Source organism: Megalobrama amblycephala, linkage group LG1 (genome assembly GCF_018812025.1).
Source record: "Megalobrama amblycephala isolate DHTTF-2021 linkage group LG1, ASM1881202v1, whole genome shotgun sequence".
Lineage (NCBI taxonomy): Eukaryota > Metazoa > Chordata > Actinopteri > Cypriniformes > Xenocyprididae > Megalobrama > Megalobrama amblycephala.
Genome location: NC_063044.1, coordinates 37,354,637 through 37,426,725, shown reverse-complemented (window position 1 = coordinate 37,426,725; position 72,089 = coordinate 37,354,637). Strand labels below are relative to the sequence as shown.

The 72,089-nt window shown below is 36.9% G+C and overlaps 1 protein-coding gene and 1 long non-coding RNA gene across 3 annotated transcripts; one reads left to right on the top strand and one right to left on the bottom strand.

Annotated features, from left to right (window-relative positions):
- Positions 1-29,999: 29,999 nt before the first annotated feature.
- Positions 30,000-30,684, bottom strand: LOC125268664. The gene is made up of 2 exons (XR_007184947.1): positions 30,545-30,684; positions 30,000-30,431 (listed from the first exon to the last, which is right to left on the bottom strand). It is a non-coding gene; the product is annotated as an uncharacterized LOC125268664 (long non-coding RNA).
- shisa9b (shisa family member 9b) lies at positions 30,585-69,955 on the top strand. Of its 2 annotated transcripts, XM_048191024.1 has the most exons (4): positions 30,585-31,210; positions 34,380-34,501; positions 65,094-65,246; positions 69,068-69,955. In XM_048191024.1, exons 1-4 carry the CDS (start codon positions 30,585-30,587, stop codon positions 69,463-69,465), a joined length of 1,299 nt encoding a protein of 432 aa, XP_048046981.1. In that variant the 3' UTR covers positions 69,466-69,955. The 2 variants fall into 2 exon arrangements, with proteins under 2 accessions (XP_048046981.1, XP_048046990.1); XM_048191033.1 differs by lacking the exon at positions 65,094-65,246.
- The last annotated feature ends 2,134 nt before the right edge of the window (positions 69,956-72,089 follow it).

Sequence of the window (72,089 nt, the reverse complement as noted above, 5' to 3'; positions counted from 1 at the left end):
TGTTCCCTTTATCATGCGCCGTGGTATCGCGTCAAATCATTCACAAGTATAAATATGAAGCTATTGTGAACGTAGTTGATTTTTAATTAATATACCATGTCGATATACAATGCTTACATACTTAAAACTAATCATGGTATTGATATCTTTGTAAAACTGTCGACTTTATAGAACAGTGGCAAGGAATAGTAATATTACCTAGCTCTGAGAGCCCCCAAGTGGTCGGGAGCATTTCCGTTGTGTTGTGGCTTGATTCCGTTGTGTTGTGGTTTAATTCCGTTGTGTTGTGGCTTTATTTCGTTGTGTTGTGGCTTGATTCCGTTGTGTTGTGGCTTATTCCGTTGTGTTGTGGTTTAATTCCGTTGTGTTGTGGCTTATTCGTTGTGTTGTGGCTTGATTCCGTTGTGTTGTGGCTTATTCCGTTGTGTTGTGGTTTAATTCCGTTGTGTTGTGGCTTATTCCGTTGTGTTGTGGCTTATTCCGTTGTGTTGTGGCTTATTCCGTTGTGTTGTGGCTTATTCCGTTGTGTTGTGGCTTATTCCGTTGTGTTGTGGCTTGATTCCGTTGTGTTGTGGCTTATTCCGTTGTGTTGTGGTTTAATTCCGTTGTGTTGTGGCTTATTCCGTTGTGTTGTGGCTTATTCCGTTGTGTTGTGGCTTTATTTCGTTGTGTTGTGGCTTGTTTCCGTTGTGTTGTGAACTTATGTTTGCTTTTTTAATTTCGTTGTGTTGTGCACTACTGGGCCACCGTAGGGAAACGAAACGAAACGAAACGAAACGAAACGAAACGAAACAAAACAACTTTAATTTATATATATATATAAAAAGAACCTGGTCATTGTATATACAACATTCTACAGAGAATGTCTCTCTAAGAGTGTCTCTGCACCTTATAGGGACCAAATATTTCTAAAAGTGCACATGAACAAAAAAATATTTTTAAAAATTTATTAATATTTTCCTTTTTAAATAACTTAAAACAAGCAAAAACCATTTAATTGCAACACTTAAAGATATTTTTTTGTGAATATGTTTTCTATTTCAATATTGATAATAACTATTATTAATAACTGAGCAACAATAATAATTGATAACTGGAGTAATGATGCTGAAAATTCAGCTTTGATCACAGGAATAAATTACACTTTAAAATATATTGACATAGAAAACGGTTATTTTAATTGTGATAATATTTCACAATATTACTTTTTATTGTATTTTTGTAGTTTGAGACTAAATTTTGACCATAGTGTATATTTACACTTTTTTTTTTTTTTTTTTGCTTCTGCAGTGTACTGTTCTATTAGGAATGGCAATTAATTATGCTACTACATAAAATACAGTTTTGGCCAAATTGTAAAGTAGCATTTCATGTTTCCTTCTTGGTGATGACAATGCCAGAATGCACAGCGACAAGATCAGTAATAAATTCCAGGCAGTAGGAGGCAACTCCAATAGGGGCGGAAGAGAAATGCGGCATGATAGTGAAAATGCGAGTGCCCACCTATAACGTTCAGGGATTCGACATGTGGGAAGCAGCATGAGTATGCACAGGGGATGGAAAAAGGACGAGAGGCCAAATCCTTGATTGATGTGCCTGTCCGTCCTGGGATTGGGATGTGTTTTGTTAGGGATAAGGCAGGATTAGCATTCAAGCCTTTCAGTGGGAATGCATGTAGTTCTGGAACTGAAAACTCAGAAACTAAAGGTGTTGACTGACTTCATTGCAGGCGCCATCCAATTCCCTGTGGGCTCGCTGATCCTGCTCAATGCAGCCACCAAAATCTCAATATGCAAAGTTAAGGTGGAGAAACACAGGAATTGTGGGTATTACAGATTATTGGCTGCATGTCAACAGCAAGGGATTTACAATGTGGAAGTCAGACAATAATGAAAGCTTAAGCATCAGTGAGTTTACTGCATTGGAAAAAAAAAAAACTTTTTAAAAATTATTTTCTAAAAAGGGTAATAAAGAGAAAATCTATTTATTTATTCCGTCGTATTACTTTACTAAATCACATTGGTGTCTGCAGAAGTAGACAGGAGGACAAATAGCATAACACACACTTTTGCAATTGAAAAATATAATTAAAATGCACCATTGCGGCTATCTTAATCAAAAGAAGATTGAAATAATCACTTGACAGGGCTTCAGTGCCTCTTAAAGAGCACACTACATGTTTGTGAAACACAGCAAAGCTGTTATCCGTAGGGTTTCCAGCCCAGCAATCAAAAAAGAACAGAATTCCTGGACCACTGTTGACATTTTGGAAATATGAACATTTACAGTGACTAATAGGTTGCGTCGTTTTATATTCAAGACATTTAATTTGATTTAAAACAGCAAGGACATGCTGCTGATTGTGTTTATCAAAGAATAACAGGCTGTGCCAATTAGTAATTGTGTGCTGGATTTTGAAGAGGGTGAATTTGAATGGTGGGATGGTTTTATATTGCATGATATTGGCTGATTTAAATCTGTCGTGTGACACACACTCATGTCTCCTTTCTGCCATCTTTGTATTTCACATCCCTGAAAAAAAAAGATAAGCCTTGAGCCTGTTGCTTGCAAAGACACCTAATCACTTATGAACAAACGTTCGTTCAAAGTTATCTGGTCTTTAATAATGTTCTCAAAATGTTAGCACAAAAACATTATTTAAACATCAGTCATGGAACATTTTTTTCTAAAACATTTTAATTTGATGTTCGTCTAACTGTTTTAAAATGATACTACTTGTTTCAGAATCTTCCGAGAACATTCAAAAGTAACATGTTTGCAAAATAATAAAGAATATTCCCTTTTTATGGAATATTTTATGGAACAGTCCCAACGTTTGCATAACCATAAAAAAATATTTTTAACCCTTAAAGGTACAGTTTACCCCAAAATGAAAATTGTCCCATGATTTACTCACCCTCAAGCCATCATAGGTTTTTATGACTATCTTCTTTCAGACAAACACAATCGGAGATATATTTAAAAATATCCTTAGTCCTCCAAGGTTTATAATAATTGTGAATGGGGGGCTGCGTTTTGAAGGCAAAATAATGCATCTATCCATAAAAAAAGTAATTCATACGACTCCACACTCAAAAAAAGATTTTTTGATGCTGTTCACTTTATTTAAACAATTTATTTTGATTCAACACCATTGTATCAGGTTTCTGGTTTAAATGTTATTGATTCATGTTAAATTGACTTGAAATTACATGATTACTCTTTGACTTAACTTGATGTTATCATATTGAAATAACATGTTTCAATCAAGTAAACCCAACCAGGACTCAATCAAACAGGATTTTCACTTCCCATCATGCTTTGCAAAGGGGCTGAACTAGGAGTGTAAATGTTGAAATAAAGTGTTATTTTAAGCAGTTTTTAGGAAGATGAGAAAATGGAAAGACTTTTTAATGTTTACTGTTCTATTATGTTGGTATTTAAAAGTTTCTGTTAATTAATAGTTTTAGGGTTACCATTGTGGTGAATTGTTGCACTTGTGCTTGGGTTGAGGACCTGCTAACAAACTTTCTCAGAAAGTAATCACTGTGGTAGTGCTCTGGGTTGAATTTCCCCAAAAACATTGTAATCCTATGTTGATTGTAAAGCCATTGCCACAATGGACTTATGATCAATTTAGGCTTTACAATGTTTCTGGTTTAGGCAATTTAGGATGAATCCAGTATCACATCTAGATTTCTAACACAGAACATCACAAAAGTTATCACAAAATTAAACAAGAAGGATTAATTGTAAAAATCAATGCATATGGAAACAATTTATTATTTATTTATTGCTTTTTATTTATTTTCCAAAACATTGCAAATGAGTTGGGCTGACACTATTAAATTAAGCTGTGCCCAACCATAGTCAATAAGTTGAATCAACCTTAATAAATTAAGTTGACCCAACGTAAGTACATTAAATTGGAATAACAGAATTGCATAATGCTGAAATAAAGCAACTTAATCATGTGGAAATCCTTTCCATGATTTTTTTATGTTCGTTCAAAGAGTTATTTTTTTGAGTGCAGGGGGTTAATAAAGGCCTTTTGAAGCGAAGCGATGCATTTTTGTAAATAAAAAAATAAAAATAAAAATATCCATATTTAAAACTTTATAAATTCAAATAACTAGCTTCCGGCAGACAACTGTACGATTTGCAGCGGAAAATCAACCTTTGACCTGACGCACAACGTAATGACGTACTCAGAGGTGCAGTGGATAGAGCAAAACAAATCACCAGTCACAGATTATAAGTCTAAAACAAGACATTTTAAGGAGAAATGTTGAAGTATTTCGATATAAGAGGAGCTTGAGTTTGGTGCACAGCCCTATTTGTTTGAACCACAAGTGGCGTCACTAACAGCTTCTTCACCAGATTCACTATCAAGTGACTGTGACACTAATATTTGATTGCATCAAAGACTATAGATATAGAAAGACGGTTCACTCCTATCAGTTATGAATAGGAGGAACTGCAACACGTAAAATATGTTGGAATATGTCCCAACTTCTAAGTAAAAGATCCATTTGTAAAGTCATTACATCACTGCAGCTGCCGTTTGAAGCTCCGGTTTCCATAGAAATCTGAGACTTGCGCTTAGGACTGCACATGCGCATGGGCTCGTCTAGCCTACAAAATAAGCTTTTTTAACGCTATTTCAGCCAAAATAGCTGTCCGGAGGTGTTGCAAATATGGCCGCAGAGTAAACAGACTTTCCTTGAAAGGGACTTGATTGCGTTCAGTACTTGCTCTGTAAATCGCTGAGCCTAGATTTTGCTGATGATACTTCCTATTCTTTTGTTTTCTGCCTGCAGTAACGATGAGTGAAACATCACTTCATCAATGTGTATCAAACATAAAGGTGAATTGCACTTATTCAGTCATCAAAGATTCAAATTATTGTTGTGCAGAAAAAATGATATATATACTGTTACACACTGCAAATCTCTGAAAAACTTGAACACGCAGTAAAATCTGTGTGGGGAAAACTCTCATCCTCACATGAAATTCCTGATCGTGTGGATTCCTATTGACTGGAAATGACTGGATTTCGCCCAGAAAATGTGATCAAGCCATTAGTCAAAATATTTGTCTTGTTGTCCAATAAAAAAATAAATACATCTGGAGTCAAGTGATTTTTTCATGCAGTGCTGCACCTGTCCAGACAACCGACATAAGATGTTTCCACAGCCCAGTGGTCCGTTCCGAATGCTTCCATCTGTCAGTGTCTTGCCAGGTAATCACGTTATTCAGAGTTAAGTGACTGATCTGTATTGAACAGAAAATAGCTTCTTTTCATTTTGAAAGTGATTTTTGCAATTTAGAACACCATTTTAAGATGATGGCTCATGAGAACCGAAATCATTATGAGTCGAGAAATCCTCGCTGTCATTAGAAACACGCTCCCTCTGCAGAACGTCATGGGGAACATCTTCCAAAAGCAGCAGACACATTATCAATCATTCCTTTTTACAGCTTATTTTTAAATGCCTTTTCAATTAGTTTGTGTTGAATATAACATTATTAAGCCTGGATCACAATTACTTCTGATTGGAGTGCTATTTTTATTTTTTAATTATGGTGTATTGAATGAAAAGGCATTTCTGAGGTTCATCAATTGGCCATTATTCCTTAACACTAGATTTTAAAAAGAGGCATCACCACTGCAATATGTCAAGAGGCTCCAAAAGGTGAACTTGACCTTGACCATCTTGGAATCAAACCACTTCATTTTGACTTTAAACATTGGTGACCTGAATCGCTTTGTTAAAAAAGAAAGGGCACATTCTCTGTTTTTTTATATGAGAACGTGAGTAAGGACTGAAGTACTTTAGTTGCACTTTAATTTCTGTACTCACTCAGGGACTGGTTCACACAGTTTACATGTTCAAAGGGCTTGTCATCACAAGGGCGAACATATCATACACTGAGTATCTGAGATCGAATTAGACTTGGACTTGGCCCAGATCCTTGAAGCATATGACAGTTCATGTTGAAATAGAAGAAAGACTAAGAGGTTGGATCAATCTGCAGTGTCTGCTCAAGGAAGGCATCTGTTCCCAAGATCACCTCTACAATCAAACATAATTTACATCTGCTGAGGTGAATCTCCACAGTGACTGTATGTCATAGATCAAAATTTAATGAACAAAAGTGCTGTCATGAAATACATGATGCTTCACAGGGAAGTTCTTGACTTGCTTATGAAAAATATGCAAACATGAATAAGATTTGAGAGCTGTGGTAAAGGGAAAGGAAATACTTAGAGTGAAGTTCTTTTTCGCTCTTTGCTTAGGAGTAAAAAGAAGTTCAAAAGAGGTTTACTGTTAGGGAACATCTCATGCCACTCACGCTACTGAGAGTGGCATTTAGATGAGTATGTAAATATGTGCTGCGTGATTTCCTTTTAATATCAAAATAAACACACAACAAAAATGACAGCGGAGAGAAAACGGCAGTTAAGAAAGCACCGGCTCATTGGCAAAGATATTTTTGCACAAGCTCTGCAATTCGGCACTCAAGTCATGTCCCGTTTATTTATATACCTTGTTATACAACAGATTGCTTTAAGGCAAGCAGTATTAAACATGAATAATAAACAGTGTCATTGTCACTTTAAATTACAATTACAACTTATAAAGCAGTGTGTTTGTTTTTACTCGCGTCTGACCTCGATGGACTGAACAGAAGAAATGAACCAGGGAAGATTTCTACATCAAAGAAGGCGGAGCCTCAGAGCCACACCTACCTATTACGTAATCGCCATGGACCAATGGCAGTTCGAAGGTGTTTACCAACTAGAGTGAACTTTTCTGGAAAAGTTTGCTTTGGCTTGATTTTGTTCAAAAGGACGTCGCACCAGTTCTTTGATTGTGCTTAGATTATATTGGGGCCTTAAGTGAGGAATGGCTTAAATTTGGGTCTGTTACTGAATGGTTTTGATTCAATAATAATTGAAGAATTAAATGAACCGAGCCACTCTGACACGCTCAACGCTGTGCGTGAAATGAACATAGTGCTGTGCTTTCAAACATGCATCGTGTATATTAAGCAGAAAATGGCAAAATAAAAGCTTGATTTAACATTTGAAAGTGAAGAAATTAAGACATAAATATTAGTATTGTATTTTTACAGTTGTGCTATAAAATAAAAAGTTTTGTTCTGTTTATTAAATATTTGATTTTTTTTATTTTACAGTATGAAAGCATTATTGCAACAGAGAAAACTACGGAAGAGGATTAGGGCCAAGCAATAATAAAAAATTTAAACCATCTCAAGATTAAAGTTGTTCAATTTAGAGAAAAAAGTCGAAATAAAATGTTGAGAATAAACTTATTAAATTACGAGAAAAAAAAACGTGTTAAATTATGAGAAAAAACTCGTTAAATTTTGAGAAAAAAGTCGAGATAAAATGTTGAGAATAAAGTCATTAAATTACGAGAAAAAAACGTGTTAAATTATGAGAAAAAAAGTTGTTAAATTTTGAGAAAAAAGTTGAGATAAAATGTTGAGAATAAAGTCATTAAATTACAAGAAAAAACTCGTTAAATTTCGAGAAAAAAGTCGAGATAAAATGTTGAGAATAAACTCATTAAATTATGACTTTATTCTCAACATTTTATCTTGACTTTTTTCTCGAAATTTAACGAGTTTTTTTTTTATAATTTAACAAATTTGTTCTCATAATTTAACGACTTTTTTCTCGTAATTTAATGACTTTATTCTCAACATTTTATCTCAACTTTTTTCTCAAAATTTAACATTTTTCTCATAATTTAACAAATTTGTTCTCGTAATTTAATGACTTTATTCTCAACATTTTATTTCGACTTTTTTCTCGAAATTTAACGAGTTTTTTCTCGAAATTTAACAACTTTAATCTCGAGATGGTTTTATTTTTTTATTATTGCTTGGCTCTAATCCTCTTCCGTAGAAAACAAATAATTTTTCTGCTGTTTTTTTTTTCTATGCAGATGCAATAGAAGATCCCCCATATTACTCTAGAAACAATAATAATTTATTTCAAATAGACTAATCAACTCATATGGTGATTAGTTTCATATCACAGAAAATATTGTAATGTCAGTTTTTCCATATGGCAGCATTGTGTGATATGGTAATAAATAAATGAATATCTAAGGTATCATTATTCCACAAACAGACATCAGTCTACTTGAACGGCATGCTGAAGTATCTTTAGTAAGCCCTTTATTCTCAATCATTATCCATGAGGCTGCCTGCAAAAGTTCAAAACCCTCTTTCATCTCTTCATTTTGGACTTGGTCGCAGCTTTGAGGAGCAGGAAGAGCGAGACGTGGTTCCTCAGGGAACCGATTGCAGTGTCTTACATAGGAATTGGAATTGTGAATGGGAAGGTGGGATAATACTGACATAAGAGCAGGTTTTTCAAAGGGGAAACTATGTCTGATGTGTGATATGTGATGGTTGGATGGACTTTTGTCCTTGCTTGTTGATTAAATCACAGGCATGGAAAATATTTCATCATCTTTTTGCAGATTATTTCCTGATATGAATGAGCCAAAATGAAAATGATTCCCTCCTTCCTCTTTTGCAGCTCAGTGGGCCTGCGGAAAGATTACCATATTGATATTTAAGAATGCAGCCACAGATTGATCGTCCAGACATGGTCAACAAACTAGAGATTGTCTTCCCGAAAGAAGACCTACTCTCTGGTATAAATAAGTCTTGGTTTACTTTACCCTGAAGACATAGCCCACCTCTGACAATCATCCAGCTGAGGTTTAACCAACAGAAGAGCTTTAATCCTCACCAGCCACCTTCACTAAAGTAATGTGTGACTGAATCCTGGGATATGAATACCTGCTTATCAGCTCTGGACCATGCCTGTGTCCTTAAAGTCATGCTCTGTGGTTCAACACCATGACAAAATAATCATGAACGGGGTTTATACCTAAAGGTTTCAGCACGACAAAACAAGATGTACTATTTTGGTGGATAATCTGGGCCACCTATATCATTAAATGAAAACAGAAGCATCATGCTTATTTTTTTGAGGGCGCATCAGTGGCATTTCTTGATCACTTGGGTAAAAAAAAAGAAAAGACATGGCCAAAGTTCCCAAAAATATATTTTTTTAAATATCAGTTTTATTATTGTTATTGAAAACATAACTAAACTGAAACACTAAATGATCAAAAACGAAATAATCTAAAACTAAATAATGGCCACAAATAGAGAGTGGCAGGTTGTGTATTTTTATAGGCCAAAACGCAGAAACAAGTAAGCATTTTAGCAATGATGGTTCCATTGTCCCAAAATCACTTTTTTTTTTTTTTTTAAATGGGTTTTTGGTTAAAGGCCTGAAATAAGGTCCATGCTTATCACAAGCTCAAGATTGTTTCACATTTTATCATGATAAAGGCAGTTGCTAAGAAATGGCTAAATGGGACTACAGAGGTTGTTGGGACATTAAACATTATCAGCTGAACTGGTAAACTCATCTACTCACTAGTGCTAGTTGTGTTTATAATCACACTTTTGCAAACTAGTGCAATTCAAACTTTCAGGGATTTTTTTTTTTTTTTTTTTTAAATACAACAATTGAACGAGGCATGTTCAACCAAGCCTCTACCTTTCTTGATTGAAGCTCTGAGGCTGTCAAGAGCAGCTTACAACTCATCATACTCATCTTGCTGGAACTGTCTGCTGCTTTTGAAACAGTTAACCACCAGATTCTCCTGTCAACCCTCATGGCGAAGACCATCTGAACCACACTCCAATGGTTCAATTCTTACCTCTCAGGTCTTTCAGAGTGTTGTGGAGGGGTGAGATGTCCAAGATGCAACATCTAGCTACTGGGGTGCCTCAGGGCTCAGTGCTTGGACCACTTCTCTTCCGTCTACTTGTCAACAATAGGATCTGTCATTCAATGTCATTCTGTATTTCATTGATTTTCTTTTATCACTGCTATGCTGATGACACACAACTCTACTTCTCATCCCAGCCAGATGTTGCGACGGTACCTGCTCACATCTCCGCGTGCTTGACAGACATTTCTTGCTAGTTGAAGGACCACCACCTTCAACTCAACCTTGCAAAGACAGAGTTGCTTGTGATCTCAGCCAACAAAACATTTTACCACAACTTCTCCATTCAGCTAGGTTCATCAACCATAACTCCATCCAGAACAGCCAGGAACCTTGGATTTGTGATTGATGATCAGTTCTTCACAGACTAGAACTGCTCGGTCCTACAGATTTGCCTTATACAACACTAGGAAGATCAGGCCCTTTCTACTAGGGCATGCTACACAAATCCTTGCCCAAGTTCTTGTTCAATCCAGACTGGACTTATTAGTGCTCTCTTGGCAGACTAAAACTAACTGAAAATTAAAATAGAAAAAAAAATTCTTAACTAAGCAGTTTGTTTTTATAATGCGAGAGAGTTCAGTGGTGCAGATTTTTTGTAGGATTTTTTGATTGTAGCCTCAGGGTGGAAGAATGATGGCGATTGTGAATCAAGTTACCTGAAGCAAAAGTAAATCCCAAAGAGAAAATCCACACTCACTGACTCATTTAAAACATTTGACTTGTGGCCTTTTTACTCATCACTGACACACAAAACTTCATCTGAGGGACAGTAATTGTGAAATATTCCACCCTCACGACGCCTAATGAAACAGCAATGAAATTGGCCAGCAGCCACTGTATCATATGGCTCCCACTGATCTTGCGGTCGTAAGGGAAATTGTGCATGAGTGTAATGAGAAAACACAAGTGAAATATTATACCAATAATATTACTCCAAAGACAAGTGGAGTTTTGTGGGATAAGTGAATCTGGCCCCCTGGCGCAGCTGTTTGCTGAGGTAAACAGATGAGTCAGGAGATGATGGTGACCTCAGACAGCTTCAAGAAAACACAGACCATCCAGCCAAAATCTCCATCCTAAGAGAACAGAGCTGCAGTCTGGGAAGGTCTCAACAGAAATCACATAAGATATATATATATATATATATATATATATATATATATATATATTACCAATTTAAGCACAATACATATCAGATTTCTTTTGGAGGTCTTTTTTTTTAAACTGTGATTTACCGTGAAAGATTCTTGGATAAACCCTCTGGAAAACTTACATCTAGCTTTGTGAAATCCCATTCATATTTGTAATAAACCTCTATTGCATGTCTTTATATAGTCTCTAAGCCTGTAATTCAGATTGCTGAATGCCTATTTCTATCCCTACAATCCTATACCCTTGCAGAATCCTGCCCTCTTCCCCAATGCGTGATAAAAAAAAAAAAAAAAAAAAATTTGTTTTAGCTGATCAAAAGAGCTTTTCTTAAGAGGGTAGTGCTATTCTAAGCTAAGCTGTTAGACCGCTAACTGAGAACACAAAGAAATGTTTAATTTGACCATTTTTAGCAATGTAATATGTGATGTACACTACTATTCAACTGTTTCATCGTCAGTAAGATTTTGTTTCGAAAGAAATGAATACTTTTACTCAGCAAGGATGCATTAAATGTAGTGAGAGTAAAAACATTTATAAAATAGTTAGTTCTTGTTCTTGATTCTGATTGGTCAACAGCTGTGTTTTATTCATGATAAAACACGGCTATGACCGCTTCACCCAACGGTTCTGTGTATCACTACACAAGACTCTTAGCAACCACTCTTAAACTGTTCTCAGTTGATATTGTTCATTGAATCTTACTGTATTATGTAGAAGAGTGTTGTGAGAAAGAGATCGATTGAGCGAGTTTATTACCTGCATTCAGATTTAGCATTTTCCTTCAGGTCAGTCCTATGTTCATAATAAAAAATCTGTTTAAATGTCTGATGTATGATCTTGTCCTTTTAACAGTTAAGGGGTTTTCCCGTGACTGACAGCGCTAGTCAAAGCATTTGTCAGTTGCGTCTTGTTCCGTGTTCACAACAATTCAGTCTTTTCAATGTAAAAGTCTTCACTACTGACTGACACACTCATAAAGATAATCTTTGCTGCCATCTAATGGCGTAATAATGTAACTTCTGTTGCTGTTCACAGTCAGGGACTATTTTTTCCAGCGGAAGGAAGACTTTTAGTAAAACTTTACTTCATAAAAGTTGCATTGATACATATTTTTGTCTTTAATATTTGTATCGTGTGGTAACCATTTTATAAAAGCAATAAGGTACTCGAGGCTAGTGCTGTATCATGAATAAGTCATGGCTAAAGGGGTTGCAGGCACTCCACTTCGTGTCGTGCCTAACAACACCCTTCAGCTGTGACTTATTCACGATACAGCACAGCCTTGAGTACCTTATTGCTTACTTATAATGTTACAAAAATGTCAATTCAAATAAATGCTGTTCTTTTGAATCCTGGAATAAAAGGAAAGCCAATAGAATGGCTTTGATGAAAAAAGGGGATGGGTTCTTGAACAACACCAGTGTTATTTCAGTATCAGGGTCCAACCAGAACTTGAAAATCTTTCATACATTTATACTCATGATGTAAAAGCAACAGTTTTATAATCTAAAGCCATGCTAATTTGGATCATCTGAGATGGGGTAAACAGGGCCAGAGAATTAAGACAATTTCTATCATGCTATATATGCACCATTAGGGTCAACACTCATATGTATTTATGAGTCTATGCTTGAGAAAATACAAGATGTATTGAGGTCGGGCTTAAGGTCAACACTGGTAGAAATCTCCAGCAATTATTTTGAGTCTCACACACTCCATCCAAATGAATCATGCAGAGTGGGTTGGCTGAATGTGGTACACTAAAACACAGCATCACACCTATTCCGGTTTCTGTGTGTAAACAGTAAAATGCGTCAGCTGGATGCATAAAAGTACCACCTAAATTACTAGGCTGAATCACAAGTGATGTTTCTGAATGATAATTAATGAGTGGAGAGCATCTCACATTTGACATGAAAGCTATTGAGATTTACCAAGCACACAAATAATAATCTACATACACAACACAAACACCTCCCCTGCAACAAATATTACTGCATTCTCCCTTTACTATTTTGTGTTTTGAAGTGGTCGCGTTTGAAGTCCTCTTGTAATTAAAAAGCCATTAGTCAGTTGAGACAACTGGCACTGTTGCAACGTGAGTCTGTGATTTATTAACTTTACCTCCTGATTAAAACAAACTTTGCATGCTGCTTTGATGACAAAAAAGTATTTAGAAATAAATCGAAAATATGACATTTTTGACATATCCAAAATATGACATTTTTGAAGTAGAACTATATTCGTTTAGTTCTGGACTTATGTTAAGCACACTTGAAACCTACTTAGTATTTAAGTCAGTAATGGTAATGATGCAGAAAAGTAATACCACAGAATTTATATATATATATATATATATATATATATATATATATATATATATATATATATATATATATATATATATATATTTTTTTTTTTTTTTTTTTAAATGACACACTTGAGTTACAACAGAGAATGACTTTAATACTAACAGAACTGAAGTTACAAAACTTCCCCAATAAGTAAGAAAATATTTTTAAAACATATCTCACACCTTTATACTGTACATACAACTAACAATTTTTAAAAATACAATAGGTGTATAGTACAATGTAATATGTACATTAAAAAATAAGCCTGACCTCATATTTTAGGTACTTTACAAACATTGCATTATTTTGGACACCTTTTTTTAATCATTTATTTATGATGATTTATATATTAATTAATTCATATCCATCTGTTTTTCACAATCATCATAGAACATTTCCAGTTGTGGTCCTGGCAAGAACATTAAACAACAACATAACCTTTAATTTTTCGCATGCACGCACCTTATATGTGATCCTGGACCCCAAAACCAGTCATAAAGGTTAATTTTTTGATTTTTTTTCTTTAAATAAGCTTTCCATTGATGTATGGTTTGTTAGGATAGGACAATATTTGGCAGAGATACAACTATTTGAAAATCTGGAATCTGAGTGTGCAAAAAAATCTAAATATTGAGAAAATCGCCTTTAAAGTTGTCCAAATGAAGTCCTTAGCAATGCATATAAACTCACAAAAAAACATTTTTGATATAGGTAGGAAATTTACAAAATATCTTCATGGAACATGATCTTTACTTAATATCCTAATGATTTTTGGCATAAAAGAAAAATCGATCATTTTGATCCATACAATGTATTGCTGGCTATTGCTACAAATATACCTGTGTGACTTATGACTGGTTTTGTGGTCCAGGGTCACATATATAGTTCATACTGGAGCCTTTTGAATTTGATATCAGTCAGATGCCAGTATAAAGGAGATATGGAAAAGCTACAAACATCAAAATTCTGTTCATGTTTTTGTCTCTTTTGAGTTTGAAATGTCAGATTAGTTATAAATATATTATTATATTATATATAGGCTTATACCATATCATCAGGGTAAGACCAATTTAAGTTTAAACAAACAAACAAAAAAAAGTTATATAAATGTACCCTTAGGTACTTTTTAAAAAAAATCTAACTTTCTGTTTAAATTACACACAATATTAAGTTGATGTAAAGATTACAACAACATAACATTAACAGAACTCACCAAAATAATGTTTGCAACTTAAAAAGTTTAACTAAATCAATACATTTGAATTTACTTAGAATTAACTTGCAACTATGCATTGATTTAATAGGCCACTTGAATTTCCTTTCAGAGTGTATAACAGCTGTGGAAGAACAAGTCGGATGAACTACACAGGGTGTTTAACCTGTGAATGATTATGAGAGAACAGGAAACGAGTTTGCATGTAACTATGGAAACAGGTGTTATGATTGAAACCTCTGATGATGGGAATGGGAATTGCTACAGTATGTATGGATGTATCATATAGACAAGCCTTTAGGATGAAGCTGGATGATTTGAAAATCACTGACAGAATAACACCTGTCAAAGTTGCGTTCTGCTGGTTTCCTTGACTGTTGGGTCCAAAACACATGAAATGATGCTGAAATTCAACAGCTAGAAAGCAAAACTGATTTGCAAAATGGTCAATTGTCATGGCGTCAGTGTGGAATATGGTCTGTGAAGCGTGTGTGGGTGTGATGCCTGAAGCTGAGACCACATACTAGTGGTTTACTTGGGTTTGGTCATAGGTCTATTATTTATGAATCAAGTATTAGCTCAGGGTAGCTCACACATACATGTATTGAGAGTAGCTGCAATAGGAGTGCAAAAACTGGCCAGTCAACAGGTACAGTATAGTCCTTACACCACTCCATTACTGTGGAAGTCAATCAATATAATATATATTTTTTGGAAATCTGTCCATAAGATGAGAGGCAAGCCTTGTGAAACAGGCAGGTCAGTCATAAAGCACTGCAAAGTGAGAGTACGAGCGATTAGAGATAGATAGACATTGCCAGGATCACTCAGATTGTGCACACACATGTCTGACATTTACTTAGGTTGACATGTCCTTGTCTGGTGATGACCACTAAAACTTCCTAACAAGGATGAGTGTTCTTTTAATAGCAAGAGGAATGAGGTTCAAGGATGTATGCGCCCAATAAATTCAGAGACAAAATAAGAACATATAGATCGCAGGTGCAGACACAGCGTGGGTTTATCCAATGACAGCTGGATGTCTTCAATTATCTCTCGTTGTACTATAGGGTTAGGATGATGTGGGAATCTGCACTCAAATAATATGGAGAGACTGTCACCTTTGGTATTCACAGAATCTGCTCAATGAATTAGTGAATTTAAGTCTGCTTTGAAGCTGTTGTAAATACCTCATTTAGTAAGTGTCTTTTTTGTCAGAAGAAAACACAAGAGAATCATTTGTTTGGACTATATCGTGTTTTTGTGTTCCTAAATATATTTCAATGTCACTCTGTCAGCTAGCAAACTAGGGGGCCGTATACACTACACCATTTTCAAATAAAAACGGCAAACTTTTTATGCGTTTTGGGGGTGTTAAAATGCAAACTTTTGAAAACGAGTTTCAAAGTGCAAGTTTTTGTAAACAACAATGTTGACGTCTCCGTGTAAACTACAAAAAAAAAAAAAACGTGAATTTGTGAAAATGGTGACGTCATGCGCATGCATATTACTCGTTCAGTTTATAAGCGCATAATGTTTCTTTTCAAAGAGACATCGCCATCTACCGGCCTGGCATGAATAATACAGCATTTTTAGTCACTTTTATGGATGTGAATGGAGATAGTTTTGACAACATTGTCGTCTGTATGCGAAAACGCAAAGGAAAAACTTTTCCATTTTTAGTACATCGTTGTCGTGTAAACATACCCAAAATCATTCAGTGACATCCTCCTGAATAGGGTTGCAAAGGGGTGGAAAGTTTCCGGTAAATTTCTGGAAACTTTCCACGGGAACTTAACCTGAGGAATTTTGGAAATATTCCAATTTGGAAACTTAACAGGAATTTATGGGAATTTATAGGAATTGGAAGTTTTGGGAAATGTATATAAATGTATCATATATGTATCATATACAAACATAAATATAAACATTTTGTTTAGTCATAACATGAAATAACAGTTATTTATTTTTCACATTCAATTAATTCTAATTCAGTAAATATGTAAAATAAATATATTTTTATTGCAGCAATTGTTATGTGTTATTTATTTAAATGTCACATGATCCTTCAGAAATCATTCTAACATGCTGATTAGACGCTCAGTTATTAACAATGTTGGAAAAAGTTGTGCTGCTAAATATTTTTTTGGAACCTGTGATACTTTTTTTCAGGATTCATTGATAAATAAAAAGTTAAAAAGAACAGCATTTATTCAAAATAGAAATCTTTTCTAAAAATATCACTTTAATATAATCTTTTTTATCAATTTCACACATCCTTGCTGAATAAAAGTATTATTTTTTTTCAAAAGAAAAAAAGAAAGAAAAAAAAATTACCGACCCCAAAATTTTGAACGGTAGTGTATATTGTTACAAAAGATTTCTATTTTAAATAAATGCTGTTCTTTAAATTTTTATTCATCAAAGAATCCTGAAAAAAATATCATAGGTTATAAAAAATATTAAGCAGCACAACTGTTTCCAACATTGATAACTGAGTATCAAATCATCATATTAGAATGATCTCTGAAGGATCATGTGACACTGAAGACTGGAGTAATGATGCTGAAAATTCAGCTTTACTGTCATAGGAATAAATTACTTTTTTAAAACATTAAAATATATTACTGTTTAAAATGCAGCATTGGTGAGCATAAGAGACTTCTAGACTTCTTCATATATATGAAATTACTTGTATTTAGTAGCTATGTTTTTTTGTTTTAACTGGCAGTGTGCCAACTGTGTTGATCACTTGGTTTCCTATTATGCAGTACATTAAAGGTGATAAAGAGGATTTTTTGTCAACTGAGAAACCAAAGACTGTTTTTGAAATGAGCGCATGCGTAAGAACAACCCCCCTTCCTTTCAAGGGAACGCCTCCCAAAACGCGTGCACGAGTATTGGAACACGAGTGTTTACCACCGGCATTCGCTGTGTCGTGTTAGTGGATTCATTATGTCGGACTCACCGCAGGTAACTCATAATCTGCAGTTGTTACTCCTGTCTCCTGACAAAAACATTGCATGCGGTGCCTGTGGAGTGTGGAAAGTTACTGGAGCGCGCAGCCGTGCTCGTCTCTCACAAGGAACGTCATGGCAGTGATTGACAAGCCAGAGGGCCAATCGTTTACGCAATGATCACGTAAACGATTGGCTGATGTTTTTAAGGCCCTACCTCATGCACAGATGATGTATATTAATATTATTACTTTCAGTGCACCTAATAAATAGTCTTTTATCAGTTAGTAAAGACAGTTTCAAGTAATATTGCAAAAATGTATAAAACAAAACATCCTCTTTAGCACCTTTAACCATCGAATATGTTCTGATTGGCTTTTACTCTATTGTGCAGCAACACACAGCTTTCAAAGTCAACAGACAAACTGATTATCATTGGAAACTTACCGTGTCATGCCTGGCTAGGAATAGTGTGATCTGGCTGTTGTTTATCTGACACCAACATCCCCTAAGTCATTCCATCATTCAACTCTTTGTCTAGTTTTCCTTGAAAATAGTAAACCTCACATCAGCATGATCCCTCAGGTGAAGCAGTGGACTCATGCAGAGCAGGTATCACATTTCATTTCCTTTTCAATTACCGGCAGAGTGGCAGTGGGCTGTGCCCCGGCAAGCCAGCTGAGAAAGGCCAGCTCTGAAGGTGAGGTTTGGCTGCTCAATCACAGTCCGGTGGAGCAGAGGAGCAAAGGCAGCACGCCAGATGAAACACAATAATGACTTCTCAAATGCTACAACTACACCGAGGAAATGGAGAAAGAAATTCGGACAACTTGTTCTGTTTTTTTCTCATTTCCGCTGAGAAAGAGAGATGTGAGGGAGAAGGATGTAATAGGAAGTGAAGGGCAGATGAGGAAAGGAGTAAAAAAGAGTCTTATGGAAATCTCGGACGGAACAAATTGAAGAATTTGACAATATCTCTGACAGTTTACTCATTATAGCTGAGATGTGCCCTGCGAGTATTATAGCACTGTCAGTCAGAACCACGCTAATCAGAAGCATGAAATATGTGATTAATAAAACATTACCCTGCATTATGTTTTGTCTGTGACTTCTCTTCAAAATATAATACAAAACCTATTAATGTGTTAAAGACATTCTGAACTGAACCAATTTTACTTCTGTAATGTGACATTTTTAAGTGAAAAAAAGAGGAAATTCTATATGAAAAATGGCAGGATACGGACTAACTGGGTAAAAAAAGTGGGTGTTATATATCAGATTGGAGCTGCAGATGCGAGTTTGCTAAAACATATTTAACTTTTGAAATAATGGAAGGAGAGACAGATCTTTTTTGTTCTATATTGTGACTTACATCCGAGTGAAAAAGTTTTTTTGAAAAAGAAAAAAAAAGTAGGGCGGTGACCTGGTTCTATCCAGGCAGATCTGAATGAGAGGCGGGGTTTAAGCGGACTAAATGATTGGAGAAGTCCGGCATACATCACCAGAGAAAAGTCTAACATTTCACTGGAAGATCGACTTTAATTTTGATGAAAGATTTTGACATTTTGATTAAAGGTGCAATATGTAAGGTTTTTGCAGTAAAATATCCAAAATCCACTAGGTCAGTGTTATATATTTTGTTCACTTGAGTACTTACATCATACCAAATTTTTGCAACTATTTGTAAATCGAGAGAAAACCAAGGCTCCGGGACGTGTGAGTCGCCGCCTGTCAATTGCGTCATTCCCGCGTTACCCTCGGTTTCCGGTTTTATTTTGTAGAAACCATGAAAACACCAAAGACGCTTTAATATTTACATGTTTTAATAGACAAAGGAACAACGGTTTTGATATATTTATAGACAGAAAATGAATTATTGTTATATAGCTCAACATGTTTAGTCTTATTGTTTTCTAATTTTCTTGATTTTTTCGCGATGATTTTACCATGCCTCAGAGAAAAACACTATTTTGTCAAGTAGCTAACATAGCATAATCAGATGCAGCTTTATTTTTAGTAATACAGCATTTTCTCCATCATAAAATACATTTTAAAATGAATTACATGCCATTTATCAACTCAAGCCATCCAGCATTTAATATGATATTGTAAAATCCATCTAGTTTACTGCAGTGTGCAACAAGTGTCTCACAGCAGCCGCCGAGCGAACGCACAGAGTAACGTTATAACTTCATTTTCAACACATTCAAATGTATCTAATATGATAAACAGAGCTGCGTTACCTCATACTCATGACCGGAAAAGCAGAAGCGGCGACTGTGACATAATAAAAGTTCAGCTGATCGTGAGGCGTGTGTTGCGCAACACTCGGTCCTGCTCTGCTTCATACTACAATAACATTAATAATCGTATCAATGAACATGATTTCTTCCAGAGTCCTATCCCTATTCTTTTGCACCGTCCGTTGAGGTGAAGACCACATGTCCCAAGATTCAGCGCTCAAACTTGGGGTCATCAAGCTACGCCTTTGTTTTGAATAGGCCTCTAGCGACCTCTAGCGGACAGAAAATATTACAAATTGCACCTTTAAACTATTTTGAGGTTAAAAAAAATGAAAAATGAAACATATTAGGCTAAATTGAGTAATCATTCACAATAAGATCACTAACATGCATTTTTTTTTTTTTTTTTTTAATAGATCTATCAACAACTATATAAATATTAATTTCATGCCATCTTTAATCAATAGTGGCCTATATGTGACATCAGTGGAAAATTAAGTCCAAAACAGTAATTTTTTCTTTGAAAAATCATGCACCAATAAATGGTTCACAATAACACCAGAAACACGCACTAGGAAAATAAACTGTCAGTTTTGAAATATGAAGTTTATATGCACATGACAAAGGTATCTCATAAGCTGGCTATCATGACTGAGACTGTGTAGTCAAGAGTAATGCCCATCAGATATTCAACTGTTTTATGTTTGCTCTTAGGAACATTGCACAAGAGTGAAATAGCACATCAAATAAAACCCACTGAGTGGAATAATATTGGTTCTGTGTACACTGAAGGAAGGTTTGAACTGTGGCTCAGGTGCAATAAATCAGACAAGAGATTTTATCTAAATGAATTCTAGAGACAATATGCGCAAGAGCCACAATGACAATCCTAAGAATGAAATGAGATACCAGGAGATTCCCCTAATCTATATATAGACAAACTGAATTATTGTAAGGTCATCTTTGGCTGTTTTAATTGTTTTTGTCCACCTTATACATTATATGTTTTGTTATTACAGTAGACATATACAGTATAATGAGCAACATATACATTCACCAGCCACTTTATTATGTACACCTTGCTAGTACCGGGTTAGACCCCATTTTGGCATCAGAACTGCCTCAGTTCTTTAAGGCATAAATTCAACAAGGTGCTGGAAAAAATCTGCAGAGATTTGTCTGTATTGACTTGATAGCATCAAGTGGTGCTGCAGATTTGTCGGCTGCAAATATGCTGCAAATATCCCGTTCCACCACATCCCAAATGTGCTCTACTGGACTGAGATCTGGTGACTGTGGAGGACATTTGAGTAGTGAACTCATTGTCCTGATCAAGAAACCAGTTTGAGATGATTTGGGCTTTGTGACATAGTGCATTATCCTGCTGGAAGTAGCCATCAGAAGATGAGTACACTGTGGTTATAAAGAGCTGGACATGGTCAGCAACAATACTCAGGTAGGCTGTGGTGTTTAAACGATGCTCAATTGGTACTAAGGGGCCCAAAATGTGTCAAGAAAATATCCTCCACACCATTACACCACCAGCAGCCTGAACCATTGACACAAGGCAGGATGGATCAATGCTTTCATGTTGTTTACACCAAATTCTGATCTGAATGTCGCAGAAAAAAATCGAGACTCATCTGACCAGGCAAAGTTTTTCCAATCTTCTATTGTCCAATTTTGTGTTGTGAATTGTAGGGTCAGTTTCTAGTTTTCTTAGCTGACAGGAATGGTACTTTTTCCGCTGTAGCCCATCTGTTTCCAGGATGGACATTTTGTGCATTCAGAGATGCTCTTCTGCATACCTGGGTTGTAATGAGTGGTTATTTGAGTTTCAACAAGGCATTTTCGCCCACAGAACTGCCGCTCACTGGATATTTTCTCTTTTTCTGACCATTCTCTGTAAACCCTAGAGATGGTTGTGTGTGAAAGTCCCAGTAGATCAACAGTTTCTGAAATAGACGGCATCAACAACCATGCCACATTCAAAGTCACTTAAATCACCTTTCTTCCCCATTCTGCTCAGTTTGAACTTCAGCAGACTGACATGCCTAAATGCATTGAGTTGCTGCCACATGATTGGCTGATTAGATATTTGCGTTAACAAGCAGTTGAACAGGTGTACCTAATAAAGTGGCCACCAAGTGTAAGTCACGGTTTGGTAAAGCTGCATTCACGTCACCTCGTATTTACCGGAATCTTGAAATGACAACACGTGACGTTATAGTCGGAGCTGTTCACGTCCTTTTGGTCCTTGGACTGGGAATTATGCGTTTCCATGGCACCACTATCAACGCCTAATAAATCAATCTACAGCGGTCAGGTGGTACAGCGGCCACGTGGTACATGTGGGAGCTTTCAGAAAACTCCCAGCTTACAAGCTGTAATTACGAGCTCTACGAGGACGTGAACGCTTTTTACAAGCTAGAATCTCGTAACTACAGGAATTACGAGGTCGCATGAACGCACCTTCAGTACCTTACTTTTGGGGTCACGGGTCGATACAACAGGAAAAACCAACAAATCCCCAATGTGATGTTTCTTTTCATTTATTTTGAACAAACAGTAGTGCAAATTACAGTTTGTGCACCTATAGCGGCATTTAGTCCCGCTGAGGTAGTTAAGTCTTTAACTTGCCCAATGCTGCGCGGTAAAATGCAAAGGCTGTTTTCCAAATTATTATTTTGATTAACGTGGTGTGCGTAGCCTAAACTGTTATTATCTTTCAAGAAATCACAGAAAGATGACCATAAACGAAGAAAACTATCATCAACATCTGAGCCTACTTCACCTTTCCACGACGAGACAACAAGTGAAGCGGCACATGAGGCTTCCCATGCATATTTCATCACTGGAGTGAGACTTCCATGACACAAATTGTCACCATGCCAAATGATTTTGTCTCATTATAACAGCGGAAACAACTTAAAATACTCCATCATATATGGACATACGGATAAGAGTAAGACATCATTCGAAACTGAAAAGGGTCTGTTTTTATTTGTGTACACTCACAAAAAAAACAAAACATTGTGCTTTTGTAAAATAAAGAAAACGAACAGGATGCTGCTTTCTGCCATTCCTAGTTTCCTTTCTGTGAAGATTGTGTAGCACTTGCAAAAATGAATGGAAACTCAGTCTGTAGACTACTAGCAAATTCTTGCGTGCCATTCTGAACTCTTGTTTTTGTATAAACATTTCAATTCTTCTTTCAATAATGGAAGTATTTTCACTAGTGGTCTCAAACCTTTGGCCCCCACTATATGCTGTTGTACAATTGCTTGCTATGAGCTCTATTTAGGGATTGCTGTATTTATAGTATTGAAGTAACTCTTTCATGAGAGCTAAGCGTTTTGGCATGTCGAAAACCTTTGGTTTGTTTACTAGAGGGGCATTACAAGCTTTTGAAACGTGCAAATACTGTTTGTTTTATCTTGAGAAGCCAGCTGCTAAAGCAAGGCTGGATATGGGAATTGAAAACAAATGCAATTTGCAGATTTATTTTCTCCTCTGTCACACAATCCCCTTCAATGTCACTGTCATTTTGTGTGCTGCATGCCTGCTCACTACAGCTATGCTTTTTTTTTATAAACAACCAAAAAAAATCCATTCTTCTCATGAGCTCATGCTATTGGAACTGGCTTGCGTGCTTTGTCAAGTGCAAACCCTTACAGAATTGTAATCAATACAGTTAAAAAGAACTAAATCAACATGGGCCTGAACTATTATTCTTAAAGGTAAAGTGAGGAAATTGAATGTGCAAAGACTTCTACAAGTGAACCACCTGAAGATTGACGTCCATGAATACTGTAAACAATGGTGATTTCAAAAGCACTTTTGTATGAGCCAAGGTCAAGGTTTGGCTGGTTAGCATCACTCTAATAAACTTTGATGGGTTTAAAATAATTATTTTTTAAATAATTGAAAGAAACTGTACACATTATCTTCTGAGTTTAATATAAGTTAAGCTCAATTTAAACTAGTCCCTCCTTTTCTACCTAAAAAGCAAAAATTTGGTTGAGCTGAGACACTAATAATGGAAGTGAAAGGGGGCAATATATGGAAGCCCGTTTTCGCCACTAAATAAAAAAATAAAAACAGTAATTGCAACTTTTTATCTAAGAATTCTGACTTTTTTTCTCACAATTGCGAGTTATAAAGTCAGAATTGTGAGATATAAACTCGTAATTGCGTGATATAAAGTCAGATTTCTGACTTTTTTTCCTCACAAATCTGACTTTATAACTCGCAATTGTGAGAAAAAAAGTGAGATTTCTGAGATATAAACTCGCAATTGCGTAATATAAAGTCTCAATTCTGACTTTTTTTCTCTCAAATTCTTACTTTTTCTCACAATTCTGTGAAACTTTTTTTCTCGCAATTCTGATTTTTTCTCACAATTGTGAGTTTATATCTCAGAATTGTGGCTTTATATCACACAATTGTGAGTTTATATCTCAGAATTGTGGCTTTATATCACACAATTGCAAGTTTATATCTCAGAATTGTGACATTATATCACGCAATTGCAAGTTTATATCTCGCAATGCTGACTTTATATCACGCATTGCTTATTGCGCATTGCTTTATATCACGCATAGTTTATATCTCAGAACTGTGACTTTATAACTCACAATTGTGAGAAAAAAAGTTAGAATTGTGAGAAAAAAGTCAGAATTGTGAGATAAACTCACAATTGTGAGAAAAAAGTCAGAATTGTGAGATAAAAAGTCGCAATTACTGTTTTAATTTTTTAATTTATTGGTGGAAACGGGCTTCCATAGCAATGTGCAAGCATTAAAATACTCATGTTTCAAAAGAAACAAGACATTGCCAACTACTGGCATCCATGTGAACAGGGATCCATGTGAACGTTTTGACAATGTTGTCATCTGTACGCAAAAAACGCAAAAGAAAAACTTTACCGTCTTTAGTGAATCGTTGTTGTGTAAACGTACTACATTTAAACTACAATACATTTGCAATTAACATGCAATTAAGTGTACAAAAGCATTACTTTCATTTTGCACCTAAGCATTTTCTTTTAAATATATCATTTTCTTATTAAAGTATCATTTTTAAAAGTGTGCTTTTCACAAGGGTCTGCATTAAAATCCTCTACGACCTGGCCCCATTTACTTCCAGGGTAAACACTTCACTATAACCTCATTTATGTTTTAAAAGGAAAGGGGGAAAGGTCGAAATTAATTTTTGTGGTAACCAACATTATGCCACAAATGCTGTAAACTGAGGTTATCTTGTATTGACCAAAGAATATTTCTGTAAGGCTACTAAATTTGTTTAAGAAGCCACATGGCATAAGGAGAATTTGAATCCAAGCACCAAACAGATTCCGCCACATAACGTGTAGTACTAGCGACAATGATGTCACTGATGATGTAAAGAGACAATCTCCACAATCTCTTTACACATATTTTTTACTTTAAATACTCCTCTGTGGGATGCTGTTATATATCTTGAAATCATATTATTAAACTGAGTCACTGTCTGGTTCCTCTTCACAAGGGAGAGTCACGCACAGCTTGGTGTCCTTTTCTAGCAAGCAGCAAGTGATCAAGGGCTCACGTCACACTCCACATGGCCAAAGACAGAGATCAGCCAGGCCTGACAGAAGGTTGGGGGAGTGATGGCTGCATCTCTCCAGACTATGAGCTCATGGAGTGTCTCTGGGAAAAGTGCATGGCCTAAAAACTATTAAAAAAATGTCTATTGTTTTTTTTTCTACTGTTATTTTAAAATAAATATTTGAGAAAAAAATATATTTTTTAATCAATATATTTTTAAAATGTACACATATAAGTACATTTTAGCATTTTCTATAATATGCCAATATTTTAATTTGCATACATTCATTATAGAAAAATTCGAATGCATGAGAAAATGTTTCATGACATGGTTCATGCTATGACGTGTCAAAACATGCATTTTATTATTATTATTTTTTAAATATTTAAAAACTACTATATTTTTACAAAAATGAAGATATTTTTGTTCAATTATTCTCGCAGTAAAATAAGTTTTGCTATTTTTTGGCAATAAATGTATTTCCAACACACATTTGCACATCTGCAGCTTTTTATTATTCATAACTTTTTATTATTCATTATTATTCATATAAGAGGATGTATGGAATGACTGAAGGCTATAGCAACTTCTGCGAACACACTGTCTGAAAACAATGATTCAAAACTTGTTTTAATATTTGGTTTTATCTGTCAGTTGACCTTTTCTCAGGGCCGCACAGCTCTATTCTACTGCAGCCAGAATCCATAAATCCTACGGTGACTATTCATTCAAGATATATTGCCGCATCTAAAACAGTCTGGCCAAGAAGTAAAGTATTGACATGTTAAATTGAGCGTGATGTTTCATTGCTTGCCAATTGCTATTCTTCCTAAGTCAAAGTGACGCAGTCAGGGCTTTTTCAATGCCATGGTCGGATCAGGAGCTGCCAGCTGTGCTCTCTAAGACACACGTGCAGAGTTTTGTCTCTATAAACAAACTTTAGAAAAATCCCAGAGGAACGACTGAACTATTTACAGCAGTCTTTAAAGATACAAAGAGAAAAGAGCCATGATTCCCATGACAGCCAATTGTGAAAAAGAAGCTTTCTGTGGCTCGGACTAACATCAAAAGCAAATGAGCTAGATTTCTCAGGTGGCAGATGGTGCTTTCAAAAACACTGTTTTCCAGATTAACAACAGCTCCAAAAATAAATGATCTATGACAAACTTTGTGTAAGTTTATGCATGATCAAGGCCCCTCACTGTGATGGTGATAAAAGGACTAAAAACATAAACAATAGCTGAGGATGCAAATGGATTCGCTGTGTGGAGTTTATGAATACAGAGGGGTCTAAAAGTCTGAGAGGCCGTTTACACGTCAACATTTTCAACTAAAAACGGAAAACTTTTTATGTGTTTTGGTCGTTCATTTACATGACATTGGCATTTTTGGGGGCCTGAAAATGCAAACTTTTGAAAATGATACTGTTATCATCTCGATGTAAACTACAAAAAACTAAAAAAATGCGAATGTTGAAAACGGTGGCGTCATGCGCATGTGTATTATGTGTTCAGTCTTTAGGCGCGTAGTTTCTTTACAAATTGACATCGCCATCTACTGTCCTGGCATCAGAATACAGCGTTTTTAGTCATTTTCAGAGATCTGTGTGAATGAGGATCATTTTGACAACACAAACACATACACACACATATATGTAGATAGATGATAGAACAATAGATGAATAGAACAATAGTTAGAATAATAGAAAGATAGATAGATAGAATTTCAAGATAAAAAGGCAATTATTTATTCAGGAAATTAGAGCTGAGAAAATCTCTTTTTAGTTTCTGAAAGACATACTGTCTGCTCTCCAGAAAGAAAGAACCTGCTGGGATGCACAACAGAAAAAAATGTGATAATTCACTATGTATTGACCTTTAAACAATGGGATGCATCTCTTGAGCAAATCGACATTCAGCTTCAGCTGTCCTTTTTACAACTTTAAGCATCATGCTGTAGAAGAAAATAAGGGTTAGGGGGAAAAAACAGAAAGACGATACTCTTCCCTGGCTGTATGTTTTGAAAATCACTCTACTAAGTCAATAGGACCTGGAAAATGAAATTAGGCCATTATGCACCTGGTTACCATGGCAATAACAAGACCAAGTGATCCCTTAGTGTCTCTCAAGTACTTTATGGATGGCCTCATTGACTAGTGCATTCTGATAACTCTCATTCCAGCAACAGTTCTGCTGCTTTCATGAGAATTTGCTCAGAACGTGAATATTCCAAAAGGAGCCATAATTTTTTTTTTTAAATTGCATTAGTGGTTCTTTTTTTCCTAGGTTACAATTTCTGCCACCTTAGGCAGGTCTATTTGTCCTCCAAAAGACAAACAATGCAGATTGCTCATTCATCTGCATCAGTATGTAATTAGCTTATTCTGATCTGTGGTCTTGATTGCCGTGCCAAATACCCTTAAGGACCAACTTTGTCTCAGTGATTATATAATTCTGTAAATACAGACCATACAAAACAAGGGATTAAATCAGAATATAACACAATAAAATTGATTTATATTATCCATTTCAAGATATGTAAGCCTGTCTGTGGTTTGAAGGTCTGGTTGAAAACCCTGCATCTTTACAATCAATGGAATGAACGTCTCAGGTTACGCATGTAACCATGGTTCCCTGAGAATAGGGAACGAGATGCTGCGTCCCCTAGGGGTCGCTATGGTGGAACTTCTCAAGAACAGAGGCCTCAAGGAAGGCTCTAAGAGAGGAAGCCTAGCTACGTTCATACTCAGGCCAGCTTCCAAAAAGCAGCCCTGGAGAGAGGAGACCTCAACAAGAGGCCTGACAACACTTCACAAACACACAATGCCAGGTTGGAGGCCTAAATAATACCTCCCAGATTGAGAGGGGGCCTAACACACTCGTATTGAGGTAAGCAGCCAAGGAGGCTCAAGAGAGCCTAACTACCTAGCACACTACCCTACTGCCTAGCCAAGCTCAAGGAGCAGAGGCCTCAGCATGATGACTCTCTTATCGAGAGGAGGCCTAACAATGTTCCACACTCAGGATATCTTGAAAGGAGGCTCACAAAGAGCCTACAACCCGACACTACTATCGTGGCAGAGTTCTTAAGAGTGGAGTCCTAAATAAAAACAACTCTCACAAATGAGAGGGGGCCTAACAACGCTCATATTAGCCAAGGAGGCTCAAAGAGAGTCTGGCAACTTAACAAATAATAGCCAAGCTCTAGGAGCGGAGGCCTCAGTATAACGACTCTCTAATCGAGAGGAGGCCTAACAACATTCCTCACTCAGGATGTCTAGCAAGGAGGCTCACAGAGAGCCTTCAACTCAAACCGTTACCCTGGTGGAGCCCTGGAGAGTGGAGACCTAAATATAACTCTCGCTAGCAAGAGGAGGCCAGACAATACCCGCAGTAGCCAAGGAGGCTTAAGTGGCTCGCACACCATACGCGCCGCGACACATCTTTAAAATTTGAACGCATTGTTTTCTATGAGTGTACGCACATCGGTGGCGACAGCCTGCACCTGTCCGTGGCGCCCAGCTACGACTCGGAAAACAATAGAAAACAATGCGTTCGAATTTTAAAGATGTGTCTGAGCTTCACGTCCGGTGTGCGAGCCCCTTCAGAGAGAGCCTAACAACTTAGCAAACGTAGCCGAGCTCTAGGAGTGGAGGCCTCAAATGACAACTCTCTAAATTGAGAGGAGACCTAACAACATCCAAATACTCAGGATATCCTGCAAGGAGGCTCACAGAGAACTATAACTTGCACTCGATATCCAAACTGAGCTCCGGTGAAGTGTAGACCTCAGAAAACTATCACCCTTGTGAGAGAAGGCCTAGCAACACTAAAAAACACTGCTATCAATACAGCATGACGCTGCTGTTAGCAGATTCTATAAATGCAGTAGCCAAGGAGTGTCAAAGAGAGCCTAACAACTTGACAACACTGCTAAAAAAGCAGGGGCCTCACAGGCATAATGAGCTTCCTATAGTAATGGCTAAGGAGGCTAAAAAGCCTAACAACTCAGCATCACCAGTAGGTGGAGCTCTACAGACGGAGGGCTCGAATATTGGCCTAGCAATGTCCAAAACACAGAAAGCTTAGTAAAATACACCCTGTTAAAACAAAGTAGTCACCAAGGAGGCTGACAGAGAGCCTACTACTCAGTAAACTATCTGGCGTCAGACAGCGCATTGGCTTTCTCCAAGATAACACAATGCTTCAGTGACTGCACAATGAATCTGTAAGTTTAATAATGTCTGCAGTGTAGACTAGGATTGTGTCAGTTAAGCTTTTTCCATAAGTTGAATAGGGAAGGCAGAGGACATAGCGTAAGCTTTTTGAACTGTTAGAGTTTTACACTTTCTTCGTAAATTGAATACCAAAGGCAGTCTGGTGGAAGCTAGATATTTTACTTCATAACTTGTTAAATATGGATTATTATTATTTTTTTTTTTTACACAAACACATCACTTCACTTCAGAAGGCCAACTCTCATTGAAATTAAATAATAGCCTGTCGCAATGTCAATGTCAAGCGCAATGTGAACGCTCATTAAATGTCAATCCGATTTTAAAATGGGGACACGTGAAATCAACACATTGGCTGGAAGTTCCCCAAGAAAGCCAAAACAAAAAAAGGAGGCGGGGATTCAAGGTTTTAAACATTTACTTAAAAAAGTTAGACGTTTGTATATTGTTACAAGTAGGCTATAACCAAAACACAACAGGTGCACTTTCCATTGCAAACCAGAGGTCCAACGATTTGCTTCAACGTTTAAAAGTGGTATACAAAACCTAAAATATTTGTTTTAAATAGGCTAGTCGAACCAGCGTTATGGGTTTCACATTTACGCGCAACATGTGAGAATCACAGGACTTAATATTTACTGACATATTATTGTGCTCTTTCTCTCCTTCTCTTAATTCTTTTGCTGCTTCCTTCCATGTGCCCATACTTGGGTCCCCTCCTCCTCTCATCATTACGCATTCAGTCTCACTCAGCGCTCTGTTCAACCGCAGCTCATTGCGCTCCAGACGCTCCACGCACCCGAGTGCGCAAGACCGCTGCGTTTAGAATAGGCTATAATAGTAGACAAAACACAGTAGTGTTATTGCAATGTCACACTTGGATCGATAGAAATCTGCATAAATATATTCAATCATTTGCATACTTCAAAACCTATAAAAACCAACCGTGGCGCTGAAGTATCCTCAAACATGAACACCATCTCGGATGGCGGTGATGTTTTTGATGGAGATATGCGTCCTGACAGTTCATGACAAAAGGCACCCAACTCTATCTTTCAGCGTCCGATCAGCCGTGGCAAAGAAGAGGAGAGAAGAGCGCAGGATGAAAAGCACTGGCTTACTACTGGGTTACTTTTTGATGAAAGTTCTTGTGTGCGACGCGGAAGGAGAACCTGGGAAGAACCTGGATGGTCTGGTGACGGCGTCTGGGTCCAACGACTCTAGAGACGGGGGAAACGGTCTCTCTGAGACCCCTCACACGGAGGACAGGTGTCGGGGCTATTATGATGTGATGGGTCAGTGGGATCCTCCGTTCGTGTGCCGGACGGGGAGTTACCTGTACTGCTGCGGGACCTGTGGCTTCAGGTTCTGTTGCGAGTTTAAGAACTCCAGGTTAGATCAGACCACATGCAAAAACTACGACACCCCGCCGTGGTCCATGACTGGCAGACCACCGCCGAAGATGATGGACCAACACGATCCGACTAAGGATAAAACGAATTTGATTGTGTATATCATATGCGGAGTAGTTGCTATCATGGCGCTGGTTGGGATATTCACCAAACTTGGCTTGGAGAAGGCGCATCGACCTCACAGAGAGAACATGTCCAGGTAAGTTAAGATTAAGTTCAAACGCTGTTGCATTTTCTCTGCGTGGTTGTTGTGGAGCTGCGCAGTTTAGAGGGGAAAAAAAAAAAATCAAATTCTTCCAAAATCAAGTGATCTAAGCTAAATCTTTTACATATTAATATACGCTCTGCATTGACTGCATGCCAATGTTCATTTGCATATATTTTTATTTATCCTTTGTAATTTTAATAACAGTGGTAAACTGTAATCTGTAGTTATGGAGCTGAGCAGTGTATCCCATAGGAAATAAAGAAAAATCAAATTCAAATTCTTCTTAAACCAAATAACCTGGGTTATATGCTATTCTACTTACATTTTACAGCTTTACACTCTGACTGTATGTATTCATGCCTATTACTTGCCCTTTTAAGAAGTTGTTGTTGTTGTGAAGCTTAGCAGTTTATTCCATAGGGGAAAAATACAAATGAGATCTCGTAGACAACAATGCGATTAATCAGAGTGAAAATGGAGCTGTTCACATAAATCACTTGCTTGTTTCAACTTAAGAGTTTCAGAAGAGCTCTGCAACATCACAAACTGTTCTGAGATTTTTGCGAGATATCAAAATCTGCAATCAAATGTCCTACATTTGTTCTAAATAAGGTATAGCACCCCATTGAAAGCTTTTGTACCTTTTCTCTTAGAGTGTAGTTTCATATGAACTCAAATATTTACCACACTCTTCCTAAATTATCAGAGCTATACTATATGAATTAATTTCATTAGATCAACAGTCTGACTGTAAGTCAACAATTACCTCATTTTTTATTTTGTCCTGAGGAGATTTATTTTGTTTCGCTTAAGTTGATAACAATAATAAAATACAACTGAGAATGCTTATGTCTTCAATAAGCATGACAGTTTTCCTCTAGGATGTCATTCAGCATAGCTCAAGGCTTTCAAGGATTACACTGACACAACTCTATCACCATGACCTTGTGCTAGTTTTTCCACAACTTCTGCTGGCTTTATTTTCCTGTCTATCTATTTATCCTTCAGGCAGTCTACAACACTGACGTGTGCAGAAGTGCAGAATATGCTCCTTTAGTTTCACAGACAGGCGTTTATTTGAGGTTCAAGGTTTAGTAGGCCTATTTAAGTGGTGGAATGTATAAAGTAAATTTCTTTCAAACCAAGGAAAAAAAGATCTTTATTTCGATAAATACTAAAGACCAGACATGAATAAAGACACAGAATAAAGTGTGGATAATCAGAGAGAGCTGAAAGCAGATGTCTGACTAGCATTCAGGTCTAATTCATCTGTTGATCAGCAAACATTCATCAACATCTCCGTAAGTCTCTAATTATCTCCATGGTGAGGCACAGATTTTGTCTGAAAAAGCATCTACTCCAATCAAACGAATACACACGTATGCTTACTCATCTAAACATCAGTAGAGAGGTGTCCGTGACATTAGTAGGATAATGGACACTGATCTGTGTCTAATGATACTAATATTTCAAGGACATTCTATTTGTGCACCGACCTTTCACTCTATCTTTCACTCTATTTAGGTGTGAGCACAATAAAAACTCACATGGGCCATAGTATCCCATCCACCACCCACAACCAGCCATTTACACCATTTTAATTGGGTGCCTTTTGAATATTTCACCATTCTGACTTGCACCATTTTAATGATTTTCACGATGGTTTAATGCCCACAAAATGTTTGTATTTTTTACCATTTCAAAGTGTGATGGGAATGAATCTATCAGTTTTATGTAGCTACATATGGTTATATAAAGACCCCGTGAAACCCAAATGGGAGTATTGTAACTTTTAGATCATGTCCATTTGGTCATGTCTGTTAGGTCAAGTATATGCTACTATACTCTGCAATGCTGAGAAAAGCTGTCCTATAGCAGATATACACAATTTAAATATTCATTTTCTGGGAGCACAGACTTAAAGTGTTAGTTCACCCAAAAATTAAAATTCTGTCATTAATTACTCACCCTCATGACGTTCCACACCCGTAAGACCTTTGTTCATCTTTGGAACACAAATTAAGATAGTTTTGATAGAATCCGATGGCTCAGTGAGGCCTCCATTGACAGCAAGATAATTAACACTTTCAGATGCCCAGAAAGCAACTAAAGACATATTTAAAACAGATCATGTGACTACAGTGGTTCAACCTTAATGTTATGGAGCGACAAGAATACTTTTTGTGCACCAAAGAAACTAAATAACGACTTTATTCAACAATATTTAGTGATGGCCGATTTCAAAACACTGCTTCATGAAGCTTCAAAGCTTTACGAATCTTTTGTTTCAAATCAGTGGTTCGGAGCATGAAAGTCATGTGATTTCAGTAAACAAGGCTTCGTTACATCATAAGTGTTTCGAAATTTCAATTTCAATTTCCACTGATTCGAAACAAAAGATTCGTAAAGCTTTGAAGCTTTATTTTGATTTTGCTATTTGATTTTTTGGTGCACAAAAAGTATTCTCATGTGCTTCATAACATTAAGGTTGAACCACTGTAGTCACATGAACTGTTTTAAATATGTCTTTAGTAGCTTTCTGGGCATTTGAAAGTGTTAATTATCTTGCTGTCAATGCAGGCCTCACTGAGCCATCGGATTTCATCAAAAATATCTTAATTTGTGTTCTGAAGATGAACGAAGGTCTTACAGGTGTGGAACGACATGAGGGTGAGTAAATAATGACATAATTTTCATTTTTGCGTGAACTAATCCTTTAAAAATATTCATGACTCATCTTGCACAAAGGGGTGTATCTAAATTTGTATCCAATCAGATGCTCTCTAGAATGAGAATGTCCCTCCCACTAATACAACCTGTCAAGATATAACAAATCAGGTTCATGGAATCTGATATGAAACTACAATTTATTGGCTATTAAAAAAAAAATAATAACTGTTTTCCTGTTTCAAAAGGAAGTGCATCAACACAGGAAAGAAAATGACTGCAAGTTATTTCATGGTGTATTTAATATACCACACTATCATTTTGGTCTAATATAACAGATTGTCGTAATCCCTCTTTGTCAACATTTATTTAACATTTACGGATCAAACTTTTCAATGATGAAACGTCTGTCAAGAACAGTATAAATATGTATTAAAGTGCTCTAAATTAATTACTCTTTTGTAAGATGAGTAAACAAAGCCTTTCTCCATAGAGCCCTGGCCCAGGTCATGCGCCAGACAGCTCCAGGAGAACATGTGGAGAGGGAGGAGAGTTTGGCAGTTCATGGACAACACTACGAGAACATGCAGGCCAGAGCAACAGGAAACAACCTGCGTAAGTAAATCTGTTCCTTACCATCAGAGCTCATGCACAACAGGTCGAATCCGTGTCACTTAAAGCTCAGTTTAGCTCATTCTGGAAAACACTCTCCGCTGTGACAATCCAATAGTAGCAGATGCATCTTCTTCACCCCAGAGAAGCAGCTGTGAGGTCCTGTGGCTATTCATCAGTAAATATCTTCGGCTGCTTGATTCGACTCCTACTGAGAACAGGGGAAGTAGTTAGAGAAGCCCATTTTTGGCGTGTCCGGTGGGCTGCAGTAGCACTTGCATGCGTCTATAGTGATCATTTAACATGCTGAGATAGTAATTACCACAGGCTAAGTGGCTGACTAACACACACACAAAGAAAGCACACACTTTCTCTCTCTCTCTCTCTCTCTCACACACACACAACTCTGTCTCCGTCTCTCTCTTTTCACCTCACTCATGCTGTTATTTCATGCAAATAATACAATTGTGCAGGAAAATATGAGACCTTGCAAATTATCACCTTAAAAATATCCAGTTTACTTTGGCAAGCGTGCTAAGTTCTTTAATAAAATGGATAGTTTTGGTCCTGGGTGCTGATTGGTCAAAATGATACATTATAAAACATATATTTCTGCTGATTAGTCAATACAGAATATTATAAAACTGATCGCTCTGGTCCTAGGTGCTGATTGGTCAATATGCGAAATATTATAAAATGGATATTTCTGGACCTGCATGCTGATTGGTCAATATGGAATAATATAAAACATATAGTTCTGGTCCTGGATACTGACTCAAAAATTAAAATAATGTAATTTATTACTCACCCTCATGTCGTTCTACACCCGTAAGGCCTTTGTTCATCTTCAGAACACAAATTAAGATATTTTTGATGAAATCTGATGGCTCAGTGAGACCTCCATTGCCAGCAATGTTACTGCACCTCTCAAGATACATAAAGGTACTAAAAACATATTTAAAACAGTTCATGCGACAAGAATACTTTTTGTGCGCCAATAAAACCCCCAAAATAATGACTTTTCAACAATATCTATAATGGCCAATTTCAAAACACTGCTTCAGAGCGTTATGAATCGAATCAGTGAATTGGAGCACCAAAGTCACGTGATTTCAGTACTTTAGCCGTTTGATAGGAGATCCGAATCACTGATTCGAAACAAAAGATTCATGCAGCTCAGAAGCTTCATGAAGCAGTGTTTTAAAATCGGCCCATATAGATATTGTTGAAAATTCGTTATTTTGTTTTTTTTTGGCTCACAAAATGTATACTTTTCGCTTTATAATATTAAGATAGAACCACTGAACCCACATGACCTGTTTTAAATATGTCTTTAGTACCTTTATGTATCTTGAGAGGTGCAGTAACATTGCTGTCAACACTGCAAAAAATGCTGTTCTTACTTAGAATTTTTGTCTTGTTTTTAGTCAAAATATCTTAAAGTTCTTAAATCAAGAAGCATTTTCTTGACAAGTACAAATTATTTTCTTGTTTTCAGGAAAAATAAATAAAAATTAAGTGAGTTTTTCCTAAAAACAAGCAAAATAATCTGCCAATGGGGTAAGCAAAATAATCTTAGTCCAAACTGAAAACAAGATTATATAGCTTATTCTTGATTTGAAATAAGATTATTTTGCTTACCCCATTGGCAGATTATTTTGCCTGTTTTAAGGAAAAACGTACTTAATTTTGACTTATTTTTCCTGAAAACAAGAAAATAATTTTTACTTGTCAAGAAAATGCTTCTTGATTTAAGAACTTTTAAGATATTTTGACTAGAAACAAGACAAAAACTCTAAGTAAGAACAGCATTTTTTGCAGTGAATAGAGGCCTCACTAAGCCATCAGATTTCATCAAAAATATCTTAATTTGTGTTCCGAAGATGAACGAAGGTCTTACGGGTGTGGAATGACATTAGGGTGAATTACATTATTTTCATTTTTTGGTGAACTAACCCTTTAGTACAATATAGCAATAAACGGATAGTCCTGGTCTTGGATGCTGATTGGTCAGTATATTATAAAATGGATAGTTCTGGTCCTGGCTTGTGATTGGTCAATACGAAATCCAAGTCATGATATTATATTAACTCTTATTATTTTGCAGATTATTTTTGTTGCATTGCAACACTCTATTTTGTCAGGGACTGTATCTATTATAAGGATGGCACTGAAAGATTTTGCATAACAAAATAACAAAAATGGGAGTCCTTGATATTTTTAATATGTAGAAACTATTTTATCAAAGTGATAAGGCACCCGAGGCTGTACTATACTGTGAATATTGTCACGGCTGTATTCAAAAGATAGCAAGGCCTCTCATACTGTAACTTATTGCTTAAATATAACTCCCTTAAATTTAGTCGAGGCAAAAATGATTAAACAATGCCTCTCAAATTGATGTGGATTTGCGCCATTTGCCAAAAGATATTTGGCATGAAAAACATTCACAGTGAAGTTTCCTCTGTAAATATTGATTAAAATGAAATATTACAAGATAGGAAGTCTAGTTCAATAAACTTCAGCCCACAGACAGAGCTGATTTACTAACATTGTCTTGTGGAATGTCACAGTGTTGCCATGGTGCTGACGGATTCCCGATCTGCGTCTCAGTTGTCTTCCGGAAGTTTAGATCAATATGCCTCGCGTCGAGTCAAACAGTCACACTTTATTTGATAGCCTCCTAATGAAAGTCAGAAAAGCAGTTGTAGCAGATGTCGTATGTTCTTTTTATAGCCTGTGTGTTTCATGCAAACACTCCAACGTGCCTGGTAAGATATGTTTATGTAACTAAATTGCTGTACAAAGTCTGGTGGCTTTTATTTTACCACAATGCAATTCAGTGGCCTGACAGCTGCTGCTTTAACTGTGGATAGGGAGAGTAATTTCTGAATTTAGATGGAAGTGAAAAGCTCTTTGTTGATATTCGGCTGTTATCACAATACAAGATGCACGCTTGACTTTTTCCATTGGTCTCTGCTCGTTCTCTGAGATGGAAGTAAAGGGATTTCATGGAAAGAAAACAAATCAAGCACTTAAAGATAGCTGTCTGCTCTGAAATTGAGAGAGAGAGAGAGAGTGAAATCTGTAGTGCACACCCATGTTTTTCGGCAACAACACTTGAGAGGCAATGGGGAATGTATGTTAACAGGCTGGCTGAGTGATTGAGCTTGCTGCTGAAAGTGCAACGGAGCAGAGCGGAGCGACATGCAGGTGCTGCTCCTCTAAAGAGCTGTCTGTACGAACGCTGGGGAGAAATAACATTATGAGAGACGGGCCGTCTGCAGGGAACTCAGACGTCTCGCTGAAGAAAGCGGGGAAAACATTCAAACCACTGGCCTGCTCACATTCAAGGCTCTGCGGCCACAAAACCATTAAAGTGTTTACTTGAGGAGTGCTGACTGGGACCAGGGGTTGACTTGGGCTTGTTGTGTTAAACACATGAAGTAAAAGTCGAGAACCATGTTATTCATGAAAGTTAAGAATAATGAAGCAGAAATTTAGTGTTTGGCGCATGTGTTCTTGACACTGTAGGGTTTTTTTACAGTAAAAGACTCAAAGACCAGATACGATGAATGAAGACCTGCAGTCAGAGTTTAAAAAAATAAATTGAACAAAATTTTACTGAAGAATAGTTTGCAGTTTCATCAGAAGTCAGCTTCAAAACCCGTAAGGAGTTTGTAGGCCGCTTTGCGTACACATTCAATACAACAGCAGTTATACTCTAACAGAGTCCACTGACTACGTCATTACTTCAGTTTGAATGATTCTGATTGGTTAAGAAATAGATAAACTTAGATGTCTACACATGGACTGATAGGCAGAAGCACATCTCCACTGATTATCCAGATGACACCAGGACCCTGGTTTAGGCATGGAGTGACCTAGGTCACAGATATGTGTTTCTGGGTGCCAGCTTGTCTCGGAAAACAAGTTTTTCCACCTTCCTAGGGTACCATTTTTAAAGGGTTAGTTCACCCAAAAATGAAAATTCTGTCATTTATTACTCACCCTCATGCCGTCCCACACCCGTAAGACCTTCGTTAATCTTCGGAACACAAATTAAGATATTTTTGCTGAAATCTGATGGCTCAGTGAGGCCTCCATAGGGAGCAATGACATTTCCTCTCTCAAGATCCATTAAGGTACTAAAAACATATTTAAATCAGTTCATGTGAGTTCAGTGGTTCAATATTAATATTATAAAGCCACGAGAATATTTTTGGTGCGACAAAAAAACAAAATAATGACTTATTTATTGATGGCCGATTTCAAAACACTGCTTCATGAAGCTTCGGAGCATTATGAATCAGCGTGACGAATCAGCGGTTTGGAGCACCAAAGTCACATGATTTCAGTAGTTTGGTTGTTTAACACGCGATCCGAATCATGATTCGACACAAAAGATTCATAACGCTCCGAAGCTTCCTGAAGCAGTGTTTTGAAATCGGCCATCACTAAATAAGTCGTTATTTTGTTTTTTTGGCTCACCAAAAATGTTCTCCTCGCTTTATAATATTAATATTCAACCACTGTACTCACATGAACTGATTTAAATATGTTTTTTGTACATTAATGGATCTTGAGAGGGGAAATGTCATTGCTGGCTATGGAGGCCTCACTGAGCCATTGGATTTCAACTAAAATATCTTTGTGTTCTGAAAATTAACAAAGGGTGTGGAACGACATGAGGGTGAGTAATTAATGACATTATTTTCAGTTTTGTGTGAACTAACCCTTTAACCTCATCAATACTGATCTGTAATGAAGAATACTAGCGCCCACACACAGATACATAGCTTCTTCAAGGTTGAAGTTGGCTGAACAGAATACTTCCCCAAAACATGATAACTTGTTCTCAACACTCACAGTAAGTTGTACAGACACAGTGATTGAAGAAGGAAAGTAAAATAAATGCTTTAACATACACTGAAGAAGTCATTCAAATAATTTAATATTTAGAAGGATGAACATTGATTAATAACTTGATTATAAATCCCTCAAAAGATATATATTGAAGCAGAAGTGGATTCCAGAATCCACCCACTTCATCACATCGCATTGTGCTACTCATGTGGGTGACAAGTTTAGATCTGACCCTAAATGTACACTAAAGTTTGGGGTCAGTAAGATTTTTAATGTTTTTGAAAGAAGTCACTTGTGTCACCAAAGCTGCTGTTATTTGAACAAAAATACAATACGAACAGTAATACTGAGAAATATTAAGCAGTGGTGTCCAGTTGTGTTCTGAAAGATGAGTCAAAGCACATTTTCCATGTTAAATTAACATTTCACAAAAAATGAAACCAAATACAGTTCTATTTTGTATTTTCAGCATCATTACTCCAGTCTTCAGTGTCACATGATCTTTCAGAAATCATTCTAATATGATGATTTGATGCTCAAGAAACATTTATTATTGTCATCAATGCTGAAAACAGTTGTGCTGCTTAATATTTTTATGGAAACTGTGATACAAACAACATATGAGAATGACACAGAAGAGAAGACATTGTTGAATAGAGTCCTTATTTTATTTTTATTTATTTATTTGCACACACAATTTTTTCCATTTAATGTCTTTTAAATTCACTTTTGCATATCACCAGAGCTAAAAATGGTGAAAGTAAATGTTTCCCTCTATTTTTTGTTTTCGGTTAGCCTTCAGTTAACAAGCTAATGCCTTAGCCTACTAGCTTAGCACAGTGCTGACTGGTTAAGAAAACCTCTTTTGATTAAGATATAATCAATGACTCTCCACTTTTACCATCAATGGAGAAAGGTGCTTTTTGTACACATAGGCCCGGTTTAGCCTAAGCCAGGATTAGGCCTTAGTTGAATTAGGGTATTTAAGTAGCTTTTATAAACGTACACTAGAATAACACATTACTGGTGTGCATCCTAAGGACAAAACAATGGCTCTGACATATTTTAAGATATGTCAGTGCAAGTTACTTTCAGTTCAAACAGCTCAAACATGCATTTTAGTCCAGGACTAACTTAAGCTTTGTCTGTGAAACCGGGGGATAATGTTGTAGTAAAACCATCAAGCTGGGGCTAACTGGCAAATATTGACTCCCTGGTCGATAAGGCAACTGGTTAATTTAATTGAATTCCTTATTAAGCATATCTATGAATGGTTTGTCTCCTCCTCCTCAAACTGTCTCACTGCCAAACATTTCCTGTCCTCTTCTACCTAATAAAGAGGCAAAAGCCCAAAAATACCTCTGTTCTACAACACACAGACTTGAAATTACACTTGATATCCGTATTGAGTCATCTAGTGGCTGGGAAAACAGAATTAGCATGAGTAAATCAGTCCCAAGCCAGCAATCTGGGTTAACCAAGCACAAGAAACTTGGTTTGGCTTGAGTGCTTTATGCATTTACTGCCCAACCACTACAATTTTCCATTACCACACAGATCAAACTTGCACAATAAGCCAGAGTTCTGCTGTAAAGCTCTGGCCCAAACATTTACTAGCACAAGCTGAGAGTCTGTTTTTATTTAAACAGGTGACAGCAATGATATATAATTAATTCACCCCCAGAGCCAGTGTTTGTACAGCACAGCTTTACTCATGAGAATCTGCTTAACTCATTATCTGCTGGGCAAAGAAACTAGCGGTGACTCATTGCTATGCCAGTTAACCTAATCAACTCTCTGTCTTCTGTTTACACACCAGAACAGCTTAGAGCAGTTTTTAGAGTGCTTAAAGGACTAAATAACTGTTAGAGGTGAACGTGATATTAAAATGAATGGAAATGCAATACCGTGTGGAGTTCGTAAGACTGCAGCTGAGTTAAAAAGTCATAGCTGATGAATCTATATTATGATAATGCTGAGCCTTCTTTGCGCTTACAGTAGAGAAACCACAACAGAAGAAATTTTTACCAGGAGTGAATATTCCTGTCAAAAGTCCTTGAGTTCAGCTGTGGTTTAGTTACACAGACAGCTTTACCTGGTTTGCTGCACAGCTTGTTTCCATGGAGATGGTGAGAGATTTTGCTGACCATTGTTTTTCTTCCCTGTGAAATAGTACAGCTGAAAAAATATGGCAAAATAAAGCATCATAATTGGATCAGATGGATGTTATGCCAGATGCATAAATATTGCAAGCGATTGCCCATTTAGCAAGATAGGAAATAATGACCTGCTCACAAATTTGTCCACATATCAGTCATAATATGACAGATAGACACTCATCGCATAGTTTCACTATATCACAAACTTTGTTTCCTAAATATTTGCCAAAAATATGTTACAAGGAGGGCAGTGGTTTTTCAAACACTAAAAGTCTGAGACTAGGGATACACAATATATATATATATATATATATATATATATATATATTTTGTAATATATATATTATCGCCCGCTGTTTTGACTCCTTTACACATTTCATAAGCTCTTCACGAGTTCCCAGCTGGCCAAAATACCATCATATAGGCTACTCACACACAACACGCGCATTTACCTCAGCACACAACGTTATTTTGGATGTTCGGTAAGTTCCGTCTTAAAATAGGCAATACGTCATAAAATCCTACCAATCAGGTTGTGAACGTATCCCTATGCCTTTAGGAGGTTCGGTATCTTTTGGTTCAGTGATAAAATTGCCAATCTGAACGCTAGTCGGACTGGGACTAAATGTTTTTTTTTTTTTTTTTTTTGGTCCGGACCAAATGAACTGAACTACAAGTTTGAATGCACCCTAAAATCAACGCTTCCCTACCTGAGATCTATGGAAGCTTGTTTCAGCCATGGAATAATAAAAAAATAAAAAAAAAAAAAAATAAAAAAAAGTAATTGGGACTTTTTAATCACACAATTTGGACTTTCTTCTCAGAATTGTGAGATATAAACTCGCGAATGCGAGATTCTGATTCTTTATAACTCACAGTTTATATCTCGCAATTGTGAGAAAAAAAAATCAGAATTGTGAGATAAAGTCACAATTACTCTGGTTATTTGTTTTTATTCAGTGACAGAAACAAGAGTACATAAAGATCACATTAAAAATCGGGAATTAGAAATGTTATTTAAACCTGTTTTTGATTTCATATTCATTTTCAGTTCAGTTTTCAGTTCAAACACGAGGGCTTAAATACACAGACACTAACGACTTGATAAGACACACCTGTGCACAGTCAAACCAATAAACCAATAGGCTTGTTCGAGATGAACTTGTTCGCGATGAGGCGGGGGAGGACTTTCAGGAGTTTAGAAGTCATCATCTGGTTGGTTGAATTCTACAGGATGTTCGGGAGACGTGTGTGTCGTGTTCTTTAACAATCCGCCTGGAAACAAATGCTGTGACGCCAAACCCTCTCTTGGAAGAAGAAAGTCGTCATGTTTACAACTGTGACAATGAACGTTCTTGAATGAATAATTTATTAGATGCACACCGGTCTGTTATTGTACCGACATTGAGTTTACATTTTCACGCCCCTAAACATGACACAGAACCAAACAAACGATGGCTGCGTCCGAAAACTGGAAAATGCTGCCTTCTGAGGACACATTTCAAGGTAGGAAGGCATCAAGGCACGTCCGAATCCAATGTTAGCTTCACTTCCTGTCTCATGACATGAGATACCTTCCTCAGATCGATTTTTGAAGGAAGCATGGATGTATCCTTAGCTGCCTTTGATATCCCACAATCCTGTGCTTTCCATTCTGTGACAGTTGAGCTAGAAAAATAAAGATGGCGTCCGAAAGTTGCGTTTGCTGCTCAGTTTGTGTATAAATGTACAATTTTGACCAACATATTTCAATTTTGATATCATTTCTATAGAGAAATTACTACTGTAATAATTAAATATTTGTTTAGTTCTCACCAAAGCTTGCGCTATATTGCTGTAGATCATTAAACTGTTACGTTGCCTCAGAAGTCTGTCCGAAATCAGTTTCGTGAGGTGCCTTCATGCACAAACGCTGCCGTACAAGTCATTCTCTTATAAGACAGCAAGGCAGCAAGACAGCTACCTAGGTTTTCAGACGCAGCCTGTGATTGGTTGCTTTACATGTCAGTCAAACTGCCTCTGGGCGGTCCTTGGCAAATGAAAGCTGCGATAGAGTCCAGACCTTATGCCATCAGTCTGAAGGTCTGGCTACGCGAGGCGGCAGCTGATCTTTGTGGTGCCACATGAAGTCGAACAAGCCTAGTGACAACATAACACATGAGACTAGGGAAGCACATGACATGATCACATGAGGACAAGGGAATTTCAAGACATGGGAGCACATGGCAAACCAGGAACATAACAATGAGACTTGACTGAACTTCAAAATAAAACCAAAACTAGATGTGACAGAATCCCCCTCTCTATGGGCGGCTCCCGACACCCAACATAAAACCAAAACTAGATGTGACAATAGTTTATAATGAAGAAAAAAATAATCAGTTGCAAAAAGCAAGCAAGACTTTTGGACTCCATTGTATATTAAAAGTACCTGACACCTTCACTATACCACAGTAATTGTTTTGTAATGCAGTCAAATGAACATTGCTGAGAAATGAGTGGCCATTTAATTCTTAAAATTCTACAGATGCTCTTCATTGCAGGTTCGTTATTGTAGTCTCTTGCAATGGTGCTGTGCGGTGACTGAGATATATCAGGGGAAGGTTTGAGAGTGCAGCTGAAATTACTGTTATTGATTTTAATGAATTTAGGCAAGGACGGGTAGAGCCCAGGCAGTCAGATCAATTATCGCATCTTAAACAGAGTTCCCTCTTCCCTCTAATGCACCCCCCCGCCTCCCCCCGAATAATTATCAGTTAATTTCCTGCCAGTCGACGTGCTGACAGGTAGGTGGCTATGTAAATCAGCGGCATCCGAGGAAGGCTGCGATGACTGGCAAGCAATGGTGTGGACTTCTCAGATCGCATAGGCTCTAAGTTAACACATTATAATTAGAAAAAACTGCACACCATCAAAAACAAGCAAAACATATAAATAATCCCCGATTGGAGCTGTGACATGAATCGCGCGTCTGGCTCGTCAGAGGGTGCATGGAGCTCACACTGCTAAAGCAACTGTTGAAAAGATGAGAGCTGAGAAAGGCTGCTTTTTCATCGGGCCCAAATTGGCTCTTTGAGAGCTGTGTCACAATAGGGGGTGGATTGCTTCAGACCTTCATACATCCCACCATCAGTCAAACACACCCACAGCTTGAGCTGAAAATGGCCATAGATGATTGCAGAGGAGCAGTTGCCCACTTCATGTTAAAGGGGTCAAATCATTGGGAATCCAATTTGATCGTTTAAGATTTGTTTGAAACTAAGATGCAAAAATGACTCATTCTAAAATCTGTCAGAATCCCCAAAAAATTAACATAAGACCACCCACGTTTACACGTCAACATTGCCTATTCTGTGTTCAGAAACTTGGCTTTGAAATAATGGATGATGTGTAGCACCTACAGCTCTGCACATCCTTCTGTCGAAGCCAAAGTGCGTCTGGTTAGAAAAGAGGATCTTTTTAGTTTATTTCTAACAAAATCCCTGGTAATTTCAGTCTTTTACTATCAGTTTGTTTGGTACGGAGCCACACACGACATACGGAAGAAAATATAGATATAGTGGCCATTAATTAAGAATTTGTTCCCACAACTAATTTAGTGAAGTTCCTAAACGTAATTTAGGGAGGAGTGAGCCCATCTAATCTTCCAATCAACAGCCAGAGTATATAAGCAGCTGCTTATCTCTCAGCCTGGTTTCTCCCAAGTTTTTTTTCTCCATTTAACACCTATTTGCCACCTGTTTGCCAGCTGATGTCACCTGTTGGAGTTTGGGTTCCTTGCCGCTGTCGCCTTTGGCTTGCTTAGTTGGGGACACTTGACATTTGACTTGACATTTGATATTCAGCAGTATTCTTGACATTTATTCAACAGTGCTTTGATCTGCCTGCATTGACACTATTATTTAAGAGCTGCTGTGCAGCCAAATTATATACCAGTTATCAATGTAAAGCTGCTTTGACACAATCTGCATTGTAAAAAGCGCTATATAAACAAAGGTGACATGACTTGACTTGCAGTCTCAGCTGTTCTAGCATCCCTCCACCTCCCCAAACTCCACCTTCATCTCAGGTACCTTGCCCTATGTAATCATATCCTATATTTATTCACTGGGGGGTGTATCAGAGCTCGAGTTGAAGCTGCTTCATCGAGCCCCTCCTCAGTGGACAGCAAGCCAAATTAGCTAACCTAATACCCTAAAGATTATATGGGCAAACAAACTCGTTAATTGCAGATTATTATACTGTACTGTGCAACTATATACTGAGCGCTGCATATGGAACAGGAATATTACACAAAAAAAGCAGAGTGTTACCACATTTTATTAATGAATTATCTTATTTTACTTTACGAGTTCACATTTACATATAATTAATTAGAGTAAAGTTATGCGCATTTGGCGTGCTATCCGGTGGGAGGGCTTTGAGCTCGAGGAAGATAAAAAGTTGAATCAATATTTCTTAATAATTTCCCATAGCTCAATAAGACTATACACACAATATTGTGTGCCATTGCAGAATAATTATGTAGGTTGAGTTCCTCTGTGACTCTTAATGCTTTTGATTTCAAGCGGAACTAAAAAAGTGAATAATCACCTATTGAACAGCTCAGTAGGCACTTTGTAGGCATGTATTTTTTATTTTTTAATTGCTTTTCAAATGTGGATTATTGATGTGTACATTTTCCAGTATTTGTCCAAATGTATTCTGGTAGCATAATGGCACCCTACAAGAGCTGTTATTGTTATGCAAGCGCAGAGCAGTCATAAACAGCATGAAAATCATTCTTCACTTTGTGTTTGAACAGCATGGTTAGAATGACAGAAGGACATTCAAAGTCCAAATCAATGCAGACTTTGTCTGTAAACAAGACAGCATCATCAGAAAAAAATAGCATCTTAAGAAATGGCATTTCAAAGAATGTCATTTCAAAGAGCCCAATTTCACAACGATTACTTTGACTCCAAACAATTAAAGTAACGTAATGTTAAATAAAGCAAAACAAAAAAGAGCTCTTTGTCAGTTATGGTCTGGCTGTGTTTTTCTTCAAGCATTTCTCCAGGTGTAACGGTGTCAACGTTCTGTCCCCCTGCTGTACTGGAGACTGACAGGTGACTGTGTGGCACGAGTGCTGTTTCTATCAATCATTTGTCCACGGCACAAGCCTCCCACCGCAACTGGAGCACTTACGGTAGCATGGCCTCTTTTTACCACAGGTGGTCAAGCAGGGGAAAAGTATTTCCTCTCAACTTAAAAACCATGTCATTGAGTGGCTGTCAGACCACTTCCTCTCAGTCAAAATGTAAGCCCAGTGGTGATATACACTTCTGAAATGGGTCAGTCCAATCTGGATTTTATGGCACCGCTGTAAGAAATGGGTCCACTTCACTTTTTTTTTTTTTTTAATGGTCTACATTCTTCTGTGGCAGATTTTAGTCTGGAGGGCATTTCATCTTCCAGAGTTTCTGGACTGAGTGTTTGAAGCGTTTACTGAGAGAGAAAAAAATCAGGTTATTACTATGTTTAGCATTTAGAGAGTGAGGCAGTTCAGAACAGATACACTTGAGGAGTTTTTTAATGTATGCTGATTTTGAGTTTTTTTCAGTGTGTTGCATGTGGTTAGTGTTTATTTACTGTGTCAGTCCATTATAGTGAGTACAAAGTTACCCATTGTGAAAGAAAAAACACTATGGAGAATGAATTAGGAATTGTGTTGATATTGTCGTTAAGTGATTAACATTGCTTCACTAAATGTTCACTGTGTCAACCATAGGTTGTAAAAAAAGATGGACACCGCGCCTCTGCTTCCTTCCACTGTAGAAAAATGAAGCCAAAATACCCTTGAAACAGTTGTTTCAGATTACGTCATTCAGAGTCTGTGCAGTATTGATCCTGAGGTGGAGCTGCGGTATCAAGGTCCAGACTCAATCGCAAGCACAGCTGTCAATCATGACACCAAACATAAAACCAAACTTACTGGGAAAACAAACACTTTGAACATATGTCTGCATGATAAAAACAACCTAATGACAGAAACCATCTTTGGAAAAAAATTATTTGAAGTGTTGGATTTTCTAGCTAGCGTTCATTCGAATACATGAAGAGGGCGGGGTTTATGACCTACACTGCAGCCAGCCACCAGGGGGCGATTGCAATGCTTTGGCTTCACTTTTCAGGACTTGTGCGTACCCTTGGGCTTCGTCCAAATTTGCATACTTCCCTACTATATATAATAGGTGAAAAACTGTATGTGACAAAATAAATATGTCCGATTTCACAACAGTAGGCAAAAAAGTACCAAGATGGACTACATGTTCAGAGATTCTGAAGTGCACATATGAAGGACTCTTTAGTGTCCCATGAGTCCACAGGAGAGGATTTGTGAATAGGAGTGAAGTGACGCAACTTACGCTAATATATCACATGATAATGACAACATGGCGAATGTAGTACGTCCGATTATATTCATAGCACACATTCATACTTTATAGAAAGTACTTTTTAGTGGTTGCAAAGTAATTACTTATTCAAAAATCACAAGAAAGTATAAGATTTCAGACGCAGCCTTGGTGTAAACAAACTTTGCTCTTATAGTCTGCACCGCCACCTAGTGGATTGGCTGTATACGACGCAGAACGGTGCAGACACCAGCGCAGAACTATAAATGTGAACAGCTGCATTGGCCACTTTGGAGATGGCTATGGCATAAATGTGTGTCGCATTAATGAAATTTTGGTGCGGGCCAAAAATATTCTTTGTCTATTGTAAATAGTGTAGCAATATATGAAGCTCAGCTCAGACAGAAGTCACTTTCAAACCAAGCAACTTCTTGTTGGTCAACATGGTGAATCTGTGATCAGCTTGAACCCAATCTGCATGGGGAAATCTTTGACCTCCTGAAATTCCCAAATTTGTGGACTCCTATGGAAATGACTGGATTTCATCCGCAAAAAAATTGCAGAACAATGGTAAATGAGACAGACAGTTATAAATAGCACAAAAAATGTACCTTAACCTTTAAATGCATACCTCGGGTCTTTAGTGACCCGGCACATCATTCACTACCCTCCTCCTCATTCATTTTTTAAAGTTAGACATCAACCTTCTTGGTATTCCTCAAACTAATTCCTAATTCATTATAAAGAATATAACAAGAAAAAAATCATAAAATTATAAAAGAATGCCTATTTTTGTATTCATTATTTGTAAAAATTGTATAGGGTCGCTAACGACCCGAGGTGTGTATGAATGTACGTATATTTTTTCTGCACAACAATAATTGAATCTTAGATGACGGAATAAGTGCAATTCACCTTTATTCCACAAGGTGGCAATGTCTGATACACAATGCTGAAGTGACAACTCATTTAGACAGAAAACGAAATAATAAGAAAAACATGAAATGGCTCAGCAATTTACTGCAGAGCAAGTACTGAATGCAATCAAATATGACTGTAACTGTCACTGGATGGATCTGGTGAAGCTGTTAGCGATCGAAATATTGATTTTGAAGATGTTGAAAAATTATATAGTTTTGAGAATATGTTTGAGATCGCGAATGGTCTCATATTCATGACCTCAAACATAAAACTAGCCTATTATTTGCTGAATTTACTGGGAAATGAGCTCTGACGAGGACAGTGATGAGGGCATAAAACATCTGTATATACTCTAATATCAGAGGAGTTTTATATAATCGCGACAGGTAGAGATCCTTCCGTGTTAGATATAGATCCGGGTCGATAAAGACCCGAATATGTAAGAATGATTGGCGAAACAGTCATGCATTTAAGAGATAATATATATATAAAAAAACTGCAGAAAGAGAGATACACAATACAAAAGAGCTCAAAAGAATATCACTGGAATGAAGGTTTATGACTGGGCAAGCTCTTAATATTAGACCCGTGTTAATATTAGAAAAGCTTTCCAGCGCTGGAGAGAGCTAAGCGGAAGGCCTGAAATCAGAGCAAGTAATGAACACAATCAAATATGACTGTAACTGTTACTGGATGAATCTGGTGAAGCTGTTAGCGATCCAAATATTGATTTTGAAGATGTTGAAAATTATATAGTTTTGAGAATACGTTTGAGATCGCGAATGGGCTCAGATTCGTGACCTCAAACATAAAACTAGCCTATTATTTGCTTAATTTACTGGGAAATGAGCTCTGACGAGGACAGTGATGGCATAAAACATCTGCTCAAACGGAGCCCTTCCAAACTCCAAAAGGTAACAAAATATGCTTTATTTTATTCTTCTGTAATTGTTACTCTAATATCAGAGGAGTTTTATATTATCGCGACAGGTAGAGATCCTTCCATGTTAGATATAGATCCGGGTCGATAAAGACCGTAAAAATGATTGGCAAAACAGTCATGCATTTAAGGGTTAAATTGCTTTTTCTCCAAACACAACACTAGATTTACAAATGCATAATGCGTTTTTCTTCATTAACGAAAAATTATCTGTTAGCTCACCATTACAACCATTTTATGGCACTTAAATGATGTGGCCCCAAAATGATTTGAACACTCAAGCCACACTTAAAAACTCAGTTTAATGCAAAACATCAAAACAAATATCATCTGTAAATAAGCTGTAAACTCGTATCTAAATCTACAAGGCAGTTGTTTTTAGCATTTTCAAGGTATTGCTCCTTTAGTTTTTATGTAGCATACTATGTCTCACATTTTGTATTCCCATGTTATGCCCTCTGGTCACTGTGGCGTGGCTCATTGAAAATCAAATAACATGTTTCTGCTGTTATCCATTTTTTTTCCCCCAATCCTATTTTTTCTGTCTCTCAAGGCTGCATCAGTACAATGTGAAACCATTTTCTGCGGAGGAGCAAACAGTATTACTAATAACTTTGGGAATATTTGAAGGTGGGTAATGGGTAATGCTGTGCCGATCTCTGTCCATTAATATTTATTGAATTTGAGGCTGAGGGGATATTGAATATTTATGGATAATAACCACATGAGGCAGTACCACTAATGATGCGGTACAGGCAGAATTCAACAGAAAATTAATTCTGAAATTTGCATTTGTTTGCAACATAGGAATGTTTACATTTATTGTGGCCAGAGACTTTAACATATCAACCTGTCTTCAAAGCCATTGCAGAAAGATAAGTTAAGTTAAGTTGCGTGAGCCCTCTGCGGTGGATACATTGTTCAGCTGGTATACACAAAGATGTCGAAGAGGACCATGAAAAATGGCAAAAGACAGGCTAAAAATTCAGAAGATGAAACATGTTGCCACAAGGCAAGATTACCAAAGAGTTGCAGGAGATATGCTCACAGTCTTACTGGTATTCACCAAATACTCTATTATTTACCCTGTTTACTGGCATTTCTTTCTCTGAACAGAGCACAGCACTGGCGATGAAAACCAGAGAAATAAAAACAACTTGAGGCTTGTAAGGCTACAGTTTGAGGTCTCGTCAGCCTGTCAGCCACAAAGCAAGGAACCTTTAAAGCTTTAGAAAATAGTGTCATCTAATGTTTTTCTCAAGTGTCTGAAAAACAAATAAGACGTGAGGTCTTTGTTCATTATATCAAATGTCAGATTATGTGGTGGGAAGTGCAGTTCACATCCATGTTTGAGTCTATGAGGCATATTGGGGTTCATGCCCATATGTGGCATACTTATCCTAAACCAATGGACCACTGACAGCACAACATCCAAATTTCCTGGGGAGAGATGAATATGCAGACGTGGGTTTCCAAATTTAAGATGGCTGCCCACGTGTGGAGTTGTGTGGAGTGCGTAATGAGTCATGTAATGGCAGATCAGGAAGAAATCAAAGTCATAGCTTGTCTTGTTTTCTACTGGCATTATGCTGTTGAATCACATGCTACGCTTTTAAAAAATACCAAACAAGGAATGGGAAGGGTATTCATGCGTGACAGAAATGGCTACAGCGAATTTAAGAAAGACCTAACAACACAGTGTAGGTGCACAAAGCCTTCATTATAATATAGTGGTGGTGAAGATTGAACCACATTTCCACTGTTCAGTACACAGAAAAAGCTTTTACACAGGCTTCTGTGGATATTTTGCAATCCTTTTTTTTTCTTTTTGAAAGTAAATACTTGCACACTGCAGAAATCATTCTCTTGATCAACATTTCTCTGTCTTGGTTTCACAACCTACGTATTCTTAAAACAAGATACATTTACTTGAGAAACAAAACTTTAAACTTTAAATATTAAAACTTGTCTTAAAGGTGAGGTAAGTAGTTTTACAAAAACACTGTTTTGAAGTTAGTCAGGCCGACACCAACAACAAATGTGTAGCCAATCAGCATTAGGGGGCGTATGACGGTCAAGGAGACAAGGAGATTGATATATATATATATATATATATATATATATATATATATATATATATATATATATATATATATATATATATATATATATATATATATATATATATATATATATATATTTAACCCTTAAATGCATACCTCGGGTCTTTAGTGACACGGGACATCATTCACTACCCTCCTCCTCATTCATTTTTTAAAGTTAGACTTCAACCTTCTTGGTATTCCTCAATCGATTCATTATAAAGAATATAACATGAAAAAAGACATAAAATTATAAAAGAATGCCTGTTTTTGAATTCATTTTTTGTAAAAATTGTATAGGGTCGCAAACGACCCGAGGTGTGTATCAGTGTACGTATATTTTTTCTGCACAACAATAATTGAATCTTAGATGACGGAATAAGTGCAATTCACCTTTATTCCACAAGGTGGCAATGTCTGATACACAATGCTGAAGTGACGACTCATTCAGACAGAAAACGAAATAATAGGAAAAACATGAAATGGCTCAGCGATTTACTGCAGAGCAAGTACTGAACACAATCAAATATGACTGTAACTGTCACTGGATGGATCTGGTAAAGCTGTTAGCGATCGAAATATTGATTTTGAAGATGTTGAAAATTATATAGTTTTGAGAATATGTTTGAGATCGCGAATGGTCTCATATTCATGACCTCAAACATAAAACTAGCCCATTATTTGCTGAATTTACTGGGAAATGAGCTCTGACGAGGACAGTGATGAGGGCATAAAACATCTGTATATACTCTAATATCAGAGGAGTTTTATATTATCGCGACAGGTAGAGATCCTTCCGTGTTAGATATAGATCCGGGTCGATAAAGACCCGAATATGTAAGAATGATTGGCGAAACAGTCATGCATTTAAGAGATAATTTATATATAAAAAAACTGCAGAAAGAGAGATACACAATACAAAAGAGCTGAAAAGAATATCACTGGAATGAAGGTTTTAATGAAGGTGTTAATATTAGAAAAGCTTTCCAGCGCTGGAGAGAGCTAAGCGGAAGGCCTGAAATCAGACACGGAGGCTGCTTTGATTCCTTCTCATGTGAGTTACACTGGGTTTGAGTGTCATTGATTGTCTGGAGCTGCTGTGCTGTTGGCGACTAACAACGAACACTTGTTGGTATTTACTCTTGTGTACTGTACGTTAATTTTTTGTGCTTCCTTGTTGTTTGTTCATCATCTGCGCTTTATTTTTCATGAAGCATTTTGTTGCGTGTCAGCTGTGATAAACAGACATCCACTCTCGCATTGTGTGTGTAACAGTGGCCAGATAGTGAGAGTTGTGCAGGTAAACCACTGCACACTGACGACTGCTAGAGAATGAGGTGTTTAGAGTCTTTGTTAGTGCACTCGCCTCACCTGCCAGCAGCGATCGGGGTTTGAGACTGACTCGGAGCAGGGTGAGTTTTGGAGGCGGAGCAATGAAGAGAGGGGTGGGTTTGTTTGGGTTGATTTCATATATCAACACTGTCCAACAACATTTTTGAAAACCTACTTACACCACCTTTAAGAGAATGCATGTCAGAGAATGTAGTTGTTAATTGGCAAATAATAATAATAATAATAATAATAATAATAATAAAATAATAATTTTAAAAACAAACTTTCCAGCTTTGCTAGATTTCTGCTTAAAGCAAGAAAATGCGGTACAATATTTTCTCCTTTAATTAAAAAAAAAAGAAAAAAAAATTTGATGCTGCCAGTAAATTGTTTCTGCTCTAACAAGTGTTAAGAATCTAAAACAAATTTGAATTTATTTTAAATTTTTCTTATTGTTTACCCCTTATGTTGTTACAAACCAATATGATTTCTTTCTTCTGTGGAACATGAAAGAACTGATTTTGAGAAATGTCTCTATGTTTTATTTATCCATATAATGAGTCAGCAGTCACCAGAACTGTTTGGTTACCAGCATTCTTCAAAATATCTTCTTTCGTGTATCAAAGAAGAAATAAATTCATTGGAATATTGAGTTTTGGAATGACATAAGAGTGATTAAATGATGACGATATTTAAATTTTTGGGTGAACTACCTAAGCAGCATTTTTGTCTGGTTTTCCAATACATGCTTAAGATAAATTTAACAACTTTTGTTAGGCTAATACTTAAAACAACAACAACAACAAACGATTTGCCAATTGAGTAGAAAAAAATCCTTATACAGTTGTGCTTAAAGGGTTAGTTCACCACAAAATGAAAATTATATCATTAATAATGACTGTCATGTCGTTCCACACCCGTAAGACCTTCATTCATCTTCAGAACACAAATTAAGATATTTTTGATGAAATCCGATGGCTCAGTGAGGCCTGCATTGACAGCAAGATAATTTACACTTTCAGATGCCCAGAAAGCTACTAAAGACATATTTAAAACAGTTCGTGTGACTACAGTGGTTCAACCTTAATGTTATGAAGTGACGAGAATACTTTTTGTCCATCAAAAAAAAAAAAAAAAACTTTTCAACAATAATTATAGATGGGCGATTTCAAAACACTGCTTCGAATCTTTTGTTTCGAATCAGCGTTTCGGATCGTGTGTCAAACTGCTGACTTTTTGAAACAAAAGATTCGAAGCAGTGTTTTGAAATCGCCCATCACTAATTATTGTTGAAAAGTCGTTATTTAGTTTTTTTGGCACACAAAAAGTATTCTCGTCGCTTTATAATATTAAGGTAGAAAAATGTTAATTAACTTTCTGGGAATAGAGGCCTCACTGAGCAATCGGATTTAATCAAAAATATCTTAATTTATGTTCCGAAGATGAACGAAGGTCTTATGGGTGTGGAACGACATGAGTCATAAAATACAGAAATTTCATTTTTGGGTGAACTAATCCTTTAAGTAAAATTATTTTTTAAAGATGTACATATTTTTACTGAAAAACAATTCAAAAATACTGATTAAGCTGATGCTGCCAGTAAAAAAAAAAAAAAAAAACTCTGGAAAATGTGTTACAAAATGTAGATTTATTTTAAGGCAGACATTTGACAGTTAGCCCGTCATCTGTAACAGGAGAGGCTGAAGGTCATAACAAACCTGAAATTAGAGGAACCGCAGACAGACACCAGCCAGCCTTTTAAATTACCCATACATATATACACATACCATAGCAAAGATATCCACATACTGTCATATGAAAGGCTCATGGAATGTAGTAGAATGATGATAAATCCATTATTTCTGTTCCAGCTTTCAGGCCGGTTCCAAAGTTATCTTAGAGTTACATTGTCTGTGCCCTTCCCATGCCACTATTGTGTTTAGATCCCAAAATACTCTATTGCATTTTTAATGAGGCCTTGCAGACTATCTGTGTCTGTTTGACGCAGTCACACTTTGGCTCAAATGAGCAGGTCTTTTGTGTCCTTCTTCTTTGAAGGGATAGTTCACTGAAAAATTAAAATTCAGTTATCATTTACTCACCCTTACAAACCATATCAATGATATTTTTCCCTTTTTAATGGTATTACAGTTAATAGAGGTTTCAAAAAGGACACAAAAAGCCCCTTTTCATCTCACTCAGCCAACTTTATCATTGATGACATTTTGTTGACGTCTCCATTAAAAAGATATGAGCTAAGAATCTTAATTATTGGTGTCTTACAGCTACATTGAGGACAATTCTGATATGTTGAATGTGTCTCTTCATATTATTTAGTTAAGACTGTTTTTATCAGACACAACATGTACTTTCATGCCCCTCTCTAAAGTAATTAGCTTGGCTGATATCTGTTTTTGACCAGTGGGAAATAAGGCTGTAATTAGCCCAATTTCTGTATTCATTATCTCTTTTTATCATTGAGATACAGCATTAAGTGGGCTCCTTCAGACTAAAACTTGAGATCACAAATACTGCAGTTGGATTTAACAAAAAAAAGAAAAAAAAAAAGTTCTTTTGATGTTCTTGAACTTTTACTTTTGGTCTCCCTGTTTGTGCTGTGAAATGTACTTCAAGTACATTCCAGATGCAAAATTAAAGGAAGAATTAAAATATGCCATAAATTCACAAAGTATGCTGATTATAAACACTAACAAACTCATGATTTTTATATGAATCTGAATTTGTGTGTGCAGTTGCAATGCAGAATAATTTAAGTCCCTATTTATGTCCAAAAACCTGTGATCTAAAGATGTTTGTGGTAATATTAGATGTATTATTTATTGGAGAAATGCAGGTATATTGATTATTGTTTTTTTCATGCGAAATTCAGCACTGGCCTTACTACCATATCTCCTTGGGGCAATGTTTCTCTTATTGCAATATGCACCGAAGCATGTTTTTCCATTAGGTATTGACGAAAATGTCTCATGCATTTTTTCCCCCCTCAAAGCTGACCTCGGTCATTTATTAGCGGTGTTAGATAAGGCTTCTGAATCACAGTCCAGGAGGGAATCGAACTGCGCATGTAACATAACTAAAACTGGCATATTCATTAAGGGCTCTCTTCAAAAATGGGCTAAATTCCAATCAGACATCTTGGCAGAGCGAAACGATGAGAACCCAAAGCTGGGTGACATCTCACGCATAGCTGACATCTCCTCGCGGATAAACGGCCACTCGCTTTCTCTCTCTCTGAAACGCTCACAAATGATAGCAATTTCTGTCAGTCCAGCATTTATAATTTTGTCACTTGAAAGTCTATTTTTAGCCAAATACAAGCAGCTTTGTTTTCTATTTAGCTCCTGAGGAGGTCTAAATTACCTGGAGAGAGTGATCCGTTAGCATTCCCATTCATCTCCATGGCAATTGATATTTTTGGTCATGGATGCTTCAAAACCTATTTTTGAGCCAAACACCAAAAGCCATAACAGAACTTACTGACTTTCTTTGTGGAAGAAAAACTGCATAAACAGAAGAGACCGGAGCTCATGCAAGCTACAGCGAAAATGGAGGCCTATGGAGATTAAAGATTGTGCAAAGAGGTTAGAAAGTACCCTCATTTGTACAATTCTAGCATGAAAGAATACAAATATATTTACTTTGGTTTTAACTCGTGGCGAGAGATTGCTCATGCATTGAATGCCTGTGTATGTGTACGAGTCGAATGAAGTATGCTTTAGAAGGCTGTGTGTTTGACTGTGTAAAAAAACGAAGTATACTTTGGGCTTTACACTGTTATATGGTAGGGGGCGCTATTACGCATCTTCTGAAAGAGTACATAATCTCTACATCCAAAAACAAGTGAAAAAGAAACAAGCAATAGAAACATTGCTTATGCACATGTTAAGCCTGGAACACACCAAGCCGACGGTCGGCAGTCTGGCAGTTTTTGTTCGTCGGCTGACTAAGTTTTCTCAGTGTGTTCCACACCGTCGGCGGAACCTCGATGTTTTCTTTTCCGGCCGATTCGACATGTTGAATCGGTGTCTGAGCTCGTCGGTCCGTCGGGCCATCTGATCATTCTGATTGGCTGTTCAGCTACTGCCACCTGCTGGTTCGGAAAGGCATTTCTTCTTGCGCAGGCGCAGAAGGGACGTGCTACTCGGACGTCGAGTGTCGAGCGTCGGTTTGGTTTGTCAGGGCAACTTTGCACCCAGACACTGCCGACGTGAGCCAACACCGCAGTCTGCTTTCATCGCCACTAGTTTGTCGGCATCAGCTTGGTGTGTTCTGGGCTTAAGATAACACGATCATCAAACATTAAACAGCATATAAATCAAAACTGCCTAACATCACTGAACGAAATGTCGACCCAGGATGAGCAACAGGACTGTGAAGCTTTGGGGGTGTTGATGGACTTGATGTATATTTTGATCATTGTTCTGAATCAAAAGGTCTGTTCATGTTTGTTCAAAAGGTTTTTTTTTTTTTTTTTTTAACTGATGAATTATTTATGAAATGTACCCACGTTCAAGTGTTGATAAAAAAGAAAGAATGAAGCTAGAATTAAGTTTTGGGGGTCATGAAAGTTTTGTGAATATGATAAAAAATGCTGCCGCTGGCTGGAAACTTTTCTAGAAACCCATGGTCGTTCACATATTTTTTTTTCTTTTTCCCTTAAAAAGAATACAAAAATACTGCTTAAAGAAAATGATTTTGTGCAGTGTGCGAGTTTCATCATCTCTGCATGGAATGATTGTCCTCCATAAAAGACTTATTTTCTACTGTATCCACCCAAATGAGGGACCAGACAATTGTGAAAGATGAACCGCTGTCCTTGTGGCATCCTAAATCAAGCCTACTCATTACTGGATTGGAGGTTGCATGGCAACGCTACAAAGAAGGCCAAAGAAATTAAAGCTCTCTACAGATGAGGAATCTGAGGCTACTTATTCCTAAACCCATGTCGTTTCTTGTGCGTCTTTTCATGGGTTTGTGATTGTACTGTTTGAGCCGTGAGGCAGTCCAATTATTGGAAAGATAGGATGGTTTGTGGGCCACAAATAATAGGAAACATCTCCTTTCCACCTTCTGGTGCTTTTTTCAAGCTGGTTAAATATGTGATTTAGGAGGGAATACCACAGTAAATATGTGATGTTAGAAACTGTCTCTAGGCTTCTCACATGCTGCATATTGGATAAACACACTGCTAATCAATGCTTGTCAATACTGGAACACCTGTGTGAAGAAACACTGACTTACAGCATGTGTGTAAAAGGCGTGAGGCCTAATTTGGGCTGGGTGATAAATCAGTATCAATATTTATTGAGAGGAAAAATCCATAATAATGATAATACATTTTTTCGATAAACTATCGTCAGATACACACAGAAACTTAAAGTTCTTAACCGCCAATAAATAAAAGTTTGGTTTAACATACAGAAAATGACAGAAATGTATGTATGTATTTAAAAATAAATTGCTTCATTTAGTATACGCAGTTCCATGAATATGCAAATTTCATTAAACACAGAATAAAGAAAAAAATAAAATAAAATACAACAGAACATCAAATTCGGAGAAAATGAACACATATTCCATGGGGCCCTGAATTAAAATATAGCTTACCCCGTAGAAACAAACAAACTTTTATCCAAAGCAACTTGTATTCAAGCTATTTTTGTCAGTTCAGTTTTGTTTACATTCATTCTTGAAGTCTAACAAACCTGTGGAATGCATTTCCTTTAAATTAATAGAATACTTTTAGCTATATCGCCCAGCTCAAGGCTAAATATGAAGCATGCATCTCAGGGTTAATGGAAATAATGGGAATCAATTGTAAATCAGCATTGTGTCTTGTATAATGCCACAAGTGTCTCTCTGCATCAATACTAATAAGCAGGAGGTAGTATCACACTCTGTTTGACTAATGACCTTGTCAAAAAGAAAATTCGTCACTGTCAGCGGATATGAAAAACCATTACCTGCCACCAAGCCTACAGCTGCTCTATCAGACCTAATGGATGCCACAATCGAGTTAGAAACTCAGGACAGAGTCCGCAGAAACAGCATTTTAGAAGTTAGGTGTGAAGAAGCAGGTTGCTTTAGGTTAAGCTCAGTGTTTGAAGGATTGATTCTGGAGACACTCAATACTCATTCAGGAACTGCAGGACAGGCATTTCATTTTCTGTGAAGGGACCTTCTACCCTGCCTTTATTACAGTTCCACTGCATAATGACTTATTCTCATCCCCTTTTTGATTATAGAACTGGAATTAATCTTACTGCCTAAGAGATTATGGATCACAGTGTAATTAATTTCCTCACATTTAATTAGATATTATGCACACCTGGTTTATAAGCATATTAACTGATGCATTTATGGGATCTTCATGTTTAGGAGCATGAAGTCTGAACTGTCAAACTGATTCTAATTGTCTGGGATTATTTACTTTATGGTTACAGTCATTTCCTTTATGGCCCCACTTTATATTAAGTGGCCTTAACTACTATGCACTTGCATTTAAATGAATCATTTGATACAATGCACTTATTGTGTACATACATATTTTTACATTGTACTTATATTTTAAAAACACCTGCATGTAATTACATCTGTAATTAATTTCTGTAATTACATTCATAATTACACTGTTGACCCATCCTTTACACCTTACACCTACCCTTAAACCTGTCCATACCTCCAAAGCTTTCCCTAACCTTACCCATATCCCACCTCAATAACAGAAAAAGTGTTTTGCAATTCATTATGAACTCAATAAGTACATTGTACTTATTTTTTTGATGTAAGTACATAGTAGTTAAGGCCACTTAATATAAAGTGGGACCCTTAATTATCTCTATAGGAAATGCTCTTCAAAATAAAACTTCTTTTTTCTTTAGTTTGAGAAATTACATAATAATAATAATAATAATAATAATTGGTAATAATAATTCTTGCACTTTTATCTGACTTTTAATGGGGGAAAAATGGTTGACCTCAACTAATACAGTAAGTCCATAGATGCAGACATCTTAAAAACACACTGGGTTGATATTAAAGGATTAGTTCACCAAAAAATGAAAATGATGTCATTAAGTACTCACCTTCATGTCGTTCCACACCCGTAAGACCTCGTTTATCTTCGAAACACAAATTAAGATATTTTTGATGGAATCCGATGGCTCAGTGAGGCCTCCACTGACAGCAAGACAATTAACACTTTCAGATGTCCAGAAAGCTACTAAAGACGTATTTAAAACAGTTCATGTGACTACAGTGGTTCAACCTTAATGTTATTAAGCAACGAGAATACTTTTTGTGCCAAAAAAACAATATATTTTTGTTTCGAAACGTTTCGAAATTTCAATGGTTCACCACTGGGGGGAGATTCGTAGATTCGTAAAGCTTCGAAGCTTCATGAAGCAGTGTTTTGAAATCACCCATCACTAGATATTGTTGAATGAAGTCGTTATTTTGTTTTTTTTTGGCGCACAAAAAGTATTCTAGTCACTTCATAATATTAAGGTTGAACCACTGTAGTCACATGAACTGATTTAAATATGTCTTTAGTAGCTTTTTGGGCATCTGAAAGTGTTAATTATCTTTCTGTCAATGCACTGAGCCATCGGATTTTATCAAAAATATCTTAATTTGTTTTCTGAAGATGAACGAAGGTCTTATGGGTGTGGAACGACATGAGGGTGAGTAATTAATGACAGAAATTTCATTTTTGGGTGAACTAACCCTTTAACAAAGATTTTAGTGCCATTTTAGTGTTTAGTGACATATCTAAGGGACTTAATTAACTGATTTAATATGTTTCATAAGATAATACTAATAGTATGCAGTACAGTGATGATGTCAAACCCTGGAAGACTAATTCACCAGTGGTTTCCTTAAAATTTTCCAAAGGGTTTTTATAATGTTTTTATGCTTTGCTCTACAACGTAAATTACACACCCCCATATCGAAAAAGCAAATTTTGTAGCTGTTCATTTGAACTCTTTCCCCACCAGTTTTTTTTTATTACTTGGATGTTTTGTTCTACAACGTAAATTGCACACACTCACACCCCAAATGTTCTATACAAATATCTATTTACTTATTAGAAACATATGATTTTTTTTAACTCTTTCTCCAGCATTGACGGAATTGTCCATCATTTATGACACAACACTTCCCCGCCATTGATGAAATTTTCAAATTGACAATCCACGTTTTCACTGTTATATGGTAGGGGGTGTTATTACGCATCCTGTGAAAAAATACTAAATCTTCGGATCAAAACACAGATGAATAAGAAGTTGAAACAAGTGATAGAAGCATACGCACATGTAAGCTAACACTAGATCCATCAACATTAAACAGCATATAAATCAAAACTGCCTAACATTACTGAATAAAATGTCGACCCAGGAAGAGGTACAGAACTGTGAAGCTGGATTGACGTTGATGGACTCGATCTACTCAATTTATGTTTTGATTACCGTTCTGAATATGATCTAGACATAGTCTTTGACAAAAACATGATTTTCTCAGCCTTTTTTTATTATTATTATTAAACTAACTGAAGTGTGGACTAATATATATATATATGCTGTTGCTATCTTGCAAATTAAAAAAAATGCTGGCGAGGAAAGAGTTAAAATTAACATAACCATGATGCTGATGCTTTAGCATTGCCAAGGTCATTTGTTTTCACAGGGAATATATGAAGTGACAAAATATATAGCTTGAATGCAAGTCTACCAAATATGTACATTTAATAAAATAGTATAAATTATTTTTTGTTGAATCCTACATTTATTTTCATGTATATCTTTAAAACCAGGTTATTGTCAGAAGTCTCAGAAATGCATATTTTAGCATAATGCTCCTCTCTAGAGTAATTTTTTCTAATCTTTTCTGAGGTAAATGTAACATTACGTGCATGACATTGGTTTACAAGCTGTTTTATTGATGTTTTTCCGCGGTTGAAACACTAATTGAGTGACGATTACATGAGACACGATACAGATTTAAGTAAGCTGACCTGTATCTTTAAACATACCTTCTGATGTTAATTCATGTTTCTTTTCATGCTATAACAAGTAGTAAAACATGCACAGCCGATTCGCTTGAACTGAAGATCTACAGCATTCTGTCATGCCACATTAAAGAGCAGCAAAACGGTATTTATTCTTTGAATTTCATTAAAAAATGAACAGAATTTGAAATATGAGACTTTGTTTTATATCAAAAGTAACAAATCACAAAGCTTATTGTGATGTATTGAATGGCAGGCGCATTCATTTATCAACTGAAAACAGCATAGACTGAAAGTTTGAATAATTTGAATGATATTTGAATTTGATATAAAATCCCCAGAACAAACACAAATCTTTCTGTTTGGTGTATTTGGCTTCAGTCCACTAGTGTCTGAAGTGTGTGTTCAGGGAAGAGCCCTTCAGTAAGTCCTGTGATACAGATGCTACAATCTTGAAGAGAACAGCCATTCAGCTAGAAGAAATAGACGTAAAAGAGGTTTCCAAGACAACAACAGGTCAAGGAGAGTTCAACAACTAAAACACATCTGAAGAATGGAAAAAGATCAGGCAGCACTATTACATTGTAGCACAATGCCACAGAGCACAGTGTCCATCACATACACATACAGCACTCATTCTGTGCAGAATTCACAATTAAACAAGTGGACGGATGGTGCCTGTTACATCTAGTATTCTGGTCTACTGTTTCCTAATTCCTCTCCAGCGCCTGGCTGTACTTTCTCTGTCTCATGCGACTCATCAGAGTGGTTAGAAATAATACCCACAACATCTGGTTGGCCCCTCATGCCAGCCGGCAAAGGGCCAGTCAATTTGCCATGCTCCTGCGCCCCCCTTCAGCTGGCCAGATGTCTACTAAAGCAATCTCTAGAATAGCATTTATGATTTACACCATCTGCGACTCTCAATATTAAAGTCTTTGCTGTAATCAAGTGTGAAAACTTGTGAAACAAACAATTAATTTTCCATTGTGACCATCGCTTGCCAGTGCTTTTGGCATTAACATGTTTTGACATTAGCAGTTCAAACGGATTCGATTAGTAGCACAGGAGAGCCTGGCTGGAGCTCCAGAAATCCATGACTAATGATCTGCTTCCTGGGGGTAGAGAGTGAATCACCAAAGAGAAAACTCACAAGTTGTGTTGATGGGTCGATGAAACAGGCCTCAAGCAGCTTAAGATATTGTTAAATGTTAATTTAGAGGACTCTGATGGGAGGTATCACAACTGCTATGAGCTTCAACAAAAGAGAAGAAAGATTTCTGAGGGTGTTAATGTGAACAACAGATTCTCATACAGTGATTAGCCTTCCCGAATAATGTGCGTAATGCTCGCTTACAAACAATAAGTAATACCCAGAAGAGTCATAGTCATTCAGATGCATGTTCCCCCTCAAGTGGATTTTTAATGCTACTTCTAAAAAAATGGCTTCTTTTATAATTAAGTTGTATGGTTATTGTAGGTAAAACAGAAAAGAAATCACCCACTCACTCACATTGTTGGTGTAAATTTGTCAGTACAACAAAGTGACTCCAAACACACATCACTTTTTGTCAAATTGTCAATTACTAATTTAAAAAAGGTGTGTGGGTATGTACATACATAATTTTACATACATATTTTAAATGTATTATAATGAATCATTCATACATATATATATATATATATAAATGATCATACATATTTGTTTTCTGGTCTCTTGTACACAAAATGTAAAAAAAAAAAAAAAGAAGCAAAAATCAGTATTTTGTGTGACCTCCTGGTCTTCCTCCAGTTTCAAAGAAGAAACCCTGAGTAACTTCTCATCATATTTTGAAGGTTTTCTTGGCCTTCCAGTACTTTTCTATTCAGTTTAGGGAATACTTGCCACTTTAGCCTATAGAAGCTGTCTTTTCTGTTTCTTTTTTTTCCTTTTTTTAATACTGCTTGCAAATTTCCTGTATTTTCTGGTAATGTTCGAATAAAGAGACTGAGAAATAATTATATATAGTCAATATATCATTGCTGAAACAACATCTAATGGTGACCTAAGACTTTTGCACAGTGCTCTCTCTCTCTCTCTCTCTCTCTCTCTCTCTCTCTCTCTCTATATATATATATATATATATATACATATATAAAATTTTGTATTAATTTTGTCTGGATTTGGTCCCATTGCACACTGAATGAAAACGGACCCACTTTATATTAAGTGGCCTTAACTACTATGCACTTGCATTTAAATGAATCATTGCACTTATTGTGTACATACATGTTTTTACATTGTACTTATATTTTAAAAACACCTGCATGTAATTACATCTGTAATTATTTTCTGTAATTACATTTATAATTACACTGTTGACCCATCCCTTAACCCTTACCCCTACCCTTAAACCTACCCATACCACCAAAGCTTTCCCTAACCTTACCTGTATCCCACCTCAATAGCTGCTTATGTGTTTTGCAATTCAATATGAACCCAATATGTACATTGTACTTATTTTTTGATGTAAGTACATAGTAGTTAAGGCCACTTAATATAAAGTGGGACCATGAAAACTTTACCACTGGATTAATGGATTAACACTTCCTGCTCTAAACTACAAAGATGTACAAAGATTTTTATTCCTTTATTCATGTTTTTTTTAATCATTTTGAGCACCAGATGAGCCAGGACTGACACTGATTCCCTTTCAATCAATCAATCAATCAATCAATCAAGTTAAATAAATAAATAGGTGCATGACACTACTAGTCATATGACATTTATTTTAGAATGAAAACTTTAATGGAAAAAAGGTATTTAGCTTTCATATCTGTTATTCGTTTCTATGTTTGTCTCTTTGATTTAGAGGGCGCCCAAATGAACAGTGTGGGGCCTGGTTCATCTCTGATGCAAGCCATGACACAATACCCTGCACTTGGACAGGTACCTGTAGCTCACCCATATGAGCCATCTCAACCTGGAAAGGAGCTCAACAAGTACGCTTCGCTCAAGGCTGTGGGTAAGACGGCCGTGCCGAAATCTGCCTCTGTGTGGGTTTAATCAAAATCTGTGCTCCTCTGAACAGAAAAACCCACACATTTAAATAAACACATTTTCTTTTATGTTATATTTTGAAAAACACTATTTTATATATATGTGATCTGGCTTCCATAAATGTATGTATATCCCAGCAAGTAATCCAGACTAGTATTTAACATGGCATTATTTTCTTGTTGTTGCATTACTCTAAAGTACAAGACATAATGTTTGAGACTCTTCAATATGGCCACCTTTAGTAATTTCTCTGTCAGTTCTTGATCATGTGGTCTTGGTCTAAGATCCGTTTGTTGGGCTGGCAGGCTGGATGCTAGGCGGTCTCATATTGGTCTAGATTTGTATCGTAGGGGTCTGGTCTTGACATAAACTCTGTCCTCTATCAGTATTTAGAGTCACTTACTTAGTGCACAGTTGTCCCAATGCATTGTCACGGTACTTTTTTTTAGCAAACACTGACAAGCTCAAATGGCTAATGGATTTGCTGTTATTATTGTCCAACCCAAGAGAACCAACTCATTTGTTAATTTTGAAACATGTCCTATGTGTTTTAATTTATTTTAAAAACTGTGTATATAACTGCACCAGTGACAATGCTAACTAGTTCTAAAAACAAATGCCAGAAGTTTCTAGAAGCTTGTCATACTGTTTGTGATAATTATTAATAATATAATTAATAATATAAGTTTAACAGTGGTAACATTGGGTAGATATATAATCACTTGTTACTTTTCAAATCAATTAGTCTGGCATCAGAGTAAAGTCTATGAAAAGACTTCAGTGAGATGACAGCTAGCAAACAGCAGAAAAACAACCAGCAGAAGCAGCGACGTGTGATGACAGTCTTTGTCTGAGACTTTCAGCAAGAGATGAAACTGCTCAGTTGCTAATCCACTGATGTACAGTCTGTGCAGACCGATCACTGGGAAAACAAAAAAGGACAGTTTATAACGAGAGACACCCAGGAGACGAGCCACATGGCAAGCCTTGGAGTAGTCAGAGAGCTGAAGAGTCTGAGTTCCTCTGATGTGCGTTAATCTCTGCGTATTGATGTCAATGAAAGAGTTGCGTCAAAGATCAGCACTTCTCTCGGCCCGCTGGCTTATTTTGCACTCTGCTTCCTGGTACGAGGTTTAGATCTGTGGTTTGCTGCGACTCATTGGGGTGTCAAGGCTGTTAAAAAGGTCACCTGAAGGATATTTAATTAAAAAGTCTAAAATGTCATGCTGAAATGAGGAGGACTTCAAGCAGAGTGTAGTCAGTCCCAATTAAAGCCTGGCTGAGTTAGAAGGCGATACACCGTTAGCGACATTGCATGCACGTTATGAAAAAGAAATGATTAGTGACAGCGTCTGAAAACATATTTGGATCGTTTATACTCGTTTGTTTAATCTGGTCTTAGCAAGTTCACGCCATCAGCAATCGACTAGCACTGGTTGAAAATATTTGCAGCAAACAACATTTACAACTGTTGGTCACTGTTTGAATGCAGTGTTGATATGGCTGTAAACACATATTGTCCAAAATAACATTTACAGTAATAGCTGCAAAGTGACTGTGGGATTTTTTTTTTAAGTGCACAATATGTTCAAAAAACGTGGTTTCACCAGACAAATACAATCCCAAACCATCTTCTGTAAGTTCTGCATGTTTCCATTTCATGACAGAAGCAATCCAGACCAATTTGCAAAGAAACACATTTACTTCAATCATGAAACAAATAGAAACCTCAGGCAAAAAGAAAAGCATTAGCATGTTGCAGACAGCGCCAAACAGTCTTCTTATAAATATTTGAAGCACTCTTGGATATTTGCAAGTTATGTTTTTGTAAATAAACCTATGTTTTTACGGAGCCCGGACATGAAATGCAGGAAAGAAATAGTAGGCTAAATCATGCGCACAATTTACTATTTCATTCCCTCGATTTATAAATCATGCGCATGATTTATAAATTGAGGGAACGAAATAGTAAATCGTGCGCTCAATTTAGTAAATCGAGGGAGCGAATTAGTAAGTCATGCGCACGATTTAGTAAATCGAGGGAACGAATTAGTAAGTCATGCGCACTATTTAGTAAATCGAGGGAACGAATTAGTAAATTGTGCGCACAATTAAAAATTTTTTCTTGCATGTCATGTGCGGGGCTCCGTAAGTTTTTAATAGTGCACCATGTATGATTACCTAAATACAAAGTTCTGTCATGAAACTCTAGATGGCACAGGCTAATAGGTCCTTTAGCTCAACTGCTCGTAATCACATCGTTATCTTTAGGACACAGCTGATTGGTTCCTGCTGTATCAGTAGCCAATGAGCTCGCTGCTCAACCTTCAAATACATGGGTAGCATTTGCCTTAGCAGTGCAGCACGCTTTCAGAAACCCTCCTCCTTCCCCAGCTCCACCTGTATAGATCTGCTACGGATAATTAATGTGTGCTATATTGTACAGCAGCAGCATGTCTTACTTACTTCACAATGTATGTATTGGCAGTGGCAAGTCCTGTATTTGCTCTGCAGAAGCAGCAGCCTAGCAGATCTGTTCCGCCAAGACCAAACATATCAACATTGTCATACCCATTACCATGCCAAACACTCAGAGAGTTGTCATGACAGAAATATATTGATTATGTTAAACAAAAAAAAACCTAATTTTGACATTGTTTACTCACCTTCATGTCGTTCCAAATACATAAAGCTCATGGTCTATTTTCAAGTCTTCTTGAGCCATGTGATAGGTTTGTATGAGGATAAAACAGAAAAGTACAATACTGTTCAAATGTTTGGGGTCAGTATGATATGTCAGTGTTTTTAGAAATGTAATTTCTGCAATGTAAAAAATTGTGCTGTGAAATAACAGTAATCTACTGGCAGCTGTGGTTGCCAGTAATGTACTGTTAATTTACAGCCCTCTACCATAAATTTACAGCTTTTCCTTTTTTACAGTATGTTACGTAATACTACCATGGAAATGAACTCATTTCATTTGGAAAACCGATTGCTTCAAACAGTTTGAGTTTAAAAACTAGTATTTATACAGCGTTAGTACTGTGAACTTATTTCATATGAGTCAACTGAAAAAAAAAAAAAATTCTTAACTGCAAACACAATGTATAATAGTGAAATAATTAAAAAACATGACTTTAACTCAAATCTTTGCAGCTTGCCTAAGCAATAGCACACATATATGTGCTAAAGTACTTAGCAAATAGCTTATCACTGCATCAGAAGTAACAAAGTTACTGACTTTAAATAGAGCAACATGCAACATAATATCAGTGTTTCTCAGCTCATCATTGACCGAAGAACAGGCGCTAGTCTTCAGCATAATGGTAACCCCCTAAATGAATTAATTAAACTAAAAGATCTCTCGTGATGGCAAAGCGTAATAAATTTTTTTCAGGATTCTAATTAAAAGTATTAATTTGTTTAAAAAAATATATATATATCTGACCCCAACACTTTGAGCGTAGGTGTGTATTTTTGTTTATTTGCAAATGTTGTTGTGTGAAAAAGAGATGTGTGAAACTCTTCAGAATGACGTGGAGGTCAGTAAATAATGGCAGAATGTCACTATTCCTCTACAAAAACATTCGATTTTATTAGTTGTTTGTGGGAGGAAACAATTGGGTCAAGTATTTTCTGAGAAAAAATGGCTCATTTGGGAAAAACAAGTGATAACCCTTGATCTATTAAATGGAAGCAAATCAGCAATCAGGTTGTTGTTTTTTTGCATCTGACTAATTAAGTGTTATTGAATTTCCTCGCTTTTGCTCTATCTCTCTTTTCCAGCTGAAAAAGCGAATGAAAACTTCTACACTAACAGACGGCACCTAGCCGACCTGGCAGCGAAAGGCACTCTTCCCATGCACTCGGTGAGTCTGGAGCAGGAGCCCACCAACCCTTACAGCCCCGAGCTGCCCTGCCAAAAGCAGAATGGACACAAGTCCAAAAGCACCAAGGTCCACAGTTCCCACCCGCTGGCATTTGGCTCGAACACCATCGCCAACCCCGGCATGCTGAAGAACTGGGAGGTGACAGAAACGCTGGGTCGACGGCAGACGCACGGCCCCAGGAAGCACAGCGCCACTGTGGAGCAAGTGAACGAGCTGACGTCCGCCCACAGCCAGCACTACCTGCCGCCACATCCGTACTTTGTCACCAACAGCAAGACTGAGGTGACCGTGTGAACGGGGCCACAACACCGGGTTTATCGAGCCCAGGCCTGAGTGGGTGCGTGGAACGAGGATAACAAAGGAAGCCTAATTGTGGAAGAAGAAGTGTGGATTAGGACCCCGTCCTACTGGAAGGATTGACCGAACGGTCTGGCTTGAGATCTGCATAGCTGTCTGTGTGCTGTTTGTCTTTGAGCGGTTGTGCATGGAACAGGCATGCATTGGACTTCAGCCTCATTTGAAACGGAAAGAGTAACGTTACTCAAAGGAACTCTTTCTGTGTCCATTCCGTCACAATGCCAACGAACAATTGTGAAATGAAAAAATGAAAACCTGTAGTGATGAGTTTGTCACAAGGCCATCCGTCAAAGTGATGAGGACATGTTCAAACCCGAAACAATAGATGCAATCAAACGTTCTAGGTCTGAAAACTCAACAGCTTGTGAGAAAGTCGCTCAAATCCAAAACACACATTGTTTTTCTCAGAATCTTGTACATAACAGAATGTTACCAAGGATGTAAAATGTCAAAAGCTTCCTCGGATAATCACAGAACATCTGTCTGGAAGATTAAGGATGATGTGAAGACAATCATGTGTCTAGTTCTTCTCATCTCAACTATCGAGACTTTCCAGAGCGTGTGCACCAAAAGCCACCTGTAGCAATGCAACACGCTATATCCTGACAAACACTAGGCTTGTGCCTTTCTAAAAGAGGAACTCATTATCTAAGAGCTCTTGTGCTTTTCAGCAAGCACATGGTGTTTCTTCAAAAACAAAGATGCATAAAATATAAACAAATCTATTGTTTACGGCTGTCATATTTCAGTAGAAAATGTTGATTGTCAGTGTTCTGAAATACACATTTCCCCCTTTCAGTTTCGCCATTTTTTTCCTCTGATGTGTTCACAGACTGTACGCCCCAATCTTTTAGTGCAACTGTAGACTGTAGAAAAAGGAAGTGCTGTAGGGTTAATGATAGACATTCATTATCTTTCAGTGTTAGATATGATAAAAATGAATGGTTAAACAAGATTGTCAAAACACTGCCATTGTTGCATTCCCAGTATTTTTGGTATTGAAAACTGATTCAGTATTTTCTTTTGTTTTTAGCATCATAATGTCAGCCATTTCAATTAGCATAAGGCCAGAAGGCTGCATTCAATTTCAAAAACTGAGCGTTTTGTCACCTACATCCAAATTATCCCAAATATCTGGTTGTGAATAATGTGGGTTACATAAACTTTAATTGCTCTGAAACAAGTGGCTTTATCTCAGTGCTCTTAAAATCTTTTTGACCTACATCATTTAATCTTACCTTAATCGAGCTGGCAAATTAGCTGGCTAACTTGTACTGAAAATAAATGGAAATTTACATATCTAGTAGCACAGCTTTCTGCAGTGTCACATTCTCTTATTTCGCAAGTAGAAAACTCATTCTCTGTACTTACCGGAAGTAGTAAACTTAAGGGGCAGTCACATTAGATTTTGTGTTCGTATTATGCTTTTTTTTTTAAAGTTTGGTGAATTCTAGCCTGCAAATTCGCATAGTGATGTTTGACCATTTAGATGATCTAAATGTCAAAGACTGACCTGTTGCTAGTGGCACAGACTTCAAATTTAAGTTAAGCTACTTGTATAGTTTGCAGTTTCACTGGACTTGAACATTTTGAATGTATCATTATTAGGGCTGTCAAAGTTAACAAACAGTTTAACATAAAGTTAATTTCTCTTAATGCCAATGAAGAATTCATTCAATATCATCAAGCAAAATGATTAAAAGTCAGTTACCAGTACCATTTCTGTTAAAGTTACAGACATTTACCCGAAAACACAGCACAATGTAATGCGTAACTGAAAATACGATTAAAACACCCCTGCGAAAAATCAATTCAGAAAATTTCATATTAACATCGTACAATGTGCTGTGATATCTGTCAGCTAGTAGCAACATTTTATGTGTGGTATTCAAAAAGCACCAGTTAAAGGGTTAGTTCACCCAAAAATGAAAATTGACCCTTCGCCAGGAGTTTGATTGACAAGCGATCTAACCAATCATAACGGCGAATGCGCCATTTTGCCCGACAAAGCAGTCAGGAGTTAGAAGATTAACCTCGGTGGACTTGAAAAATGGTGTGTATTTTCCGCATTTGAAACATTCCTTCTCATGTTCATTCGTGTTTAGCTATAAAAATCATTCATTTGATGCTATAAATGAACTAGTAGGAAGACATGATCGGTTCACGAGCCGCTTGGTCTGAGGCGCTACGGCAATCTGTCACGACACATTAAAGAGCCACAAAATGGTTTTTATTGTTCGAATTTCTTTAAAAAAATACACAATTTGAAAGCTGGGACTTTGTTTAATATCATAAGTAACCTGCTCTGTCTTGTCTGTCGACGTGTTGTCAGTGTCCTCTTGTATTTTCCACTCTGTGTGGCGTGACAGCGCCATGGCTTGTCGGACAAAGCAACAGTAACTAAGGGGGGCGGGTCTTTGCGAAGGGTCAATTTAGTCATTTATTACTCACCCTCATGCCGTTCCACACCCGTAAGACCTTCGTTCATCTTCGGAACACAAATTAAGATATTTAATTTGTATTTAATTTGACGCAAAAAGTGTTCTCATCGCTTCATAACA

Excerpts from the sequence above, each read along its gene's own strand:
- shisa9b (XM_048191024.1), top strand. The coding sequence starts at position 30,585 with ATGGCGGTGATGTTTTTGATGGAGATATGCGTCCTGACAGTTCATGAC. Across the intron at positions 31,211-34,379 it reads CACAGAGAGAACATGTCCAG|AGCCCTGGCCCAGGTCATGC; the intron begins GTAAGTTAAGAT and ends CTTTCTCCATAG. Across the intron at positions 34,502-65,093 it reads AGCAACAGGAAACAACCTGC|AGGGCGCCCAAATGAACAGT; the intron begins GTAAGTAAATCT and ends TCTTTGATTTAG.